The 72,089-nt window shown below is 35.4% G+C and overlaps 2 protein-coding genes and 2 long non-coding RNA genes across 5 annotated transcripts; 3 read left to right on the top strand and 1 right to left on the bottom strand.

Moving 5' to 3' along the window:
* Nucleotides 1–18,008: 18,008 nt before the first annotated feature.
* Nucleotides 18,009–26,192, bottom strand: LOC104893150 (pentatricopeptide repeat-containing protein At4g19440, chloroplastic). Of its 2 annotated transcripts, XM_010679233.4 has the most exons (6): nucleotides 23,321–26,192; nucleotides 23,144–23,206; nucleotides 20,690–20,799; nucleotides 20,523–20,592; nucleotides 18,846–19,141; nucleotides 18,009–18,753 (listed from the first exon to the last, which is right to left on the bottom strand). In XM_010679233.4, exon 1 carries the CDS (start codon nucleotides 25,836–25,838, stop codon nucleotides 23,349–23,351), a length of 2,490 nt encoding a protein of 829 aa, XP_010677535.1. In that variant the 5' UTR covers nucleotides 25,839–26,192; the 3' UTR covers nucleotides 18,009–18,753; nucleotides 18,846–19,141; nucleotides 20,523–20,592; nucleotides 20,690–20,799; nucleotides 23,144–23,206; nucleotides 23,321–23,348. The 2 variants fall into 2 exon arrangements, with proteins under 2 accessions (XP_010677535.1, XP_010677536.1); XM_010679234.4 differs by lacking the exon at nucleotides 20,523–20,592.
* Nucleotides 26,193–34,365: 8,173 nt separating this feature from the next.
* On the top strand, nucleotides 34,366–36,381 carry LOC125497535 (uncharacterized). Its single transcript, XR_007274423.2, has 2 exons — nucleotides 34,366–35,542; nucleotides 36,109–36,381. It is a non-coding gene; the product is annotated as an uncharacterized LOC125497535 (long non-coding RNA).
* Nucleotides 36,382–45,073: 8,692 nt separating this feature from the next.
* On the top strand, nucleotides 45,074–47,017 carry LOC104893149 (uncharacterized). Its single transcript, XR_790034.4, has 2 exons — nucleotides 45,074–46,277; nucleotides 46,843–47,017. It is a non-coding gene; the product is annotated as an uncharacterized LOC104893149 (long non-coding RNA).
* Nucleotides 47,018–54,659: 7,642 nt separating this feature from the next.
* LOC104893327 (uncharacterized) lies at nucleotides 54,660–55,992 on the top strand. Its single transcript, XM_010679423.1, has 2 exons — nucleotides 54,660–54,774; nucleotides 55,652–55,992. The coding sequence occupies exons 1-2, from the start codon at nucleotides 54,660–54,662 to the stop codon at nucleotides 55,990–55,992; spliced, it is 456 nt and encodes a 151-aa protein (XP_010677725.1).
* The last annotated feature ends 16,097 nt before the right edge of the window (nucleotides 55,993–72,089 follow it).

Below are 72,089 nucleotides of genomic sequence, written 5' to 3'. Positions count from 1 at the left end.
ACATAAGAGTAGACATGAAGCAGTACTTTTAAAAAATATTTTGTAAGAAAAACTAGACATTGACTTTTTGAATGATTTTTTAGTTATTATTTCACATTAGAACTTCCTACTTAAATCGGTGAAGAGTGAAGACCATCAGACCAACAAGAAAACATTTCTCCAACTATTCATTCTCGCTCTCCTCTCAGTGTAAAATTTCAGTACTTTTCTAACTATTCATTCTCTCTCTCCTCTCACTACAAATCTCCAACCTATATTTTGAAGGAACCTAGTTCATATTTGAAGGAACCCAATTCATCAAAGTATGCAATATATAATAACAAAATCAGGCGTTTCAAGTCTTAAGCACTAGATCTAATTTGCGAACAACATCAAAGAAATACATGCAACAATAGATTTTCAAGTCAACGTCAAAGAACAACATCAAAAAATCAAGCATTTTAATTCAAGTCTTAAGTAGCAGTAGATCTAATTGGATCAATTTTCTAATAAAGAAAGACAATTTCTTGAATCATGGATTTCAGTAATTTCTCTATGATCCCAAAATTGTAACCGAAAAGTATAATACATTTTTAGTTTTTTTTTCGTTGTCTAACTTCTAAATTCTGATTTCACAAATTAATATTTAAAATTTTCATCATTTTAATTTTTCTCCTTTTCTAAATATTAACACTTTGAGTTTCAATCATATTTGAAATGAAATTTAAAATTTTTCATACACAATCTGATTTTGCATGAATGGTCATTTTAATTTATCTCCTTTTCTAAATTTTAACACTTTGAGTTTTGCATGAAATGGTCATTAACATTGTCCCCGCTCCTGAGGTGCTAGTTCTGGTCTTCCCATTTCAGCCATGTCTTTTCTAGCTTTAACTCCATCCTTTGTCTTGCCGGGCATATTCAACAATGTTCCGACAATGACATCACAAACATTTTTCTCAATGTGCATTAAATCAAGACAATGTCTGACTTCCAAACATTCTCAATACAGAAGGTCCCAAAACTTAGATCTTTTCTTGTATAAGTTCTTTGAGACACTTTTGAAGGGCTTGCCAAAATTTGTTTCAATATCCTTTACCCTATTAGAAACCTCTTTTCCACGTAAAGGTACAGGGGCTTCTCTCATCTCCACTTTCGTTGAACAACTTTTTCTTCTTACGGAATGGATGATCTAAAGGAAGCCATGTACGATAATGCAGGTACACTTTCTTCCCATAATGATTTAACCACTTTTCAATCATATCCTCATCACAAAAAGGGGGTTTCCCTTTGCTCCTTTAACTGTATACCCTGACAAATTCCCATAAGCCGAAAAATTATTAATCCTGCAAAATATCATGGCACACAATGTGAAGTCAGTTTTTGCATACGCATCAAACATCGAAACACCTTCATCCCACAACAATTTCAGATCTTGAAGGAGTGGGTCAAGATACGCATCTTTGTCGTTTCCGGGTTGCTTAGGACCAGAAATAAGAAGCGATAGCATAATAAATTTACGCTTCATACATAACCAGGGACGGAGCTTATAAATTGTCAGTAGAACCGGCCAAGTGCTATGTTGGGTACCTAGTGTGCCAAATGGGTTCATCCCATATGTACAAAGTCTAAGCCTAAGGTTTCGAGGTTCTTTACCAAAATCGGGAAACTTTCGGTCGATATTTCTCCATTGCGAAGAATCGGTCGGATGTCTAAGCATCCCATCTTTCTTCCTCTCGTCCGCATGCCACCTTAATAATTTAGCATTATTTTCATTCGAAAATAAACGCCTAAATCTCAGAATGATTGGAAGATACCAAAGAACCTTCGCAGGAGTTTCTTTCTTTCTCATCCCCTCATCATTATTCTCTTTTACCTTATATCGAGACTTTCCGCACCTAGGACACTCACGCAAATCCTGGTACTCGTTTCAATACAACACACAATCATTTTGACATGCATGTATCTTCTCATATTCCATATTTAATGGACACAACAGTTTCTTTGCCTCGTAGGTAGAGTTGGGCATTTAATTTCCTTCAGGTAGAAATTCTTGTAAAAAAGTGAACAACTCACTTAGACTTTATATGTCCAACTATGCTTCACTATCATATTGAACAACGTGAGGATGCCAGTGTTGAACCCTAGTTTTAATAATGACAAAGAAACAAAGGAACAAACTAAGTAGTGAACTAATGAATTATTTAAGTGTATGGTGTCTAAGGTATCAATGCAAGGAACTGAGAGAATACGAAGTCAATGAAGAGGATTTCAAAGGCTAAGTAAAGAAGTTTCTATGTTGATACTGGAGCAAGCATTGGATCAAGAATAATAGAAGCTAGGCGTTTTATTTTCTAGTTCCAATGTAAAGGAACAAAGAAAAAATGGTAAGGAACTGTGGCAGAATATTTGAGAATGAAGCGTTTGTTCCTTTGTAAGGAACAAACTAAGTGGCACTTAGCAAATATGTTAAAGGAACTGAACTAATATAAGGAACTAGACTTAGGCGTGTACTTAGTATAACGGTTAAAATGATAATGGAGTAAGTCATGCCTAGATTATAGGAAATTGGTTATTTCTAATTTCAAATGATAAAATCAGTTTTAAAAAGAAAATCTGTTTTGGAAAAGATTTTATTTTTCGGAAAATAAGAAAATAAATATCCGGTTGTTAGAAAGATTTTATTTCAAAGATATTATTTTCTTAAAGATTAGAAATTCAGATTTAAAGATAAAAAGAGTTTATAAAAAATGATTTTCGGATAATGCTCAAGGAACTCCTATTACTTAGGAGTAATGGCTGCATTTTATCCACGTTCATTTATAGTTCATGGGATCATGGGACATGATGTAAAACGTGTTCCTTAGGGGAAGAAACATCATGGGTAAATGGACTAAAACGTGTACTCTAACTTAATCCCACGTTCTTCATGATTAACACTATAAATATAGAAGTCTAGATAAGTTCCAAAGTGTGTCTGACTAAGTAATTAAGTGAGTTTAACTTATTAAGTGTCAGTGCCTTCATTCTCTCATAATAGCCATTTGTTCTTTGCCTTCTTACTCTAATTCCACTAAGCTTATTTCGATCAATTGTATTTTGGTTTTTGGGGTAAGGGAACTTTGAGTGAAGTTCTGTAAGAGAAAGGCTTTGAGTGAAGCTTGTATGTGTGAGAAAACTTCAAGTGAAGTTGAGAGGAACTGCTGTTAAGGGAACAGTGGTTCAGGAACTTGAGTTTAGGAACTCAAGGTGTGGCTCGAGTTAGAATTAGGTTGTAACGAGTTGTTTGGCCTAATTAGTGAAAGTGTTGAGTTTAAAATCCCTAGTGGTCGAGGTTGTTTCTTCTTGTTGGGCCCAAGAAGTTTTTCCTCGTAAAAATCCCTTGTGTTCCTTTAGCTTGTTTATTCGTTTAAGTTTTAAATTCCGCAAAAAGTTACGTTTATTTCTACACCTACAATTCACCCCCCCCCTCTTGTAGTGTTCCTAGGGAAATAACAGCCAGAAAGTTTAGTGAAATTCTTACACCTAGGATACATAGGTTTCTCCGCTGCACTTAAAATACTATCATACATATGCGGACGATCGGTTCCTTCATCCTCCAAATTGTGCAACGTCTCATCTACCCTATCATTTTCATCATCTACCATATGATTTTCATCATCTACCCTATCATTCTCATTATCAGCATCTCCTTCAACCTCAACCTCAATGTGATCAACATGCAAATCATCACACAAGCTAGTGGAGCTCATACCCAGATCATAAAACTTTTCATGCCATGTCCACCTAGTATAGTTACTCTTAAAACCACGACGAATCAAATGATCTTTAATTTGATCCATATCACGATACCCCCCTTGAGTTTATTGCAATTAAAACAAGGACACAAGACTAACTTGGACCCATTCTGCGATTGATGTTCTAACGCAACTCTAATAAATTCATTAACCCCTTGTAGAAATGTCGCTGAAATTCGATTACCATACATCCAGTTTTGATCCATATTCATACACTAGAGACACCAAACAAAAACACAATTGATCATATCATTCAAAGTGGTTTATCAAATGCAGTCATGACCATTTGGGTCCTTATCACTCCAACCTAACCCATTCTTGAGTTTCTCATCTCACTAGTGAATAAACATTTGGTTTTCAATTCTAAGAAAAATCCGGCAGCACTTCCCTACAATTCTCCAAGTACACGATGAAGATAGTAGTTAAACTATTAACATATATACCAAGAGAACGCTTAGGGAAATAAGCGGGATCTTTTTAGAATTGAAAACCAAACATTCATTCACATCCTAAGTGAGATAAGAAACTCAAAGACAGTCCCAAACCGGGGACTATCCAAGACTTACTCCTAATGAGTAAGCCTCGAACGGGTATCTAGGCAAATGATGCACATTGCAATAAGATAACACAAACCAATCCATTCCTTAGATTTCCCTCCCCACCCCATTAAGGTATGTCAATATAGATTTGGTTATGATTCAAATTATACTTTTCCAATCACATAAAAAACAAAAATTTCACATATATACATTCCCAATCATATAACCAAACAATAATTCATTAAATTAACGTAAATCAGAAAATAACAAAAGATGTAATATATACCTCTGCTCTTAAGGAGCAACGAAGACAAAGACTCCGACGTGAGCTTGGAGAATCGTCAAACCGCAACTGAAGTACAATGTAAACGAGTGGCAAAGTGAGTAAATGCATGATTATTAATGTAAATTAATACATAAAAATTTCAAAAACAACACAAAAAATACATACATTGCCGGCGAGAATGGGAGAGAGCACCGGCGAGTATGCGGCGAGTCGGCACCGGCGGCGTGAATGAGATAAAGCACCGGCGGGTATGCGTGAAGTGAGCGGTAGCCGAGAAGAACTGTAGACCGAGAATGCGTGAAGGGAGCACCGGCGGCGAGAATGAGAGAAATAACCGGTGCAGTGAGTCGGCACCGGTGGCGAGAATGGCGAAGAGGGCACCGGCGATGTAGGCGGTAGTCGAATGAGAGTGAGGATCGAGAATGAGAGAGAGGGAGAGAGAGAGAGAGTGAGAGTGCAATAAGGAAAACCGAGGGTTGCCGGAGAAGCGAAAGTCGTCGGCGAGAGTGAGGGAGCATCGACAAGTGTGAGCGAGGGTGAGTTAGGGTGTGTTGAAGGGGAGAGAAAAGGATATTGCAGTAGTTTGTATTGAGTTAGGGCTCGAAAAAAGATGCCGTTAGTTTTCCTAACTAATAGGTGGGCCTAGGTAATTTGCGCCGGACAAGCTCAGGGGTCCGACGCACATATGTCTTTTGCAATGCACCCGGCCTTTAGTGCGACGCAGATACTCCTAAACTTTTCCCACCAGGATGCACCAATATGCGTTGCACCATAACAGCATACGATGCAAACTGGCAATATGTGTCGCACTTTCTGAGGGTGCGACGCATATTGGTGCATCCTGGTGGGAGATTGTTGATGTTTTATGTCGTACACAGGGTGGCGTGCGACGCAAGTAGGGGTTTTGCGTGTTTCCTTGGTTGTGTGACGCACTTCAGGGGACGCAAATCATCATTTTTCTACTAGTGATTGGAGATTTATCATGAATTTGGAGATGTTGAATTCTTGAAGATTATTATGGAATCGAGCGTTATTTGGAGAATAAAAGGGGTACACACATATTCTTCCACCTTCGAACTATATTCGTGTTTCATGAGATTTCATGTGTCGAGCTTAATAAGCCTTTTATATAAATGTGGGTTGTTATTGAATCTACTTGTTTCTGAGATCGAGTTTATCATAAACTTTATCATGTCGTGTAAGTTGATCTTTTATATGAAAGTGTAACTATGAGTATTTAAGCAAGGATCTTTGGTATATTTGATTATATAAGTTGGTTTTATAACAAGTTCTCCGATTTATGAACCATGCTAGAATGTCGATTCGATATCTTTATGAGCTTGATTTCGATCTAAACTTATTGTATTTGAAAGTTCCAGAGCAAACAAAGGAATTTTAATCAAGTATGTTGAGCTATGATTTCGGGAATAAGACAATGGTCAAAATATTTGTCATATAAGTTTTATATGTAATTCTGAAAGACTCTTTATTATGGTTTGAGATTTTGATTATATATGATCGCTAACTTTGAAAATTATGAATTTGAGTTATGAGAAAATATGGACTTGTGAAATTATAAATAAGGTCTTCGAGTTCTATTAATGATGGGGAAGAAGCTATAAGAGTAGTGATGAACACATCATGATATGTGTGTGATATTAAATGATAGGACATGCCCTGATAATAAGTCTTCCAAGTTGTACGAATATTAGTGGGGGAGACATCCCCATGAGTTTAGAGATGGTGTAGTCCCTCTCTATTCGTATATTATTTCCCGGTTATTTTGTAAACCCTTTAAAGGTGAAACTATAAAGTATTCTTTGGAAAAATCATAATAATTATTTTCGCAAAAGCTTTGGTTTGCTGCAACGACTTAAGGGTTCATGCAGAGGGTATTCCTGAGATAATAATTATATGAACAAAAGGATTTTATTCTAGGAGATACGCTCTCAATAAAGTTTTCTGAATTATTTGTTACGTAGTTGGATTTGGTAAAATGACTATAGAAAGATTTATATATAAGATAGGTAACCAGGAAGTGTTTATGGAATTGAGATACATAAAAGTATCTATTTCACTTGCGAAGATTTGTGGCTTTCTTAAGTAGTATGTATTTCCATATGATCTTATTTTCTAATGTGTATGTTTTACTATCTCGATATTGAGCTATTTGAATACATTGAATAATCTTATGGAAAGTGGTAAATGACACAAATATATTTTAAGCCACTAATATAGATTTCTGGTTGGATATGTAGTCAGTTTTTCTGATTTTGTTCTTGAAACCTGTCCTGGTGAGGGCAGAGTCAATTGTTAGATATTTTGCAAGTGTAGTATCGAAGACTTTGAAAAATGTAAAATGAACAAGAAGATGCTTACGTTGTAAATTGTAGACCAAAGTTATAGTTAGATGTTTTATTGAGAATATTTTTGTGGTATTTGGTTGTATTATATTTTGAGGTTCCAGAGTAACTATGTATGAAGGATTTCTTCCAAAGAATGATGTATTGATGGGCCATAACCCATAGGTCAAGGATCGTACAAAAAGGTTATGTTTTTGCTGCATAATAATGAAATTTGAAGTTTATATATTGATAATTGAGATTTATTAATGTTAAGTGTGATTAGCTAGCAGTTCGAAAGTGTTGGTTGTTACACAGAAACGACATTTGCGGTGCGTTTTATATAATTTTTGTTTTTATGTTTTGTGGGTCCACTTTCTCTCCCCTTAAGGATGGGAATACTGACTCATTAACATAGCAGTCGATAAAACGAGCCGTAAATAAATCTCCAGTTGTTGGCTCTAAATATTTGATAATTTGATGGAGAATCAAATCCAACATATATTTCCATCCTTCTTTGTGGACCCATTTTAGTACGTCGGGGTGGAGCAATAGTTACATGTATAGCATACCCAAAAATTCTCAAATGTGAGACATTCCGTTCTCGTTCTGATATTAATTGTAACGGTGGGAACTTGTGATAGGTTGTCGACTTTAATCTTATGAATGATGTTGCAGGTAATATAGCATGACCCCAAGTAGAAGAGGGCAATTTTGATCTCATTATCATGGTCTTGTAATTAATTGTAGTCTTTTGATTAACGATTCAGCAAAAGACCATATTGTGTATGTACATGAGGTACAGGGTGCTCAACAACAATCCCAATAGACATGCAATAATCATTAAAAGTTCGGGATGTAAATTCTCCAACATTGTCTAATCTTATTCTCTTTATTGTATGATCTGGAAATTGAGTTCTTAATCGAATTATTTGAGTAGAGGCATCAATTAATACCATGAAATAGCGGAATGGTCCGCATGGAGGGTGAATAGGCCCACAAATATCTCTTTGTATTCTTTCTAAAAACGTTGGAGATTCAGTAGCAATCTTATTTATAGATGGTCTGGTTATCAATTTGCCAAGTGAGCATGCAGAGCATGATAATTCATTTGACTGGGAAATTTTGACATTCTTTATAGAGTGTCCAATTGAGTTTTCAGCCACTCCGCCATCAAGGAGTGAGAAAACAACTTTATGACTTTATGCATCATTCCTGTGCCAGTATGGCCTAATTAGCCATGCCATAGAGTAAATGATTTTTTGTTATCTAACTTCTCGTTAGATATCATATTAATTTCAATCGGATGTATATCTATGCGATATAGTTCCGAGGAAATTGTTGACAATTTTTCATAGATGTATTTCTTTCCATATTTTTCTGCCGTGAGGCATATAAGTTCCTCTTGATTCACCGTTATTGTTTCCAAATGGTAACCATTCTGACGTACATCTTTGAAACTTATGAGGTTTCTTCGAGAATTACTCAAATATAATTGATCATCAGTTTTGTCCCATTTGGAAATATAATGGAGGCCTTCCTAGAGACTTTAATTAACTTGGTTATCTCAGAGATTGTGCTAATATTTGCTTGGAATATTGTAAGTTTTGAAAAATACTCTTTATTTTTTAATATAGTGTGTGTTGTCACACTGTCGAGAAGATATTGTTCTTTGGTTCCAACTTCTGGTGAATTCATATCTTCATAATTAATAAATATGATGATAAGTATAAGAAAATATATATTTTAGTAATAATCAAAGAGGTAATACATGAAAGTGAATATTGAAGCAATTTCAACAAACTAATAGCGTATTAATGCATTGTTATCTAGACAAAGTTGTTTTCAGTTTCAGTATCATCCATAAAAAAAATCTCAAACATAAAGGTTTTTTTTTTTGAAAGAGAAATTTCATTAATTGAATGTCAAACGACATCTACAATAGGTATTAAAGTAAAACAAGATACAATTAAACAAGACTAAATCAAATTCGTCTTCGAAAAAACTACAATGAACCAGATCGAACAATACAGCACAGCCCCCTTGTATTTGCTGAATCAAGCAGCTATTGATGAGGAAGTCTATCATTCTTATATAGTTTGGGAAGAACATTCTTGATCGAGTCAGGTTGACCGCATCCGAGATTCCAATACCTTCATGTTGAGTCTCGAACTTCAACCAATGAGAATTTTCTCATACCTAAAAACAAAAGAACATACTCACAACTCCCATAGGGGAGAATGAGATTTCCAAAACAGAAACTAAAAACCCCATAAAAGGGTTTGAGAAGATCTCATAAAGAGATACTAATTTATTGAACAAAACAAGAAAATGAACTAAAAACTGAAAATAAAAGGGAAAAAGGGGTTTACCATGGATGAAAACATCCATGGCAGCCCCCTAATTGATGAAGAAGAGGTCAGGGAGGCTAGGGTTTTAGAGAGAGAAAAGGAGAGGGGAGGATAGGGTTCAAACATAAAGGTTGGACATGAATATAGTACTCCCTCTGCTTTTTTTTTATTTGCTACATTTTCCAAAAAGAGTTGCTTTTTTTTATTTGCTACATTTCCTTATTAGGAGGCTTGGCCCACCAAAAAGTAATAGTATTATATTTATTTCTCCTCTTTTTCCACCAAAAAGTACCACTTTTTCCCCTTTTCCCACCCTATTTAATGCTAAAAAGGTCAAAAAGTACACTAAAAAAGAATGAAATGACATCTCCTAAATTCTTGTGTAAACACAAATGTAGCAAATAAAAAAAGTGGAGGGAGTAGCTTCTTTAACAAAGTTTCATTCAACATTTTCCCCTTTGTTCTTTATTGAAGCCCGATATAGGTCTACCAAATGTTTGGCAGTACGACATGTGCAACCCCAATGCCCACTCATTAGGGCCATCTTAAATATTTTGGAGGCCCTGTTCTAATTTAAGATAGTGAGGCCCTAATAATAAAATTAAAGCTAAAGTCTTAAAAGTAAGAATTTCTACCAATATTAAAGCAAATTGAAGCACCAAAAGCTCAAACATCTTTTATCTAAAAACAAAATCTTAATACAACTTCAATCTGTGATCAACCTTCTATAAATCCACACTCAATTAATCAAAAATTATAATTTAAGCCTGAAAATTACAAGATAACATTAAATCATGATGATAAAACAAAATCCTAAAAAAGATTAAAACTATCTATCTGATGTATTCTTTGTCTGTTGACCAACACAATAAGTCTGAACTAATTCATCTACCAACATTAGGAAGATTATGATAACTAATTGCGCAAAAAAAAATAACTAAATTTAAGCTAACAAAATTCTTTTTTTCCTTTTATGGCTAAGCTACTGAAATTTTTATGAGAAGTTGAGCGCACAACATACTCCTGCACCAGCGGCACCGCCACGGTTCCGTAAACTCAGGCGGCAGGCCGCGCAGTTCTCTTTAGTCTTCTCCATGGCAAATCCATAGTTTCTTTCTTTATTTCTCAATTAATCCTTTCAATTTCCGAATTTCGAGCAAAGATTCAACACTTGAATAATGAATTATATTTAAGAATCTGACTAGTTTCTTTGATTTCTGATGAATATGTAAAGAATGGGTAAAAATAAATATCAAGGGCAAAACTTTATTCTATAATATGTGATTGAATAGAGGAGTAATGGGAATCAATTATTTCATAGATATTTAACTAGCTTTTAACTCGTGCAACAATGTACGGGAGGCCATATTTGTATGTGATATTATAAATTATTTATCAGACAAAAAGAGACATGTTATTAATGTCAGCAACATTTTTGTTTAATGAGATTGATTGAAATCAAACTGAATTGACAACACATTATGAAAAAAAAAAAAACAATTACACTATCTAAATTGATACATAAAAAATTGGGTCAATTACAACTCATACACGATTCAAACATTTTGAGAAACTTCCTCATATAACACGTTGGTTGAAATAGATAGGTTGCTACAATCTTTATCACATATTAAGATTTTCATACCTTTTTTGCTTGTAACTCTTAAAATAGTAACATATAATTGTCCGTGGTTAAATACATAACCCAGCTTAAATAAATGGGTAACTTTATTCCCTAAATGGGTCAATTGACTTATACAAAGCTGGCTTGTTTAACATTAAAAGTGACCCATTCTGAATTAAAAGGTAACCCATCTGGACTTGAAAGTGACTTGTTTTGACCAAAAGTGAAATAATCTGACATAAACTTATTATACTCCTAATACACATAATAGTAATTGAATATAAAACCTACTAACCCTAACACTCTAATCATCCACCACTTCGTTATACACCCTTGTTCCTCGGTCCTCTTCCACTTCCTTCATTCTCTATCTTCCCCTTAGAATTTGCCAGAATTCATTTTTTTTCGTACCGAAATTGCCAAAAATTACAACCTTAAATTTGTTGATCTATTTTATGACAAATGATATTTCGATTTTTTGCACCTAAAAAAATACTTAATTTTTATCAATTATATTTCAGCTTGTTTGATATTTGAGATTAGATATCATTTATATCATTTACATATATGTTGTGATGGTTACTTGTGTTCAATCGGATCGAAAAGTTGATTAATATTTTACCTCAAATTTTAGTTTTTTCATTATTTTACAATATGTTCCTTGAAATCTTGTGTAAATAATTAAATATTTAGTAAGATATTGATGACCTAAAAGTCATGACATTGTAATTTATCCTATGTACTAAATATAAATTAACAAAAATTAAAGTGAAAAGACATTTTTCAATTCAATTTATTAAAAAAATAAGTTTGACTTATTACATGCATAAACAATATATTTCATTATTTATAGCTCACATTGACTGCTCCTTACAAAAGTGAGATTCAGAATTCGAGCATCAACTCAGTGACTTTCATTGTTGTAAAACATGTAGTTTGCTTAAAGAAACAAAAACTTCATAATTTATATTAAATAAATGAATAGAGCAACATCAGCAACGTAGAAGTTATAGATTTTTGTTATTATGTTCCAATGAACTTGTTCTCGTGAATTTTATAAGTTGTAGTACCTATGTTCAATTTTGATATATTAAGTTAATGTTAAACTATAAATTAAAATTGCAAAAAGGGATCTCGGTGTGAAAAGTCTATGGATATTATGCCAATGGTGCATGGTGTCATCAATATAACTAATGTATATATGTTATTTCGTTAGCAAGTGTATTTTCTTGGATAAAAATTAATTGAGTATTTATGGCTGCACCCACGCATTACGACCGGCCCCAGTAAACCCACTTGCAACAATGCACGGGAGGATTTATATAGATATGATTTGGACTCGCGCATAATGCATGAGAATTCTTTTATTAATTAAGTAGTTGTTTTTATTTCAAATTTATTGAATCAATAATTATTATTAGATCGAATTCGTGCTTTTAAGATGGAAATTATATTTCATGATGTATAAAAATCCTTTGTTACAACATTTTTAAACTTTAAAAATCTTGTAATCATAATATATACGTATATAAATACATAGATGAAACAAAATACACATTAAAGTGCGCGGGAATATTTTGTTTTGTAAATTTAGGATTTTAGGATGTTTCTCCTAAAATCATGGTTTAAATATTAGCTCGTGATTTAAAGTTTTTATAATCATATCGTGTAATAAATAAATATATTTTAAAACCGACTTATGACCCGTGCGTTTAATGATTGATGTAGCTAATGTCATGATAAAATACACGGGAGATTTTTTGTTGATTAGATATATTGAAAAATATTGATGACTATTTTATTTATACAAATTCTTTAGTAACACAGATATACAAATATACAATAAATTAATGTGGGACAGGGTTAACTTTTCGCCTTAAATACGTCAATTTTATTAATCTAGAAGTAACCCATTTAAAATTAAAAGTTACACTTTGCTTAAAAGGTACCTCTTTTAACTTCTGAAATTACCCATTTGATTTTTTTTCTTAATTATATTTTTGAAGATTATTTGTAAAGTAAAATTATTTTCCCCTTTTCTATATTCTTTGTTATTCTTTGTTATTCTTTGATCTTTGATTATCTTACTATTAGATATATCCATTAAAAGGCTCCTATACTTCAAAATTACTATTTTGTTTGTGATGGTAATTGACAATGGTATATCAAATCTTCTTGAGCTACAATTATTTATAATAATATGGTTGGTGTATAATAATTACATAAGGTAATTCATTTTACACGAATTTTTTCAATCTTCGTCATCCGTAGCCCGACTGTACAATAGTATGGTTGTTGTACAATAGTATGGTTGATTTTGTCATTCCATTTAATTTCAATTATATAAACCAAACTCCTATTTTGAAAAAAACTCTATCAATGTCGCTTGTTTCCTCTTAATCCAGTCAAATCTAAGTGAGACTATGAGAGTGGAATCATAGATTGTCAACTTTTTAACGTGGTAGTTTTTTTTTTATATATATATATATCACACTTCATCGTTTTTTGTTTATACTTCAAATCGGTGAATATGCACTTAATGTTTTTGTTTAATTAAAAGCTGTACTAATTCTCTTTGCTTTAACCCCACTAAATCCTAATAAGTAGGTGGTCATTGAATTTTTGAGTTGATGATTTAAGCTTTGATTTTTAACAACTTTTTTTAAAAGTATTTTTTTTTTACCAAGAATTAAAAATAAGGTGGTTGACAATATGTATCTACTTCCGTGTATGATATGATGAACTTTTTTGTTTGATGTGGAGAGTGGAGAGAAAAATGCCAAAAAAATCGCTAATATATATTAAATAGGAAAACAGTTAGAAATTAATCTACATAAATATACAAACTTACTAAAGTTACAAAGATTGTAATTGATGCATTCCATTAGTCAGAATTACACATGGCAGAAGGTAGTGAGGGGGTTTTTTGCAAATGACATGTGGACAGATTCTTTTAGTGAATGACACATAAGCCAATTGAACCTTGTTTTATATATATATATAGATTCAATTCTCAAGGATTGAGAAGAGATGTTTTTGGAACCGTTATTAATGGAGACTGGACAAAGGAGCTCAGAGTTAAATACACATATTGTTAAAGAGAATTTATAGGAAGTTGGAGAATGGATAATAGAGAATAAATGTAATTTGGAAAGTTGCAAAAAATTTATGGAATTGTAAGGCATCAAGAGTAATTAAAACACAAAACAAAATATTTTAATAATAGAGTCCTTAATAGGAGGAAGATGAAAGAGCTCCAACTTCCATTGTTCGAAGAAGGGAAGAGCCCAAGTTTTTTTAAAAAAAAAAAAAAGAAACAGTAGATATCATAGTATGGGGCCCCCAAAAATCTGAGGCCCTGTGCTGTGGGTCTGTTTGCACAGGCCCATAGCCGGCCCTGCCAGTCATGTAAGTGTCCTTTGCTATATAGGACGTCTGCCTCTGATTTCCAAATGATTGTCCTTAATTTTTATCAGAATTTTTAAAATTGTTATTTCTTGGGGAAAATCAACCTCTGCCACGTCCATTCCCTCGACCCCGGTAATTACCACGTCCTCTCCCACGTCCATTGTAATTACCGCATCCACCCTTATGTATAACATTCGTTTATGGTGGATCAGAACTTTCTATTGCGTTTATTTCATGGGTGGCTGAATACCCCGTAGGTCTAAGATTATGATTTTTCAACAGAAGATCATTATTTTGTTCAACCACAAGTAGTATTAAGATTAGCTCATAGTGTTTTTTGAAAGCTGTGAACATGTATTATTCAGCCAATATTATATTAGTGGAGGTTGGAAAGAGGAGAGCGTTTTATGTATCATTTGCTCTTTTGTGATGGGATGATCACAATATCTCAACAATGACACAATTCTAAAAATGATGAAATTGTAATCACTGACTAATTTAAAATCCTGGAATCTCAAATTTCTCCAGTCATAATGTGCCTTCGGGTGGAGCACATTTTGTGATGCCCATATCTTTCATTTAGTATCCTATAGTTCTTCAAGATCCTCCACAGAATATTCAGTTTTTAATCTGTCATGTAAATGATGTCTGAGAAGGACTAAGGCTTTTGCCTTTTCTTGTTCAGTCGCAATCTTAGTTGATGTGGTTGATGTAGTTGTATCCTCTTGTTGGGTTATCACACTTTTAATTGTATGTTTTAGTTCTCGGGCCTTTAAAATTGATTTCGGCGTCCACCGTCCAATTTGAAAACTTTTGCTTAGATAGATCTATTATGTTAATAAATTGCCTTTTCACTAGATCTCCCTTTTTTACTACAAACATGTAAATATTTGAAATTAGTAAATGATGATAAATCATATTTACTATTTCCCCCTGATTTATATCATTATAATTTTACATAAACAATACAAATAATAAAAAATACTTAAAATAGCATAGAATATTAATGAAGCAAAAAAATAAAAATGCCAAAAATAGAAAAACCACAATGAATGAGAAAAAAACTTCCTAAAATGCACTTAATGACATAAAAAAATGATATTCAAGTGCCTTTTTCGTCATTCTTCCGAGGAGATAAAAAATTTTTGTCTCCTACTTATGTATTAGGACTTAGGAGATATATCATTGATGTCATGAGGAGGAAAAAGAAACCGGCTACAAGGAATAAGTAGAGCTTTATCTTCTTAAATTCCTCCTCAAAAAAGGAAGATGAGGGTGGAGGACGGTTGTCGTCGGCGTGGAACATGGTGGCCGAATGATTAAGAGAATTCTTTTTTGTGAGTTTAGATAAAAGTTGGAAGAAGATAAGGGATGTATGGTGAAAATGGGGATGGGTAATCCGCTTTTTATAGAGGGTTGTCCCTAACTGTGCAATTCATATACAGTTAAAAATATACAATATTAATGTATGTAATAAAATTTTAAGATCTCTTAATTGGAAAATATATATTAGAGCAATTTATATGTACTAAAGTTGTCTACTATTATGCATGTTGGTAAAAATGGTGATATAATATATGTAACTATAAATGAAAAATAATAGAAGATTGGAGATATATATATATATATATATTTATATATATATATATATATAATTATTATATATATTATATATATATATATATATATATATATATATATATATATATATATTATAGTGTTCTAAATGCTTGTTTCAAACATACATATAACATTATTGCACATATAAGAGAGAATAATTTTATCGCTTCACGTTCATATAGGTAGCAAGTTAAAAAAAAGATAATCAACCTGTCCATATAGGCGGTTTAAAAGTAAAAAAATAACGTAAATAAAATGTCCTTACCCTCCATGAAGGTGGTGTTATTATCAAATTATTTATTTTCTAGATTAATAGTATGGTGATGTTTACTACTAGTTCTTTCCTGTTCATCCCTATCTCTTTTATTACTTGGTGGGGGTTGATTTTCAGTTGGTTGTATAGGAGGGTTATTATTGGTGTTGGGAATAGTGATTTGTGGGTTTTCTCCAGTATGGGTATTTGTATCATCGTTATGCTTATTAGGTCGGGGCTATCTTACAGTACCTTTTGTTGGGTTAGTTGAATGACACATTGTTTCGCTCTATGATAACGTGTTGTGAAACAAAGAGAACAGAAATATTATAAACTAAAAGATAGCAAAGAAGTGATTGCTTTTTTCCAGTTATTCTGTATTGATACTTATGGCAAATGTCATATTTATACTACAAGAATATGTTACCAGTCAATATATGTACATTACAGTAGTATATAGGTTTAGGGAAAAACTTGTTATACATTAAATGCATGACATTCACTTTTAATAACTATATATATATATATATATATATATATATATATATGAGGTCAAAGGCATATTTTAGATAGAAAAAATTGACATGAATAATCCTAACTTTCACCCGTCTTCTCAAAATAATCCCAATTTGGGATTATTCCAAAATAATCCCAACTCTTAAGGGGGCCTTCTCAAGATAAGCCAAACTACCATTTTTCTTGCTAATTAATTTTAGGTCTATAATATATTGAAAATTAATAGTTCATATTATTTTGAGAAGGTACCCCCTAAAGTTGGGATTATTCTCAAAAAATCCAAAGTTGGGATTATTCTCAAAAAATCCAAAGTTGAAATTATTTTTAAAGATTAGTAAGTTGGGATTATTTATATCAATTTTTCCTTTTAGATATTATAAATCGTTTTATATTTAGTAACAAGTATTGAGATTGATCAGAAAATAAAAAGAAATAGAGAGATAGAGGAAATAGTAAAATATCAATATAAGTGTTATGACAATTGACATGACTCGTAGGTGTATGGTAGGATAAGGTGAACGTGTTCTACAGTTCTAGCAACATTTACGTTTTATACATATATGACTAGGATTAGGAAGAAGGAAGTTTGTTTTGCGAGATAGCGACATGTCACTACTGGTATAGTGGTACTCACCACTTAACTTCATCTCTCCTTGATTTCCTCTTTGTTCAAAATCTAACTACTGTTACTTTAAACATTGGCTCATTACTCTAAAGCACTCAAATTTATTTCTAATTAGACACCATAAAATGTTTATCTTTTACCAAACACAATGCAAGAATATTTATTATAGAGAAAAGTGGTGAGCTTTTTTACGTACCAGTCTAAGATTTGCAAAATAAAAAAAAGGTATGTTAATATTAATAAAAAGGATGTTCAAAACATATAAGTATATAACTTTCACCAATTCACCTTTAGTATATGATTTGGCTAATCAATCTAGAAATTAGAACACGAGCTAAATATAAGGCTATGTTCAATTCACCTTATTTTTGCTTATTTCAGATCTAATCAGATCAGAAAAAATAAGTTCAGACCAGATCAATTCAGATCATGCTTATATTTAAAAATCATTATATCTTTCATTACATATTAATAAAAATTATAATAATTGAATATTAATAAAGTACTCACTGAGACGAATCAAACAAGACCCCACATGACTATATTTTTTCTTATATATTGAGCAAAATCTAAAAGATAAAATATTGTAATCAGAAAAAATAAGTTCAGATCAGATCAGAAAAAATAAGTTCAGATCAGATCAGAAAATTTCAGGTGAACTATCACAGTCAAGAGAAAGAATATTACTATAAAGTATAATGTGCTGTTGAGCACTTAAGTAGTAAGAATATAAAAAGAATTAGAAAGTCACTCAAAAATGGACTAACAAAGAATTAATCTGACAGGAGTTTGGTAATTGAAAATACTGAGAACACTTAGAACTAGATGCTCTCTCACTTTTTCGCATTTTTTACAGGTTACATATTCGAGCAAAAAATGTGCAAAAAGTGTTTGTAACCACATAGTTAAAAATATGAGGAGCACATAGTTTTAGGTGCACTTGGGAGCACCTAAAAAAATTTGCAATGGTTCTAGGCTGATGGAAATTGGCATATTAATTACTTCTCATAGAACAATTGATTATTGTTCCTTGATCTATTAAATAATCTTCTAATTCTTTATTGAGCTATATTCTACTTTCTTTTTCTATTTATTGTTGTGTAAACACAACAATAAACAAAAAATGGTTCAAAAATGGAAATCAACCTCTTCAATGTAGCTAGCGCATTGACCCATAACTCTGTCTAGGTAGCTAAATCAAGCCTTGGCTTTCCAGCCACAAAAATTTAACTTGTCTTGCCATATATGTGCAATGCAAAGGCACCACCCTTCTGCCTCCAGTTGAAAAAGGCTTGATACACTATGCAACTTTGGAGCCTCGTGATTTTGGATCTCAACGAGCTTTAAATACATGCACCAACAGCTGAGAGAAACTGGGCCTCGTATTTCCTACGGAGTGTAGGACCCTGCCATCTGAATACACAGGTAACAAATTAAACAGAGATACTAAAATACAATCCAGAGAGAACGGCACAGGAAGACGAAACATATATAGGAACACTTACTCATAAAAAAGCCTGCATTCAAGAACCTTGTGCGCAGATACAACCTTCCAAGCCATGTGTGCTCTGAGCACCTTGAGCTCCCCTCTATGTTGATTGCAATTTAGAAACCAAAGAAATTCTGAATGTGGCTTCTTAACTGCAATTGCAAACCAATGAGTCCCAATGAGTCCATGACTACTATCCTTAGTAGTTCAGGAGGGACCAAACAAATCCCAGATAGCAGCCTGTAGTCTATCTTCCCATCTACTTCTCAATGCCAATGCTTTGAAACAAGTTCCGTTTGTTTCAAATGCAATCTGAAGTAAAGAATAAAAATATCATTCATTTGACAGTTTAAAGACTTTCAATGTTTTAGATTTCAAGAACAACAGAAGTAACAATGAAAAAATGAGGAAAGCTCGAGTGTTAGGCCTTTATGATTTCTGGTCTTGAACACTTATGCATCTCTTACAGTATTCCATTGACTGGCAATGTACGTTAATCAGACTCGAGTACTTAGTGTCCGACATGTGTACGTGTCCAACAGTTGGACTCCGCTAATCTATGAAAAATTTCCCGACTCTGGCCTAAAAAGAAATGTCAAGTATCCTACAAGGTTGCAACTAGTGCAGATGATTGACGTAGCGAAGTTGTATTCCTACAGTGTCAATCAAATGGGGAGAGTGCACCACTGTTAATTTTAAATGGTGAATAAAAGGCAACTAGGCAAGTATCTTAGATGTCCCAACTCTTTGAAATGATTGCATTATAGAACCAGAAAAAGAGAACCAGAGAGAAGAAAGACAACAATAACAAAAGCAGTACCAACACTAATTAAAAGGCAGAAAAGCAAGTAAGAAATCAAGAGCGTTGAAACGAAATTAAGCCTAATGGTATTCATAAGGTAAACAGAAGACATCAATTTTGCCAGTAAACTTGACAAGATAAACAAAATCAGACACCCCCTCCGGCCCCCAACAAAACGAGGAAGAAGGTCATGACTCATGACACATGATGAAATTACAACCTTTGAGTAAATCATATGCTTCAGAACACTGTCGAAACAAACTTCATGGAAAACACAGCAAGAAAACAGTCCATGGCAGCTGGGACCTGATTCCCTCAGCAATCATAGATAGAAAATTGAGAATCACAGCATAAATACAGATAGTCCACTACTGGGGAAAGGAAAAGGCACTTCCAAGTTTTTGATCACTTAATAACCCTGCTGGCTACACCAGAATCCAATAAGGAAGCATCAAAGGATCACGAGAACTAGTTCATTACCACAAAATCATGATATCATGCCAGCTGCAGGAGGTCTAGGTTTTCGGGTATCCTCAGATCCTAGGGGTTGTTATCTCTGAGTTCAAGGCCCTAGCCCCTTGACCGCCTAAGGGGAACCGAAGGACCTGGGCCATGTGACAAAGCCAGCTTATTAGAGACATCTAGAAAACTTCACCCAGAGAGAAGCATGATGTCATGACAAAGATACAAGGGAAGACGATTAAGGGAGAAAGTTCTTTCAACAAATTCAGACCGATGTTTATTTATTATTTATCTGGGATCCCACGATTTCCCTTTCTTTATATCATCTCCAGCCAGTTGTGTCAAAAAAGTGACGTGAGTGATGTATTTAATACAGGAAAAGAGCTTGATGCATGAATTTATACGTGAATGTCAGTTACCAAGCTATACCTGTGCATTAACATGGCAAATGCAAAAGTAGATTAGTTGAACTTTGCACCAGTCAAAAATCGAACATAACCTATACAGTGACATAACGAGCCAAATCATCATATTCACAAGATCGTGGTGAATGAAATTAGGAAAGAAAACAATTCGTCATTGGCATAAAATAGTACCTTCTTTGGAAACATCATGACAGCATAGACTGAGTAACAAGATCATTGCTTGTTCCTTTCCTTTATATCATGATGTGACAAGTCCTCTAGAGCATGTGCATTTAATACACCTAAACCAACATCACATACAGTTAACATACGAAGCCCATTAACAGATTACAACTAAAAGACCTAGAATTGTGCACCTCAAACATCATATTTTGGCAGCATCAAGATAAAAAAGGTAATTAATCATAACGGCATAACCAGGAAGCACAACGAATCCCAGTAAGATAGCACCAATAGCAACTCAGGACAAATACTGCCACAGGCACAGTAAGAATATGAGATCCTCGAGAGATCAAGACATAACTAGCCTTTCCCCTAACCAGTCTAAAGTTAGACCAATGAAGGGACTTCTCAAATCAACCCCTCTACCAATTCATATCTCTAACCAATCATTACGACCATGGACCATGGTAACCCTCTCAATTTCGCCAGCAAAATATCAGTCCCCTTTAAGGCCTGAGAAGTACCACAGAGTGATGATAGATCAGTCATCAGAAAATTTTGATCTCAAACATAAAACATATAATATCCCACCATCTCTCACCTCAGCAGACACTGATCCCTGCTTTTTCCTTAATAATCAACATTTCTCTCATATTCAAATTGAACTGCATTGTCTAGGAGCATTCGTCTGAGCAACACCCCTCAACAATACACCACAATTTCATCTAATATGAGCACTCACCAGTCACTATCAAGAGCACATTGCATCTGATACCTCGTCTCTATCTTTTGAATATTCTAACTTAATCAAGATTTCAACAGCATTCAAAATCCACTTCTTCAATCTTGATTTGAAATTGAAAATTGTTTTATTATCTCTTGATCTTCTAAATTCTTCACAAATAACAAGACAATGTTTAGCAAAATATATGTTCCAGTATAATCTAGTAATAAAAGTGTAACTAAAACTTGAATGATGAGAATGAACTAAAGCTATTCCAATTCATCTATTTGCAGCAACGACTACAATGTGCAACACAACCCCAATAAGATGCCACCGCCAAAACTCCATGGCAGCTACCACGTCACAACTCACAGCCGCACCTACACTTTTTTTTTCCAATGAATGTACTTATAATCAGCACCAACTTCAACCTCAGTCAGCAATAACCCCTACTCCAAAATAGTCAGCATTTCAAACAAAGACAAGTGCACTGCCATTGCCAGCAACATTCACCACAGAAGCATCCCTCACGAAGTGGCCCAATATCACTTGCTTTATCTTTTTCGGTTCTTCCTATCATACTAACATAGGGGAAAAACATTGGCCCCAATGCTTACACTCAAAAAATGGAAAAACCAATAACAAAAGGATATTCGCAAAATTCGATAACATCTTTGTTGGAGAGTGATAAATCTGAGGGGGTAGGGGGGGAGGAGGGTTGGTCAAAGGTTCATTTTATCTCCCTCAACAAGCTACAATGCCACCAGTAAGAAGCGACTAGAGATTGAAATTAGATGATACCTTGTATATAAGGGCTAGAAAAATATTATATAATCGTGTCGAGGATACAGATGTAAGGCTCTAAGGCCTCACATAGCTCAAATAACACAGCTTAAATGTAAATTTTGTTCTTCGCTCTTTCATATGACTTGATAGTTTGCTGAACATGTTATAGGATATCCTAACTTAATTAATACCCTTCTAGCACCCCTAGTCCATATATACTAAGGAAAAGAACCAACAATGGTTGATTTGGTAGGTAAGGATCAATCTCCCGTCCTTGAGGCTGGGATTTTGATACCTGCCAACTAAAGGCACCTGGGGATTGGGGATGGGGTTCCCTTTACCTCTTCTGCTCAAAAAGAAAAGAAGAAATCAAGATCAAGAAACCATGAAGGTTAAGGTCGGATGATCAGGGTCTAGTGTATCTATATATATATATATACTAGATACATGTACACTAAGGCTAATTGGATTTACAATTTATACTCAGTCGCAAACAAGATAGTAGCATGCATATAACTAACAAGATGATAAAATTATGTGTATATGAACCGAAGAGTTTCATGCACCTAGCTACATCATGCACGTCTTTAAACTCATCAATCAAATTAAAGTACCATATTAACTGCAGTATATGCCAAGTGTTGGCATCACAACCTTTAATTTGTCTTTTAATTGGTAAAAATCTCAGTAAGGTATCACATTACTATTCTACTATATGTTAAGTGTCATCCAAATTCACCATGTTGTATCATGGGCTGAATTTCAATAACTTATCAGGAGAAACAAGTATCTGACTTTAAAATTTTTGGATGTGATGGAAGCAGTAGTTATTCATGTATATGTATACATACACAAGGCAAAGCATAAGCATATTTCATGCATTAATATCCCATCATCCCATGTGAATTGATGAACATCTGGATGAAACAATTTAAGCAACAGAAAGATCATACCTTAAGGCTTGAAGAACTCTATAAAGATTCACCAAGATCAAGCTTCCATGGCAAATAAGCAATCTACGTGCATGAAAAGCAAAGAGGACAATCAATGAGGAACCTAATCAGAAAAGGATTATTTTCCCAACAGAAACATGTGCAAGTTGGGATAACGACACAATGAAAGAGCCAGACCATTTAGGAATTCCAGGATTCTTCTTAATCATTCTTGGTTTGTAAGTGCCAGAGGCTGCGGCAACCCATGGATCAAGGTTGTATATGTTACTTCATCCAAAGGAATTCCCTGTTGTATCATACTATCAGTCACTCCAAATGCTTTTTCCAACTTCCCTTCCTTGCACAATCCACTGGTCAAAGCATTATATGTAACATTATCAGGAAGAATTCCATCCTGAAACATTTTCTCAAGAAGCTTAGATGCCCTTACGGCATCACCCATTTTAGAACAGTGATTAATCATAATTGTATAGGTGATTTTGTTGGGATGTATGCCATTCGAGCACATCTCCTGCAAGATAGCCTCCGCCTCAACCATCTGACCAAGCTTACAGTAACCCCCCATTAAGGCAGTATAGCAAACAACATCAGGAGTCAGACCTTCCTTGATCATTTCTTCAAGAAGACTCCTAGCTTCCTCGATATTGCCAGTGTTGGCCAGTCCATCTATTAGACAGGAATATGTGGCACAAGTTGGCATAATGCCTTTGCTTCTCATATCATCGCGAAGTTGAAAAGCCTCAACCATATTGTTTGTTCTACAATATGCTGATATAAGTGAATTGTATACAATCGAGTTTAGCTCCAATTTCTGAGCAACCAGCTCTTTGAAAAGATTGACTGCCTCCTCGATCTTTTCGGCCTTGCCATACCCATCGATCATAACTGCATATGTATAAATATTTGAAACTATTCCATTACTTCTGCACTCATCCCAAAGCTTCATGGCTTCATCCATTTTATGGACATTACACAGACCATGCAGTAGGAAATTGTACGTAGTAGTGTCGGGTCGAATACCGAGCCTTTCCATATCTTCTCTTAAACTAAAAGCTTCATCCAACTTGCCATTTTTACAACAACCTGATATGAGGGTATTATATGTGATTCTATCCAATACACAACCCCTTTTAATCATTTCCTTGAGGATCCTAGCAGATTCATGCATAATACCTGCTTCACAAAGTCCGTGAATTAGAGCATTTGAAGTCGCTATATTTGGTGCAAACCCTTTTTCCAAAAGCCTAAACCAAATTTCAACACCCTGTGTATGTTTTCCCTCTTTACAACTCCTGACCATTATCGTGGTAAGCAGGCTATCATTAGGTCTTAAATTTCTAGATAGCATCTCTTCAACGATGCACCAGACAGAATCCAATGTACCATTAACACAAATACTACGAATGACAGAATTAAAAGCACCTATATTTACAGGCAAACCTCTTGACAGCATCTCCTGCATTAAAGACTGAGCCTGCTCTGCCATATTACTCTGGCAAAAGCCACGTAGAAGCGAATGAAAGGTCGAAGAATTCGGACTAACTCCCCTTGACAGCATAAAATTTTTTACTCTCAAGGCCTCCCCAACTTTTCCTACTCTACAATACCCATCAATTAATGAGTTATAAACAATCTCATTAGCAACTAAACCTTTCTCTGACATTTCTTGTAGTAAGTGATTTGCTTCATCAAATTTCTCAACCTTCACCAAACCGTTAATTAGAGCTCCATAAGTTACAACATTCGGCCTCATACCATTCTTTATCATCCTCTCTTTAAATCGGAACGCCTCGTCCAAATCTCTACACCTACAAAGTCCATGAATAACATTGTTGTAAGTCGCAACATTAGGTGAAACCCCTAGCTTCTCCATCTCTGCAAACAACCCAATCGCATCCTTAACCCTCCCACCTTTGAAAAACGAATTGATCGCCGAGGTAAACAAAAACACATCGGGCACGACTCCTATTTGCATGATTTCAAACGCCTCGTAACTCCTTTGGAGCTCACCAGCCTTAACGAGCGAGCTCATAAGGAAATTACACGTCCTCAAAGACGGAAAAGCTCCCCGCCCCGCCATGACCTTAAACACATCGAAAGCTAAACCATAACCGGCATTCTTAATCTGAGTGCAATAAACATGAACCAACATATCGAATGTACGATTACCAATCGACTTCTCCAATCCAACATTCAAATCAACCAAAGCATTAGCAATCTCAAAATGTCTATCCCTACATTCCTTGTCAAAAAACGTGGGAACTTTCCCATCAATCAAACGAATCAACAACAACCTAGCAGACTCAGAAAAATCCGACCCAACAAGCAAACGAATCAAAGCACAATAAGATTTTACACTAAAAGAATACCCACATGATTCAATCCCAAAATAAAAGAAACGCAACACAGTATTCGGATTAACCAATGAATTAACCTCAGAAAAAACACGATCAAATTGAGAAGGGGATAGAAGGGTTAGAATATCTTTACATTTAGAAGAATCCAGAGATGGGTTTGACAAAACAGAGGAAACCCATTTCAGTAAACTCCCATCAACTTTCTGGGTTTGATCTTGACGTTGCTCCAATGGCGGAAATGGCGGAGAAACTGAGCGAATAGGGCGGCGGAAGGAAGAGAAGAAAAAGGTGGGTTTGATAATGGAGATTCTTCTCAAATCCATAATAAGAGAACGCATTTAGAGAAGAGAGACTAAGCTCAGTTGAATAAGATGAAGTAGTAATCGTTTGCATTAATGTTTAAATTCAATTAATTTCATGTATGCCATATTCAAAATAATCTTAAAATTTTCTGGTGTTTAAAGATTTAATTAGGCCACGATTGTATGGAAGTTTGAGAGGAGAAGAAGAGGTACACGAAGGAGGAAATTGTTAGGTTTTGTGACTGGGTTCACCGATCACGGCTGTTACAGAGGTGAATTACAGAGGTAGAAGAGGCAGAATAGAAGCCCAACACCAAAGCCCAATTTGTTCTAAGTTTTTGACTTCTTTTTTTCCGTTAAGAGTTGGAATTTGACACTATAAATCCATGAATGCAACCTCTATGAATCACAAGTTTGGGATGCTTAAAGAGTTCGTTTGAGTAATAGATATTTGATTTGGTTATTTTAGTTTCAAAGATTATTAAAAGAGACGGTCTAATTTTAATATAAAAAAAGATCTAGTCGTTAAATGGATTAAATTAGTCATTGTAAGAAATTAACTTATTCACTATTGCGTTAATTTTTTTTTTAATTTTGGGCTTACCATTGCCTAATTTTAATTAAAAAAAAGTAGGCGGTCTATTACAATACAAACTCCTTTTACTTTTTGGTTGTAGATGGATCATATGGATAATATGGTTCTTGGATACTCTATTCCTTCTCGAATAGATGTTTGGTCAAAATTTTTCATGATTTTTATCCACATTTAATACTTTTTACTATATATATATATCTTTAATTACATATAAGAAAATATATAATAGTTGGTTTATCGGAAACACAAGTGAGAATGAACATAGCAACGACGTTACTTTGAAATGGAGGGAATAGCTCATAATTGGATGTTTTGGTAGCAATTTTAAGTTGAACTGTCTATCTCATAAACTCAACTGAAAAGTACTTGTATTCCTACTTGATGTTAGTTGGAATCTTTTTTAGACACAAAAAAAGTTCAAACTAGAAACATTAAAGGAAAAGGAGAGAGTAGCATTATTCTTTTTCAACATCTGATAAGAGAGAAGATGATAAATCGAATACATGCTACCATGCTTGCAGTAAATTCAATTTTTGATAAGAGAGAAGATGATAAATGTTAATGTTACCTAGGAATTGGAGTTGCCTAAGTGATGAGCTTTCTCATCTTCTCTAGCAAAGTCTAGGGTTCAATACCTGCCTCAAGCATTTGTTTGGGATTTAAGGGGGGAGGGGGTAGGGGTGTATGGCTTATAATGGACCTCAGCCTTGTGCGAGATCAGTCCAAATGAATTTTTCTTATATTTTTTTTTTTGAATGTTAACCTTACGGTAAATGTTTTTATTGCCTACGCGGAATGAGCACGTATTACTACTTCATTGTACAAAGTTTTGTTTTGAACTTCGTTTTGAATTGAAGAAGTCACCAACAAGTCTGTGAAAGAAGACTCATAAACCTAATTTGATATTGAAAAATCATATGGACAACTTAAAGACTTAGCCAATGTAGATTTCCTCGTCATAACTCCATGAATGATCAATGAAACAAATATTAATTAAGTTCGGGGTGAGGATACGAATATGATCTGGAATCAAATTCGCCCATTGTTGGCCTCCACTTAATATCGTTTCATGTCAATATTTATGCATTTAAACAACCACATAATATGTTAATGCAATGTAAAATTTCATCTATGTTGGCTCATTAAACTCACAAAAGACTAATTCAAACTCCCCCATTCATCACTTATCAGCATGGTCTCAACAGTATGCCTGAAAAATACAAAAAAAAAACTCTTAGGCATAACAACACCTGAAACAAATTCAAAGAAGAAAATCATTTTAAAAAATGGCATGTATGATTCCTAAATAAGGTTCCCACTTGAATTGTATCATCATGAATGAAATTCAACATATTATTCTAGATCAGATTATATTTTTGCAAGACAAATGATGTTCAAAGAAAAATTTAAGTATAGACAACAGAAGGGGCCAATAGTTCCCATTGTTACATGCCTTCAATGAGTTCTCCAGCACGACTACAATTGCTAACATTATTAGTTATGAGTTTATGACTTCAATATTCATAGGTCCAACTTCGTCAATAATTTATTTTAAAAGATCTACAATGAAGTGTTTATCTTAACCTTCTCAAAGCAGTTAACAATTATAGTTGTCACGAAGTTGATCTTAACCTTCTCAAACATGGGGCAACACCCAGTAGTAGTCACGAAGTTGATCAAAGGTCTCCTAAATGGATTACTCTAACCATTAGACATAATTGTACTTTTTCCTAACCAAGTAGCTTTAATGAGAAATTAGAGTTAACCTACATGTTGTCTTAATTTCTTCTTGGAGGAAAGTGGCTCTCAACTTATTATAATTTGGAGGAACACAACCACTAAAATGGTAATTCGCCACTAATTGAAAAGCACTCAAGTGATGTAGGTTTCTTACAAAATTAAAAAGGTCAAACAACCACTAAGAAACATTCTATAAATGTTTGCATCAAAAAGTATACCATCATGGATTAATCTTCACCCTCGCCTTTCCTGGTAGGGTTCCACATTTACAGTTGAATGGAAAGTAGGCCAACTATTTTCCCAAACATCTATACAAATATATTAAAAAGTATGCATAACAACGTATATGCGTCATGTGGCATCCTCCTTTTGTCACTAGAACTTGGCCACGTGTCTATTAATCAACTAGCTTTCCACCCGTGCAAAAATGCACGGGAGGTTTTATGTAGAAATGGTTTGGAGTTGTATATAATGTACGACAACATTCTTTTGTATATTAAGTAGTTGTTTTTATTTGAAATATATTGAATCCGTGATTATTTAGAATCCATGTATTTAAGATTAAAAGAATATAAAATGTAAAATTATATTTAATATACATAAAAATCCTTTGTTATAACATTTTAAACTTTAAAAATATTGTTATCGTGATATATACATTTATAATTACGTAAATGAAACAAAAAAACACATTAAATTGTGGGGGAATACTTTGTTTATAAATTTAAGATTTTAGGATGTTTCTCCTAAAATCATGATTTGAATAGTAGCTGATTGATTTCAAGTTTTCATAATCATATTGTGTATTAAAAATAAATTTTAAAACCGGCTTATGGCCCGTATGTTTAGTGATTGATGTAGCTAATATCATGATAAAACATGTGACCAACCAGCTTTTTTTTTTTTTTGCTAAGCAAAGGTTTGCTTTCTCTTAGTTGGTTTTAGGTTGTAACTGTTTGCTCTAATTAATATAATTACTTTGCTTAGTAAAAAAAACTTTCTTAAAACAAAATAAGTTGAATGAAGAAGCTTTTGTTCTGCCTATCGTTTTATACAGAGGCTCATATAAAAACACAATACGCAGCACTACTGTCACTCGATCATGCAACAACTTTCACTCCTTTGTTATAACATTTTAAACTTTTAAAATATTGTGATCGTGATTATATACTTTATAATTACGTAAATGAAACAAAAAAACACATTAAATTATGGGGAATACTTTGTTTATAAATTTAAGATTTTAGGATGTTTCTCCTAAAATCATGATTTGAATAGTAGCTGATTTATTTCAAGTTTTCATAATCATATTGTGTATTAAAAATAAATTTTAAAATCGGCTCATGACCCGTATGTTTAGTGATTGATGTAGCTAATGTCATGATAAAACATGTGACCAACCAACTTTTTTTTTTTTTTTGCTAAGCAAAGGTTTGCTTTCTCTTAGTTGGTTTTAGGTTGTAACTGTTTGCTCTAATTAATATAATTACTTGCTTAGTAAAAAAAAACTTTCTTAAAACAAAATAAGTTGAATAAAGAAGCTTTTGTTCTGCCTATCGTTTTATACAGAGGCTCATATAAAAATACAATACGCAACACTACTGTCACTCGATCATGCAACAACTTTCATTCCTTGCTTTCTGCAGTCCCGCTCAACTCCTCTCTCTTTATTAAACTATCTTATTACAAATTTTTATTTTTTTTATGATATGATTATCCAAATTGTATTAAAAAACAATCTCAAAGTTTTATATAGCATGATTTTCATCAAAATGAATGGGGTTATCTCTAAATTTCTAAGTGAAAAAGTTAATTTAAATAGACAATCACTCAAGAAAATTATACAAATATGGCATATTTTTGTCTTGCTTTGCCTTTTATTTCTTAATCACCATATGACCTGTGTTCTTTTCCATATTCTTTTCGATTTTTAGAATTGTATTGTAGAACAATTTCAAACTTCTATATTTACATTCCAACATACTCGTGAAAGAGGTGTATCTCGTAATTTTAGGTTGAAATATTTATTATGGCCTTGTGATTAAAAAATTTAGAATCTTGTAATGAGAATATTTAAAACTGGCTTACGACCCTTATGCTGCAATATTATGACTTGTGAATTATCTATAATTAGTAGTATGATTGTTCTTTTTATTATAGAATGGGCCTTATAAAAAATATTCTAAGTTTTAATTAGAGAGAAAAGAAATTAGAGAGAAAACTTACCTACGTGGCAAGACATGAAGCTTCGCTCTCTCTTTCATCCTAATTTTTCCGGTCACCTCTTTGCTTTTGCCACGTGTCATCTTCATTTGAACTATTGCTTTGCTTTACCACGTGGTAATTTTAATGTAAGGACAAAATATTACTTTAGGAAAGAATATGATGATATTACTTTAGGAAAGAATATCACTTCGGCCATCAGTTCAAGCAAATCGGTTTATTATAGGTGCATAATATTACTTTATTTAATTAGAATCTTTACTTTAGGAAAGAATATGATGATGAAGCAATAATCTATGCAAGCAAATCGGTTTTTTCAAGCAAATCAATTTATACACTATGTAGACCATGATGAGGCAATAATCCTTATTTTATTCAAGAAATCGGTTTTTTTTAATATTATTCAAAAAAAACACAATCGATTATGGGTCCTATAATACCGATATCAATTCTTTAACGGTCACTACAATACAATACATAAATCATCTCATTAATTAATAAGATTAATTTTTTTTTGTTATAATAAGATTTTATAAATATAAAATTCTGAAAAATAAAGTAAAATTATAATAAATCAGATTTTTTTTTGTGAAACATGTTTTTATTTATTAAATCAGATTTTTATCTTTTAAAAAATAAAATTTTCAAAATCAGAATTTTTTTTGTAAATCAGTTTTTCGTCCAAATAAGAAAATTAGAGAGAAAAGAACATTCCGAAATCATAACTTGAGTTGGTTTTGGGAAAGGATTAGATTTATTACAGTTAGTGATTGAGAAATATATTGAAAAAATCAAGATTGTAATTTTAACAGTTAGTGAAAATTAATTTAATATATTAGTAGTATAACTGTCATTTAGGAATTTATAATTGTGAGTTGAAATATGGATGAATGAACATTTTTATTTTCTGGACAATCAGTTTATATTAGGGTGTGATTACATGAACATCTTATATAATAACATTTTTTACCTTTATTTTCCCGCAACTATAATAACAATTCTTGTGGGTGAATTTTGAATTTTAAATAAAAACATTTAATTATATTTACCGGTAGCTATAATTTACGCAGTTGTTTAAAACTTCCCACACTAATATCATTGTTTGATTTCAAGGTAGTTTTTTTGGAAGGAAATATCACGCCATGTGATATCAGATTTTTGGATGTGAACACGTTATATAATAGAGTGTCGAATTTGGCGATGACACGTGGCAGATGTAGTAGTAGCATGACCGTAGCGAAGTGAACATTGAATAATGCTGGCTTGACACGTAAGCAAAATGAACCTTGTTTTATATATATATATAGATAATAAGTCAGGTGATCATTAATTAAAAAAAATATATGCTAAAGTTTAGGCTCGAACCCCTGACATCAAGTAAGGATTTCCAAAGACTCACCATCTTATCTAACATCTTTTAGTGATTCATATTTGTACAAAATTATAGATATGTGTCGTAATTAGTAATGTGGTAATAAATTCCTACTTAATCCCGACCATAAAGTTTATTTTTCTTATTTGATTTCTTTTTTGCAATCATCCCCTTGCTCCATCTCCCCTTTCGAAATTCACCATGAAGGGTGAGAGTCCTCTACTTCGTAACTAATGGGGTAGTTTTACAAATTATTCTTGATGCTAATCAAATCTTATTGTTGTTGTTCGAGAATACGAATCAGGATGGAGTTTAAAGGTCAGAGGACAACTCCCATAAAAAAGGCAGTGAAATTGTTAATCATAGCACAAATTTCTTGATTGCGTATATAATTTATTTCAGGTATGCTTTTATTTGCCATGTGGAACCTTTTCTCTTGCACTAGAATTTTATCGCGTGTGCATGCAATAAACCACCAGTAGATTGGTTATCATAATTTTTGGAAAAAATGTAATGATATCTTGAATCGACCCATGACCTATCAATAAGTATTAAGATACATTTACCGCTACACCAAGTGATACATGGTGTAATTATTTTAAAATTAAATTATTAATAGTAAGTACCTGGGGCATAGTACGGGGATAAAAATTAGTTATGATGCAAACACATGAAGTTATCCTCTAATGGAGAAGACAGAGGAAACTTTGAGAATGCAACATTCAACCTTTTAGGAGTTAGAGAGAGATTGAGAGAGAATAGAGATTAAGAGAGGGAATTGATCGAGAAATGGGTTATTATTTTTCATAAGCTCAATAATAACTGCAGTACATTATTTATATAGAGATATTGCATAGCAGAAATGTAACAGAATTCTAACATTTCACAACTAACTTTCCCGCCCAAAATGGGTTTAAGTTGCTAACTATATAATACACCCTATATCATACCTCCTCCCTTTTTAAAAGACTTGAACTCAAGTCGAGAGGGGAAAATCAAGAAAACCGAGCTTCAGAGGCTGTAGCCAAAACCCAAGTGGCTTCAATAATAGGTTGATTAACACATTGCACTAAATACTGCACTTCAGCTACATTGTGTCTCTTGACAACTCTTCTGTCCAATATAGCCAGAGGTTGGATGACCTAATCAATAACTGTCCCATGCAACCAAGAAGGAATATGGGGAGATGTAGGCAAAACACCCCTAAAAGGTTTCAATTGAGAAACGTGAAAGACATTAAGGATTTTCACAGATGGGGGAAAAGTTAGCCTATAAGTTATTGTGCCTACAATGTCTTCCACTCTGAAAGGATCAAAGTATTTATGAGCTAACTTTTGATTCATTCTGACTTGAACAGAAGATTGTCTATAGGGTGGAAGCCTCAACCACACCCAATCACCAATGGCAAATGATCTTTCAGACCTCCTTTTATCAGCTAGCACCTTCATTCCATGTTGAGCCTTAGCTAAATGAGCTTTTAAAGTAGGTATAATAGCATTTCTTCTATGCATTGTTTAGCCCACAACCTCATTAGCAGATGCTCCAGGCAAATAGGGAAAACAAACAGGAGCAGGTTGATTATAGACAACTTCATATGGAGTCATATGTGTAGCAGTATGATAAGTGGTATTATACCACCATTGTGCCAAGGAAAGCCACATAGACTAGTCCTTAGGATGTTGTCCACACATGCACCTTAAGTAAGCTTCCAAGCATATGTTCAAAACTTCAGTCTGGCCATCAGCCTGTGGATGGTAGACTAAGGAGAGAAGCAACTGAGTACCTTGTAAAGTGAACAAGGCTTGCCAAAATTGGCTAAGAAAAAGAGCATCCCTGTCATTGACAATAGTTTTAGGCCACCCATGGAGCTTAAAAACTCCATCTAGATAAACCTGAGCCACCTGTGCTCTAGAATAAGGATGATGTAAGGTACATAAATGAGCATATTTGCTTAGCCTGTCAACCACAACAAAGATGACTTTCTTGCCTTGGGACTTAGGAAGTCCAGTAAAGTCCATAGGGACTTCAGATCACACCTCATGAGGAATAGGAAGAGGTTGAAGAAGCCCAAGATAAGCTGAAGGATCATATTTACTTGACAAACTATGCAATTCCTGACAAAAGAACTAACATCTCTATGTTGCCCTTTCCAAGTGAAGAATGCTTCGAGCCTTCTTGTAGTGGCATCTCTACCAGAATAACCCCCCTCAGGTGAAGAATGCATCCAAGCTATCAACTCCAACTGAAGTTGAGTATTATGGCCCACCATAATGTTTCCATGTTTCTTGATTAAACCCTCCTAGAGAGAATACTTGGAAGCTACCACTAGTGGAAAAAGTGCATCTGTCACAAGGTAACTGATGCGGTTTGGCCCAAACCGCATCAGCTAAAAATATCTGATGCGATTGTGACCCAAAACCGCATCTGATATTCGTTCCATATTGTAATAGCTCGTGTATTTTAAGCATAATTAATTAAGGGCTAATTATTTATCTTAAATTAACTACGATATTTTGGTACAAGTTGACGGGATTTTCTCAAAGAAATTTATTGTTTTAAGACAAAAGGAAAATTATATTTTATAATGTATTTGCTTATATGGTTTGAGGATTAGTATTTTCAGTTTAAAAAAAAATTGTATTCTCCCTCAATGTAGTTGAGGTGTCAAAATACATCAACATTTCAAGCTCTTCTCTCTCCTTTTCTCAGTCATCGTGTCAAAAGAAAATGAGGGCATCAAAACTCAAATCCTTGAGTTGTCAAATTTCCAATGCTTAATCTGATGCTTAAGTTTGTAACTAGCAAATCCATCTCAAATTCTTCTTATTGAGCACTAGAAAATTAAAGAAACCCCAATTCTCAGTTTTCATTCTCGCATCCTCGCACTCACTCAAATTGTTTGTGCCGTTAAGCTTTCGACGCTGTCGTCGGGTCTCACCGGAAGTCTGCAGGTGCTATTGCGGGCTGGGCTGCTGTCCTCCTTCCTTTTTTCATCAGTTTTGTCGGTGTTGTCCCAGTTATTCCACTGTTGCTGCAGCATTTTTCTCTCCTCTGCTTTCGCAGTGCTGCTGCCGCTGCCGTGCTGCCGCCACCAGCGTTCTGCTGGTGTTGTCGGTGTTGCTCTGCGTGGTGGTGTTGTGTCAGCTTGCTGCTGCCGTTGTACTGTACTTCTCTCGTTTATAAGCATAAGCTAAGTTTCTTCATTCTCTTGTTGATTCAAGGAATTCAACTCCTTGCAAAGGGGTTTTATATTCTGATTTTATAAATAAGTTCAGTTTTGAATCTTATTGTTGAATAGCAAAATCAGTTTTGTTGCAAGATAATATCATCTAAGCTAAACTTATCCAACTATATTTATTTATGAAAACCTAAATTAATTAGTTTATGTATCTATTATTATTATTCTGATTTGAAGATATAAACGAGATTCTTGTTAATGACTTTATCATGGTATGAATTTCTTAATCAATTTCATAATTTTAAAGTGGAGATTTTAGTGATTAATTACTCAGATGGTCTTAGTTATGATATTGGAATAAGTTTAAGGAGGGATTGGTATCAAAGGGTTTTATTAGAATATCTTATGTTGTTGATAATTGTTGGTATCATTTAGAAAATCATAATTAGCTCATAAGGTTTAAGATTGATTATTATCTATTTGAAGGATGGTAATTGAATAAGATTAGTTTGAGAATTGTTGTTAATTATGCTATTTTGTTGAGGTGATTATTGTGGAGTTCGAGTTGGAGTTGAAGATCCAGATTATCATAAATGTTCATGGAGGTTGCATATAGTTGTTCTTGAGTTGAGGTAACCTTTATGTTCAGCAAAATTTATTTAAATGCCCGTGTATGCGTTAAATCGAATTTTAGAAATCATATATCGTTTATAGTCATGACCATGGTTATAGATGCATCTTCATCACTTCATGTATGGATTTGTGAAATATATATGACTTTGTTATGCTATTGGAATTGTTCGGATATGATTATATTTAAGAAATATGATTTGAGTATGATAATGTAAAAAGGATTTTGAAATTGTTTTAGCTGGCTTAGTTTATGAACTGAGATGAATAGTGGACAAGGTACAGGTGGAGGAAAATGATTCGTATATGAGTTAAGACCAGATAAGGTCGAATATTATGTTATGTTATGTTATAAGCTTGTACTTGCTAGCGATTTGTGTTAAGTAATTGAGCTATGCCAGCGAAATATTTTAAAGGATGGATTATTTTCCGAACAATTACCAAGTTTGTTTCTCATATGAAAAATGTTTGCGAACCAAAACCGTTTTGACGGGCTGAAGTAAAGTTACTGAGTTTTTCGCTCATTTTAGTTTTGTTTTTGTTCTGTATCTTCTTCTGTAATTTGCAGGTTTGTGTTGGGAGCTCATAGTGGATCGAAAGTAAAGAGTTGGTCATTAAATTGTAGATGTCCTAGTGATTCAAAGGTTGTATTTGGAAGTATTCAAGTTCTTAGTAAAGAGTTTAATATTCTATTGTTTTGGGAATCGAGTAAGGTATTATGTAATGTGTTATTTAGTTTTGAAGTAATTATGTTATGGGCCTATAACCCACAGGTCCAGGATCGTTTTATAGTTATGGTTTCCGCTGCGAGTGAATATAATTCGAGATTATTAAGCGTTAATTATAATTAGTGAATCTTAAGTGTGTTTAGCTAGTAGCTCGGAAGTGCGAGCTGTTACACATATTTTCGTACCCGACCTCATTTCCTCATTTGGCCAAAAAAAAAAAACGAAAAACCCTAATTTCCCCCCTAAAACCCTATTTTCCTCTCACCCCCAACCCATTTCCTCTCACTCCAACCCTCATTTCCTCTTACCCCCAACCCGCTGTTTCTCTCTCCTCTCACCTCCTCAGATCTTGAACCCTAATTTTCGTCTAACCCACCGTTTCTCTCTCTTCTCTCGCCCCCTCAGATCCCCAACCCCAAATTCGTTGTCTTCATCCTTCATCAGTCGTTCGTCTTCATCAATCCCAAATTCGCCATAAATCTCTTGATTGCGAAGAATGAAGCGAAGAAGCGAAGCGAAAATGAAGATGCGAAAAGGAAACCGTCGCCATCTTCTAGCTTATTCAAATTTTAGGGTTCAAAATTTTGTTTTTTTATATAATTAGTTTCAAATCTAGGTTATTGTTTTAGTTTCCTTTTTGTAAATCTAGGTTTCGTCTTTTTCATTTAATTTTTTGTAATTCTTTTTTTCAAATTTTACGGTTCGTAATTTCTGTTTTTTTCATAATTAGTTTCCGATTTATTTTCAATTGTAGTTTCCTTTTTAGAAAAATGTAGGTTTCGTCTTATTTTTAAGTTATTTTTTCGCCGCAATTTCTTTTATTTCTTCCTTTTTATTTTGTCATCTGTAATAGATTTGTTGTAATATATTATATTTTAATTTTTGTTTGTTCAATTGTTCTTTCCATTGTTGATTTTGTTCTAAATTCGTGCAACATAATGTTATTTCGTTGTTGTTGATATGTCGTTGTTGTTGTTGTTGTTGTTGATTGTCGCTGTTGCTATTTTTTTTATAAAAAAACTCTTCGCACACTTTCTGGTGCGGTCCTGTTCAAAATCGCATTAGTATCTAACGAATCTGATGTAGTTTTGGACCGGATCAGTATATTCCTCATAGTTGCTGTGAGCCCACCTGATGCAGACCAAAATCGCATCAGTAAGCTCGATTTTGACCGCATCAGATGGGCTTTTTTCCACTAGTGTATTGTTAATTTGTTTGCAAGGCATGAAATAATGCCAAAAGATCAGGATCAAGTTGGTAAGTGTCAATGATTAAAGAAGGGAGATTAAACTGAATGTCAGTTAAAGCCAAACACAAGATTTCAGAACTAGGGACCTTAGACAAAGCATCTGCCACCAAATTTTCTTTGCATAACTTGTAGAATATCTCATAGTCAAACCCCATTAATTTTGAAAGCCAAGATTGTTGAAATGGGGTACTAATTTTCTATTGTAACAACTATTTTAGGCTCTTCTAATCAGTGTGAATGATAAACTTTTGGCCAATTAGGTACTGCTTCCACTTTGTACAACAAACACTATTGCAAGCAACTCCTTCTCATATAAAAGCTTTTCCCATTTAGGACCCAATGCACTGCTTATAAATTTCCAGAAGATGATTATCTTGCATAAGAACAACTCCAATTCCTACATTAGAAGCATTTGTCTCAAGGATGAAAGTCTTGCACGAACATGGTTACTATTGGCCTACTATGAGAAAGGATTGTATAGATTATGCAAAAGGTTGTAAGAGATGTCAAAAGTTTGGACCTATTAGTAGGGTGCCAGCCTTAGAACTAAAGTATATTTTTTTAACCTTATTTTTTAGGATGGGCAGTAGATGCTATAGGAGAAATTAATCCCGCATCTCTAGGAAGCATTCATACATCCTAGTAATTACTGGTTATTTCACTAAATGGGTAGAAGCTCAGGCTTTCATTAAGATCAATACACAGGTACGGTTGTGATAAATTTCTTGGAAGAAAAGATCTTTACAAGATATGGGATTCCATAAACCATAACCTTTGATCAAGCCACAATGTTCAGAAACCCTGATTTATTAGACTATCTCACCCAATTTGGGATTACTAAGTTGCATTCAAAACCGTATTATGCTCAGGCTAATGATCAAGCTGAGGCTACCAACAAGATCATAGTAAAGGGATTCTCAAAGATGGTAGATAATAATCATAGGAAGTGGAATGAATTGTTGTTATATGCTATATGGGCCTATAGGACCTCTAAAAGAGAAGCAACAGGAGTTACTCCTTTCAACCTAGTGTATGGACATACTCCAGCAATTCCTGCTGAAGTGAATATAAGATCGTCCAGAGTAGCCCAATAAATGGGATTATCTGGGGATGATTATTCTCAGGCAATGAACATTGAGGTAATGGATGCTTTGGAAACCAACGAAGAAGCTTTGGCTAAAATGAGAATCGAAAAAGAAAAGGTTGCTATAACCTATAATAAAAAGGTAGTGCTTAAAAACTTTCAAGAAAATGATAAAGGTTTGGAAGATGTTTCTACCAGAAGCAACTTATAAAGACCCTCAACTAGGGAAGTATACACCTAAATGACAAGGTCCTTTCATCATTCATAAGAAATTGTCTGGAAATGTATACCTTTTGAAAAATATAGATGGCAATGTAAAAGATAGGACTTTAAATGGCAAATTTCTTTAAAAATACCATCCCTCTATCTGGGAACAACATGATCCCGTGTTTCAACAAAAACATGCAAAATTATTTCAAACGTCGAGGGATTACTAAGATTACACCATTACAAAATTAATGTTACATATCTTAAACGTTCCAGCATTGTCTAATAGCTAAACTAAGGTTTTTTTTTGGCTGAGCAAGCATTACAAAGTTTCTCCCTTTGGAGAATCAAGCTTATTGGACAACCATTTCTTTAAACATCTCTTGCCTGAAAGTGGCAAGCTTAGCGCGTCCTTGCCCCACTTCCTTTTTTAACATCAATAGTGCTTTGAAGGGAAGACTCCTCATTAATAATGTTGATTTCTTCTATGTCAATCTCAGCCAAGCGATTCTGTAAGAATTGCCTCTCGTTAGAAAGAGACTTCAGATGCTGATCATAAGAATGTAAAGAATCCTGGGTCTGTGCAGTGAAGCTTCTAAAATATTTAGCTTGGGCTTCCAAAGAAGTCTCCTCTTCTTGAAGTTTATGAGCTGAAAACTTAAGAGATTGAACTCCTATTTCAGCATTACATTGCTGAAGAAGAAGAGTTTCCTTCACATAACCAAGACAAGGTATCTAATACTCAAAGCCTTGAAAGATTAAGGATTCCAAAATCTGCTTAAGAGCTTGTCCAAAAATCTGATCATGAGGATTTTCTAAGAGAGCAAGCAGAGGTTTTTATCTTGTCTTCTTGTTTAATGTGCTCCGAATGTTCATCATTGGGACTACTCGCAACATTGCTAGAAGCAGGTTGGTCCCTCACAACAATGGACATGTCCACATTTATTACCTCTTTTCCTCCATCAGACTCTTTCATCACACTTACTTCTTGAGTGCTTCCCTCTGCATCATAAAGAAGAGAAGTCAAGTTAGCAAGATACACTAGTAGAATAAATGCTTATTGTTGCGGTGATATTGCTACGGTTCTACCCATACACAACAATATATCACGTAAAAAGAAGAGGAAAAATATAAAATAACCATATTGCTGCGGTTTCCGCTAAAAATTGTAGCATATGGTTTCAACGGAAATTTTTTGAAACTTTTTGGCCATTTGACGGGAAATATTGTTGCGGTTTCTGACAAAAACCACAGCAATATATTAAAATAATATAAAAAAATTATTAGACCTATTGCTGCGGTTCCTATTAAAAACCGCAACAATAGGCTTTTAAAATTAATATTTAAAAAGGTCATTTAGGGTTTCAATCCTCTTTCTTTAATTTACACGCCTAACTCTCCTCTCCCTCATCTCACTCTCTCTCCTCACTCTCTCTCCTCTCTTCTCTGCACGCCTCACTCTTCTCTCCCTCATCTCACTCTCTCTCCTCCATTCTTCCTCTACACGCCTCATCTTCTCTCATCTCTCTCTCAACCACGCCGGCGTCACCTCTCCTCTCAACCACGCCAACGTCACCCTCTCCTCTCAACCACGCGGCGTCACGCTCTCAGCTTCTCCTCTCAACCACGTCGGCGTCACACCCTCACCCTCTCCTCTCAACCACGACGGCGTCACGCAACCACGCACGCCTCATCTCACCTTCTCAACCACGCCAGCGTCATGTAACCACTTACACCTCATCTCAACCACGCCGGCATCGCTTGTGAATAGATCTGATGCGCCGCGATGACGCGCGATAAAGAGGAGAAGGATGGTTGCCGGCGGACAACGCGCGATCGCTGCGAGGAACTTCGGATGGTTGCCGGTAGACGACGCGCGATCGCTGCGAGGAACTTCGGATGCTTGCCGGCCGACGACGTGCGGGATGGTTGCCGGCCATCCAGATCTATTCTTGTTTTTTTTTTTGTAGTTAAATTAGACTAGGATGGTGATATTTTTGTTTTTTTTTTTTTTTTTGTTGTTAAGAATCAATGTAATGTTAGGGTTTCTGATTTTTTGTTGTTTTTTAATTTGTGTATTTTATTTTCAACTTACATTTCAGTTTCTTAATTTTTTAATTTCTTAGGTTTTAGTTCTAATTTGTTCTTTGTCTTTTTATTTCAGTTTTTGATTTTTGTTTGATTTTCTCAGATTTGTACAGTAGATCGTTGTAATTATGTTTATATTATAATTGTATTATAACTATGAAAAATTTACGCCTCGAGACATGATTTTTTTTTTTACATGCCCTGCGTCTATTACTGCGGTTTTGGGAAGAAACCGCCGCACCTGTATTTTTAATATTAAAAAATAAACATATTGCTGCGGTTTTCCCCAGAAACCGCAGCAATATCTCCACATATTGCTGCGGTTTAAAACGCAGCAATATATTAAATACGTAATGATGCCCCTTAATTGCTGCGCGGCCAAAACCGCCGCAATACGTCACCTAATGACCGCCGCAATAAGCATTTATTCTACTAGTGATAGTAAAGTCTAGTTTTTTGAGGATATGGGTTCAAATAGAGGAAGTCTAAAATGAATCTATGAGGAAGGGAATGCAAACCAGTCTCAGAAGAGGATTGTGAAGACGATGATGGACCCTTTGATATAGGGGTTTTCAGAAGTTTAAAGTTGCTCCTCAAAGGTGCAACATCTAAAGGAATTACATCTGCTGGAACCTCATTCCTAAGAATAAAGGGGCTTGCTATAACGATCGTTGGAGCAGAAGGAGAATCTGAAAATTCAACATTCAATGGAATTGAATGCATAAGGTCCTTATCTCCTTGAAAGGATAGATTTTCTTCAACAGATGCCATGTTATGATGCATATCTTTTTCCAGCTGGGGGGCACCTTGTCTTTCCAAAGAAGGGATGGCCTTTAACTCCAATTGGGGGGCAATCTTGCTTGGCGCAGAGATAATAAGCTCATCAGCAGGTGTAATAATGGGTTAATCAAAAGGACCACCCTCCATATCTAATCCTGGACCAACTGTTGTGGGAACACTTCAGTAGGTGGACTGATAAAGTTGAGATTTGAAGGTTGTCTAAGATTAAGATTTGTCGGCCTTTCCAAAGATAGATCCCTAAGATCCTTAGACTTTATCGGACCAGGTGAACTTATAATGCACAATAGATTATGCAAAACAGGTTAATGAAAGAATGAAACTTCATGTCAACGAATATAAAGAGATGTATATACCTGCTTTAACTCCTTGAAGTTTTATTTTTGGGAAGATTTAAGATATAGTCTTTGCATTATCTTCATCAAAAGAGATATCGAAATGATGGAACTCAAAAGATGCTTCTAATTTAGGACGTTTCCTATAGGAATATCTCAAGCATTTAGGAGCTGAAAAAGAATGATCTCTTTTCTTGGAGACTTTCTGAATAAATTGAGATTGCTCTTCTAACCCTGGGGATAGAGTGCTCTTAAAAGTGGAGAGGCAGTTGTAATCCTTCTTCGTAGCAGCTCTTTTGAAAGGATCAATTTGCTCCATTGGTCCCATGGTTTGATTGTCCTCTATATTCTGGACATCTTCATAAAAACCCCTTGATCATTGGCAGCATCATCTTCATCTTCTGAAGGAATAGGGTCAGGGATCCTTTGATCCACAACGTTCCAGTATAGCCTACCATATCTAGAGTCCACTTGCATTCCCTCAGGGACTTTCAATTTTTGCTTGCCAGCTTTTGCTAAAAAGTAATGAATGGCAGAACGAAATTAGATAGGACTTACCTAAAAGTTATAAAACAACTAAGAATATACATCACTTATAGCCTAAGAAGAGTTGATCTTCAAAGTGTGTTATAACATCAGCACATTGTTAATCATTTGGGGAACCCATTTCCAAGGAGTGATGGACATAAGGTAACGCTGAGAGTGTTGCTTCCAAGGGCTTTACCTTCTTCAAAACGACCCCTTGACATCCAAGGATCATTACGGGTCATGAAATAGGGTATGGCTAACAATTGGAGTAATCCAAACTATCTAGCTACCAATTGTGGATTATAAACTTCAAAACCAAAATATTCAGGTTCAACTGCTATTAAATCCCTAGACCTAAGGACACTACTCCAAAAGTTCCTACTCCCTAGGGAATCAAAGTGAATGTCTAGGGATTGCATCCATGTAAGCATTACATAAAGGCGCCAAGAGTCTTGCTCAGCAGAATCAGTTTGCTTACCTAGGAATATATTCCAGGTGCCCGAGTGACTAGATCACCAAGAAGTGTGAGAAAAGCAAGCTGGGATACCAAACGTATCTGGAGATATAAGATTGAAGCTAATAACTTCACCATAGCAGCTACATTCCTCAAGCCTAGAAAGGAATGACAGTGGATCAAATGAAAGATCTTTTTCATCTGTCCCTTTAGCTGCTTCAAAAGCAGGAGGGTTGATTATCATCAAGCTGGGAAAATATAAGTGGCCTTAGCAAGTCAAGATCCATAAGGGTCCAAACCCCTTATTAGTGGAGAAAATGGGAGATTTAGAGGTAGGAATACCAAAACCTTTGAAAGACTGTGTACTTCTAGACAGGCATCTATAAAGTTGTCCTAACAAAATAGGAGCTAAGGCAGCTTCAGAGGCTTGAACTCAAGTCGAGAGGGGAAAATCAAGAAAACCGAGCTTCAGAGGCTGTAGCCAAAACCCAAGTGGCTTCAATAATAGGTTGATTAACACATTGCACTAAATACTGCACTTCAGCTACATTGTGTCTCTTGACAACTCTTCTGTCCAATATAGCCAGAGGTTGGATGACCTAATCAATAACTGTCCCATGCAACCAAGAAGGAATATGGGGAGATGTAGGCAAAACACCCCTAAAAGGTTTCAATTGAGAAACGTGAAAGACATTAAGGATTTTCACAGATGGGGGAAAAGTTAGCCTATAAGTTATTGTGCCTACAATGTCTTCCACTCTGAAAGGATCAAAGTATTTATGAGCTAACTTTTGATTCATTCTGACTTGAACAGAAGATTGTCTATAGGGTGGAAGCCTCAACCACACCCAATCACCAATGGCAAATGATCTTTCAGACCTCCTTTTATCAGCTAGCACCTTCATTCCATGTTGAGCCTTAGCTAAATGAGCTTTTAAAGTAGGTATATAGCATTTCTTCTATGCATTGTTTAGCCCACAACCTCATTAGCAGATGCTCCAGGCAAATAGGGAAAACAAACAGGAGCAGGTTGATTATAGACAACTTCATATGGAGTCATATGTGTAGCAGTATGATAAGTGGTATTATACCACCATTGTGCCAAGGAAAGCCACATAGACTAGTCCTTAGGATGTTGTCCACACATGCACCTTAAGTAAGCTTCCAAGCATATGTTCAAAACTTCAGTCTGGCCATCAGCCTGTGGATGGTAGACTAAGGAGAGAAGCAACTGAGTACCTTGTAAAGTGAACAAGGCTTGCCAAAATTGGCTAAGAAAAAGAGCATCCCTGTCATTGACAATAGTTTTAGGCCACCCATGGAGCTTAAAAACTCCATCTAGATAAACCTGAGCCACCTGTGCTCTAGAATAAGGATGATGTAAGGTACATAAATGAGCATATTTGCTTAGCCTGTCAACCACAACAAAGATGACTTTCTTGCCTTGGGACTTAGGAAGTCCAGTAAAGTCCATAGGGACTTCAGATCACACCTCATGAGGAATAGGAAGAGGTTGAAGAAGCCCAAGATAAGCTGAAGGATCATATTTACTTGACAAACTATGCAATTCCTGACAAAAGAACTAACATCTCTATGTTGCCCTTTCCAAGTGAAGAATGCTTCGAGCCTTCTTGTAGTGGCATCTCTACCAGAATAACCCCCCTCAGGTGAAGAATGCATCCAAGCTATCAACTCCAACTGAAGTTGAGTATTATGGCCCACCATAATGTTTCCATGTTTCTTGATTAAACCCTCCTAGAGAGAATACTTGGAAGCTACCACTAGTGGAAAAAGTGCATCTGTCACAAGGTAACTGATGCGGTTTGGCCCAAACCGCATCAGCTAAAAATATCTGATGCGATTGTGACCCAAAACCGCATCTGATATTCGTTCCATATTGTAATAGCTCGTGTATTTTAAGCATAATTAATTAAGGGCTAATTATTTATCTTAAATTAACTACGATATTTTGGTACAAGTTGACGGGATTTTCTCAAAGAAATTTATTGTTTTAAGACAAAAGGAAAATTATATTTTATAATGTATTTGCTTATATGGTTTGAGGATTAGTATTTTCAGTTTAGAAAAAAAATTGTATTCTCCCTCAATGTAGTTGAGGTGTCAAAATACATCAACATTTCAAGCTCTTCTCTCTCCTTTTCTCAGTCATCGTGTCAAAAGAAAATGAGGGCATCAAAACTCAAATCCTTGAGTTGTCAAATTTCCAATGCTTAATCTGATGCTTAAGTTTGTAACTAGCAAATCCATCTCAAATTCTTCTTATTGAGCACTAGAAAATTAAAGAAACCCCAATTCTCAGTTTTCATTCTCGCATCCTCGCACTCACTCAAATTGTTTGTGCCGTTAAGCTTTCGACGCTGTCGTCGGGTCTCACCGGAAGTCTGCAGGTGCTATTGCGGGCTGGGCTGCTGTCCTCCTTCCTTTTTTCATCAGTTTTGTCGGTGTTGTCCCAGTTATTCCACTGTTGCTGCAGCATTTTTCTCTCCTCTGCTTTCGCAGTGCTGCTGCCGCTGCCGTGCTGCCGCCACCAGCGTTCTGCTGGTGTTGTCGGTGTTGCTCTGCGTGGTGGTGTTGTGTCAGCTTGCTGCTGCCGTTGTACTGTACTTCTCTCGTTTATAAGCATAAGCTAAGTTTCTTCATTCTCTTGTTGATTCAAGGAATTCAACTCCTTGCAAAGGGGTTTTATATTCTGATTTTATAAATAAGTTCAGTTTTGAATCTTATTGTTGAATAGCAAAATCAGTTTTGTTGCAAGATAATATCATCTAAGCTAAACTTATCCAACTATATTTATTTATGAAAACCTAAATTAATTAGTTTATGTATCTATTATTATTATTCTGATTTGAAGATATAAACGAGATTCTTGTTAATGACTTTATCATGGTATGAATTTCTTAATCAATTTCATAATTTTAAAGTGGAGATTTTAGTGATTAATTACTCAGATGGTCTTAGTTATGATATTGGAATAAGTTTAAGGAGGGATTGGTATCAAAGGGTTTTATTAGAATATCTTATGTTGTTGATAATTGTTGGTATCATTTAGAAAATCATAATTAGCTCATAAGGTTTAAGATTGATTATTATCTATTTGAAGGATGGTAATTGAATAAGATTAGTTTGAGAATTGTTGTTAATTATGCTATTTTGTTGAGGTGATTATTGTGGATTCGAGTTGGAGTTGAAGATCCAGATTATCATAAATGTTCATGGAGGTTGCATATAGTTGTTCTTGAGTTGAGGTAACCTTTATGTTCAGCAAAATTTATTTAAATGCCCGTGTATGCGTTAAATCGAATTTTAGAAATCATATATCGTTTATAGTCATGACCATGGTTATAGATGCATCTTCATCACTTCATGTATGGATTTGTGAAATATATATGACTTTGTTATGCTATTGGAATTGTTCGGATATGATTATATTTAAGAATATGATTTGAGTATGATAATGTAAAAAGGATTTTGAAATTGTTTTAGCTGGCTTAGTTTATGAACTGAGATGAATAGTGGACAAGGTACAGGTGGAGGAAAATGATTCGTATATGAGTTAAGACCAGATAAGGTCGAATATTATGTTATGTTATGTTATAAGCTTGTACTTGCTAGCGATTTGTGTTAAGTAATTGAGCTATGCCAGCGAAATATTTTAAAGGATGGATTATTTTCCGAACAATTACCAAGTTTGTTTCTCATATGAAAAATGTTTGCGAACCAAAACCGTTTTGACGGGCTGAAGTAAAGTTACTGAGTTTTTCGCTCATTTTAGTTTTGTTTTTGTTCTGTATCTTCTTCTGTAATTTGCAGGTTTGTGTTGGGAGCTCATAGTGGATCGAAAGTAAAGAGTTGGTCATTAAATTGTAGATGTCCTAGTGATTCAAAGGTTGTATTTGGAAGTATTCAAGTTCTTAGTAAAGAGTTTAATATTCTATTGTTTTGGGAATCGAGTAAGGTATTATGTAATGTGTTATTTAGTTTTGAAGTAATTATGTTATGGCCCATAACCCACAGGTCCAGGATCGTTTTATAGTTATGGTTTCCGCTGCGAGTGAATATAATTCGAGATTATTAAGCGTTAATTATAATTAGTGAATCTTAAGTGTGTTTAGCTAGTAGCTCGGAAGTGCGAGCTGTTACACATATTTTCGTACCCGACCTCATTTCCTCATTTGGCCAAAAAAAAAAACGAAAAACCCTAATTTCCCCCAAAACCCTATTTTCCTCTCACCCCCAACCCATTTCCTCTCACTCCAACCCTCATTTCCTCTTACCCCCAACCCGCTGTTTCTCTCTCCTCTCACCTCCTCAGATCTTGAACCCTAATTTTCGTCTAACCCACCGTTTTCTCTCTTCTCTCGCCCCCTCAGATCCCCAACCCCAAATTCGTTGTCTTCATCCTTCATCAGTCGTTCGTCTTCATCAATCCCAAATTCGCCATAAATCTCTTGATTGCGAAGAATGAAGCGAAGAAGCGAAGCGAAAATGAAGATGCGAAAAGGAAACCGTCGCCATCTTCTAGCTTATTCAAATTTTAGGGTTCAAAATTTTGTTTTTTATATAATTAGTTTCAAATCTAGGTTATTGTTTTAGTTTCCTTTTTGTAAATCTAGGTTTCGTCTTTTTCATTTAATTTTTTGTAATTCTTTTTTTCAAATTTTACGGTTCGTAATTTCTGTTTTTTTCATAATTAGTTTCCGATTTATTTTCAATTGTAGTTTCCTTTTTAGAAAAATGTAGGTTTCGTCTTATTTTAAGTTATTTTTTCGCCGCAATTTCTTTTATTTCTTCCTTTTTATTTTGTCATCTGTAATAGATTTGTTGTAATATATTATATTTTAATTTTTGTTTGTTCAATTGTTCTTTCCATTGTTGATTTTGTTCTAAATTCGTGCAACATAATGTTATTTCGTTGTTGTTGATATGTCGTTGTTGTTGTTGTTGTTGATTGTCGCTGTTGCTATTTTTTTTATAAAAAAACTCTTCGCACACTTTCTGGTGCGGTCCTGTTCAAAATCGCATTAGTATCTAACGAATCTGATGTAGTTTTGGACCGGATCAGTATATTCCTCATAGTTGCTGTGAGCCCACCTGATGCAGACCAAAATCGCATCAGTAAGCTCGATTTTGACCGCATCAGATGGGCTTTTTTCCACTAGTTATTGTTAATTGTTTGCAAGGCATGAAATAATGCCAAAAGATCAGGATCAAGTTGGTAAGTGTCAATGATTAAAGAAGGGAGATTAAACTGAATGTCAGTTAAAGCCAAACACAAGATTTCAGAACTAGGGACCTTAGACAAAGCATCTGCCACCAAATTTTCTTTGCATAACTTGTAGAATATCTCATAGTCAAACCCCATTAATTTTGAAAGCCAAGATTGTTGAAATGGGGTACTAATTTTCTATTGTAACAACTATTTTAGGCTCTTCTAATCAGTGTGAATGATAAACTTTTGGCCAATTAGGTACTGCTTCCACTTTGTACAACAAACACTATTGCAAGCAACTCCTTCTCATATAAAAGCTTTTCCCATTTAGGACCCAATGCACTGCTTATAAATTTCCAGAAGATGATTATCTTGCATAAGAACAACTCCAATTCCTACATTAGAAGCATTTGTCTCAAGGATGAAAGTCTTGCACGAACATGGTTACTATTGGCCTACTATGAGAAAGGATTGTATAGATTATGCAAAAGGTTGTAAGAGATGTCAAAAGTTTGGACCTATTAGTAGGGTGCCAGCCTTAGAACTAAAGTATATTTTTAAACCTTGACCATTTAGAGGATGGGCAGTAGATGCTATAGGAGAAATTAATCCCGCATCTTCTAGGAAGCATTCATACATCCTAGTAATTACTGGTTATTTCACTAAATGGGTAGAAGCTCAGGCTTTCATTAAGATCAATACACAGGTACGGTTGTGATAAATTTCTTGGAAGAAAAGATCTTTACAAGATATGGGATTCCATAAACCATAACCTTTGATCAAGCCACAATGTTCAGAAACCCTGATTTATTAGACTATCTCACCCAATTTGGGATTACTAAGTTGCATTCAAAACCGTATTATGCTCAGGCTAATGATCAAGCTGAGGCTACCAACAAGATCATAGTAAAGGGATTCTCAAAGATGGTAGATAATAATCATAGGAAGTGGAATGAATTGTTGTTATATGCTATATGGGCCTATAGGACCTCTAAAAGAGAAGCAACAGGAGTTACTCCTTTCAACCTAGTGTATGGACATACTCCAGCAATTCCTGCTGAAGTGAATATAAGATCGTCCAGAGTAGCCCAATAAATGGGATTATCTGGGGATGATTATTCTCAGGCAATGAACATTGAGGTAATGGATGCTTTGGAAACCAACGAAGAAGCTTTGGCTAAAATGAGAATCGAAAAAGAAAAGGTTGCTATAACCTATAATAAAAAGGTAGTGCTTAAAAACTTTCAAGAAAATGATAAAGGTTTGGAAGATGTTTCTACCAGAAGCAACTTATAAAGACCCTCAACTAGGGAAGTATACACCTAAATGACAAGGTCCTTTCATCATTCATAAGAAATTGTCTGGAAATGTATACCTTTTGAAAAATATAGATGGCAATGTAAAAGATAGGACTTTAAATGGCAAATTTCTTTAAAAATACCATCCCTCTATCTGGGAACAACATGATCCCGTGTTTCAACAAAAAGCATGCAAAATTATTTCAAACGTCGAGGGATTACTAAGATTACACCATTACAAAATTAATGTTACATATCTTAAACGTTCCAGCATTGTCTAATAGCTAAACTAAGGTTTTTTTTTTGGCTGAGCAAGCATTACAAAGTTTCTCCCTTTGGAGAATCAAGCTTATTGGACAACCATTTCTTTAAACATCTCTTGCCTGAAAGTGGCAAGCTTAGCGCGTCCTTGCCCCACTTCCTTTTTTCAACATCAATAGTGCTTTGAAGGGAAGACTCCTCATTAATAATGTTGATTTCTTCTATGTCAATCTCAGCCAAGCGATTCTGTAAGAATTGCCTCTCGTTAGAAAGAGACTTCAGATGCTGATCATAAGAATGTAAAGAATCCTGGGTCTGTGCAGTGAAGCTTCTAAAATATTTAGCTTGGGCTTCCAAAGAAGTCTCCTCTTCTTGAAGTTTATGAGCTGAAAACTTAAGAGATTGAACTCCTATTTCAGCATTACATTGCTGAAGAAGAAGAGTTTCCTTCACATAATCAAGACAAGGTATCTAATACTCAAAGCCTTGAAAGATTAAGGATTCCAAAATCTGCTTAAGAGCTTGTCCAAAAATCTGATCATGAGGATTTTCTAAGAGAGCAAGCAGAGGTTTTATATCTTGTCTTCTTGTTTAATGTGCTCCGAATGTTCATCATTGGGACTACTCGCAACATTGCTAGAAGCAGGTTGGTCCCTCACAACAATGGACATGTCCACATTTATTACCTCTTTTCCTCCATCAGACTCTTTCATCACACTTACTTCTTGAGTGCTTCCCTCTGCATCATAAAGAAGAGAAGTCAAGTTAGCAAGATACACTAGTAGAATAAATGCTTATTGTTGCGGTGATATTGCTACGGTTCTACCCATACACAACAATATATCACGTAAAAAGAAGAGGAAAAATATAAAATAACCATATTGCTGCGGTTTCCGCTAAAAATTGTAGCATATGGTTTCAACGGAAATTTTTTGAAACTTTTTGGCCATTTGACGGGAAATATTGTTGCGGTTTCTGACAAAAACCACAGCAATATATTAAAATAATATAAAAAAATTATTAGACCTATTGCTGCGGTTCCTATTAAAAACCGCAACAATAGGCTTTTAAAATTAATATTTAAAAAGGTCATTTAGGGTTTCAATCCTCTTTCTTTAATTTACACGCCTAACTCTCCTCTCCCTCATCTCACTCTCTCTCCTCACTCTCTCTCCTCTCTTCCTCTGCACGCCTCACTCTTCTCTCCCTCATCTCACTCTCTCTCCTCCATTCTTCCTCTACACGCCTCATCTTCTCTCATCCTCTCCTCTCAACCACGCCGGCGTCACCCTCTCCTCTCAACCACGCCAACGTCACCCTCTCCTCTCAACCACGCCGGCGTCACGCTCTCAGCTTCTCCTCTCAACCACGTCGGCGTCACACCCTCACCCTCTCCTCTCAACCACGACGGCGTCACGCAACCACGCACGCCTCATCTCACCTTCTCAACCACGCCAGCGTCATGTAACCACTTACACCTCATCTCAACCACGCCGGCATCGCTTGTGAATAGATCTGATGCGCCGCGATGACGCGCGATAAAGAGGAGAAGGATGGTTGCCGGCGGACAACGCGCGATCGCTGCGAGGAACTTCGGATGGTTGCCGGTAGACGACGCGCGATCGCTGCGAGGAACTTCGGATGCTTGCCGGCCGACGACGTGCGGGATGGTTGCCGGCCATCCAGATCTATTCTTGTTTTTTTTTTTGTAGTTAAATTAGACTAGGATGGTGATATTTTTGTTTTTTTTTTTATTTTTGTTTGTTAAGAATCAATGTAATGTTAGGGTTTCTGATTTTTTGTTGTTTTTTAATTTGTGTATTTTATTTTCAACTTACATTTCAGTTTCTTAATTTTTTAATTTCTTAGGTTTTAGTTCTAATTTGTTCTTTGTCTTTTTATTTCAGTTTTTGATTTTTGTTTGATTTTCTCAGATTTGTACAGTAGATCGTTGTAATTATGTTTATATTATAATTGTATTATAACTATGAAAAATTTACGCCTCGAGACATGATTTTTTTTTTTACATGCCCTGCGTCTATTACTGCGGTTTTGGGAAGAAACCGCCGCACCTGTATTTTTAATATTAAAAAATAAACATATTGCTGCGGTTTTCCCCAGAAACCGCAGCAATATCTCCACATATTGCTGCGGTTTAAAACGCAGCAATATATTAAATACGTAATGATGCCCCCTTAATTGCTGCGCGGCCAAAACCGCCGCAATACGTCACCTAATGACCGCCGCAATAAGCATTTATTCTACTAGTGATAGTAAAGTCTAGTTTTTTGAGGATATGGGTTCAAATAGAGGAAGTCTAAAATGAATCTATGAGGAAGGGATGCAAACCAGTCTCAGAAGAGGATTGTGAAGACGATGATGGACCCTTTGATATAGGGGTTTTCAGAAGTTTAAAGTTGCTCCTCAAAGGTGCAACATCTAAAGGAATTACATCTGCTGGAACCTCATTCCTAAGAATAAAGGGGCTTGCTATAACGATCGTTGGAGCAGAAGAGAATCTGAAAATTCAACATTCAATGGAATTGAATGCATAAGGTCCTTATCTCCTTGAAAGGATAGATTTTCTTCAACAGATGCCATGTTATGATGCATATCTTTTTCCAGCTGGGGGGCACCTTGTCTTTCAAAGAAGGGATGGCCTTTAACTCCAATTGGGGGCAATCTTGCTTGGGCAGAGATAATAAAGCTCACAGCAGTGTAATAATGGGTTAATCAAAAGGACCACCCTCCATATCTAATCCTGGACCAACTGTTGTGGGAACACTTCAGTAGGTGGACTGATAAAGTTGAGATTTGAAGGTTGTCTAAGATTAAGATTTGTCGGCCTTTCCAAAGATAGATCCCTAAGATCCTTAGACTTTATCGGACCAGGTGAACTTATAATGCACAATAGATTATGCAAAACAGGTTAATGAAGAATGAAACTTCATGTCAACGAATATAAAGAGATGTATATACCTGCTTTAACTCCTGAAGTTTTTATTTTTGGGAAGATTTAAGATATAGTCTTTGCATTATCTTCATCAAAAGAGATATCGAAATGATGGAACTCAAAAGATGCTTCTAATTTAGGACGTTTCCTATAGGAATATCTCAAGCATTTAGGAGCTGAAAAAGAATGATCTCTTTTCTTGGAGACTTTCTGAATAAATTGAGATTGCTCTTCTAACCCTGGGGATAGAGTGCTCTTAAAAGTGGAGAGGCAGTTGTAATCCTTCTTCGTAGCAGCTCTTTTGAAAGGATCAATTTGCTCCATTGGTCCCATGGTTTGATTGTCCTCTATATTCTGGACATCTTCATAAAAACCCCTTGATCATTGGCAGCATCATCTTCATCTTCTGAAGGAATAGGGTCAGGGATCCTTTGATCCACAACGTTCCAGTATAGCCTACCATATCTAGAGTCCACTTGCATTCCCTCAGGGACTTTCAATTTTTGCTTGCCAGCTTTTGCTAAAAGTAATGAATGGCAGAACGAAATTAGATAGGACTTACCTAAAAGTTATAAAACAACTAAGAATATACATCACTTATAGCCTAAGAAGAGTTGATCTTCAAAGTGTGTTATAACATCAGCACATTGTTAATCATTTGGGGAACCCATTTCCAAGGAGTGATGGACATAAGGTAACGCTGAGAGTGTTGCTTCCAAGGGCTTTACCTTCTTCAAAACGACCCTTGACATCCAAGGATCATTACGGGTCATGAAATAGGGTATGGCTAACAATTGGAGTAATCCAAACTATCTAGCTACCAATTGTGGATTATAAACTTCAAAACCAAAATAATTCAGGTTCAACTGCTATTAAATCCCTAGACCTAAGGACACTACTCCAAAAGTTCCTACTCCCTAGGGAATCAAAGTGAATGTCTAGGGATTGCATCCATGTAAGCATTACATAAAGGCGCCAAGAGTCTTGCTCAGCAGAATCAGTTTGCTTACCTAGGAATATATTCCAGGTGCCCGAGTGACTAGATCACCAAGAAGTGTGAGAAAAGCAAGCTGGGATACCAAACCGTATCTGGAGATATAAGATTGAAGCTAATAACTTCACCATAGCAGCTACATTCCTCAAGCCTAGAAAGGAATGACAGTGGATCAAATGAAAGATCTTTTTCATCTGTCCCTTTAGCTGCTTCAAAAGCAGGAGGGTTGATTATCATCAAGCTGGGAAAATATAAGTGGCCTTAGCAAGTCAAGATCCATAAGGGTCCAAACCCTTATTAGTGGAGAAAATGGGAGATTTAGAGGTAGGAATACCAAAACCTTTGAAAGACTGTGTACTTCTAGACAGGCATCTATAAAGTTGTCCTAACAAAATAGGAGCTAAGGCAGCTTCTTCAGAAGTATTGGAGATGTTAACATCTAGAGATAGCCATAATGTTACTACACCTTCAGCCCTATACATCATCAGTTTGGAAAAGGTAAAGGTGAGAAATAATATTTCTTCGTGGGGAGTCACAACTTCACTTGAATCCTTACTGATGAATAAGTCAATAAATCTTTGAAAGCTACATTTGTTGGCACTAGCAGAAGGACTAGCAATTTGGCGGAAGATAGATAAACATTAACTGTACAGTTGATTGTATTCCTTCACATGATGGAAAATAGGAAGGTCAATCTCATACTTACTTGTGGGAGAACTCCTAGTGATAAAGGCAATATCAGCTAAAGTTATAGTCATTGGTCCCCATTTGAACAAGAAACAATTGCTGGCAGGGTCCTTACAGGCTAATAAGGCAGTAGAGATGGCTCTATCAAAAGGAATGGTTTCATAAGAAGCTAGCCTCAAGAAAAGGAGTATCTTGTTCTTGGTCCATTTATCATGAAAAGGTTGCATGCGCAAAAACCATGCCCTTGCATCCACTCCTGAAATCCAGCCTTTAAATGGTTTACTGGATAAAGGCCAATGTAAATGGATAGTTGACCTTGAAGTAAAAGGAAGCATTCTGGGTTTAATATCCTCTAAGATGATATGATCCAAGAATTGTTAGCACTGCTCCAAAATAGGTTGACGATGTTGGCTCTTCATCCTGAAAGGAAATTCAGGCCCAATGGCAACCATTTTCTCCTCCAAAGGCATTTCAGGAGTATCAGTTCGTTTATTCACACACCATAATAATTGGGATTTATAGTGCCTAATATTCACTTTTATGGTGTTGCATAATTGACGAGCTGCCTCAGATTGCATGGAAATGGCCTTTGTAGCCAGAGCCTCGCGAATTCCATTTTCACGGTGAGTTTTTTCTTATTTAGACATGGTGAATTTAGAATTCCATTGATGTATGTGAGATTGCAAAAGAATTTAAATTGGTCTGAAAGATTTTAAGTTTTCCTGAAATCCTTAAAGGGGTATTAATGGAGAAGACAACGAAAATTATAACACGTACAAGAGGGGTGTCATTTTAGTTTAGGTCATGTTTCAATGGGCCATGTTAACACCAACTTCCAATATAGAGGTTTGTAAGTCATAAAGAAATCCACTTAAATGAGTAATGCCTAGGAAGCCCAATTTTATGAAATTATTTGGTCAAGGCCCACTTTTAAACAAATAAGCACAACTTTTAATTTACCAGGTTTTCAAGAGATGGTAAATTTCCTTATAAAAAGGGACAGTGTAATGATAAATAATTCATATCCATCTCTTGATCATTCTACTGTAAAAAAACTTCTCATCTCCCCAAATTTTCCCTCTCTCTCTAAAAAAACTCTTCTTCAATGGACCCTCATCCATCTTCTAAATCAGGCATCACTGTAGAGGCAAACCCTTAAGAGGTTGATCAACCTCAACCTCCAAGGCCAGTACCCTTCTCTCCTCTTGTTATCTTAGAGGAGTCAGAGGAGGAAGAAGAGGAGGAGTTAGAGGACAAAAGAGAAGACCCCTTCTCCTCAGAAAACTCTTCTCCAAGGCACTCATCTTCTTCACCAGACGATTCTGATGGAGATGAGAGTGACGATGAAGATGACAAGGAAGAGGAGGAAGAAGAAGAGGACTTCCCTCCTGCCCACCAGTGGGAGGAGGAAGAGGAAGATGACGAGCCTCCTACAAAGAGGAGGAGGGTTCGTGGGGGCCATTCCCTTGATGAGTATGGCCCTGCCCAGGGAGATACAAATGACATCGATTATGAGGCAGACTCAGACGCCTACAAGCCCCCATCTCCAAAGGATTAGAATAGTTTAGGCCTAGAAAAATTTAGAACTAGTCTCTAAGTTAGATTGAAGATTCCTAAAATCATTAATCTCTAGGTTGTATCTTTCTTTTTTATTTTATTATGAAATATATAAAAAATTAAACATTTCGCTCATTTTTCTTACTTACGATTTCGTAATTTTATTCACATTATTTATTATTTATTTGTCTAATAAAAAAATCAGAAATCTAAAAATGAATGATGTAAAATAACTATCACATCAAATAATATATATTGAAATTGTTTCGATTAAAAAGTTATATAAGGTGTTTCTTGGGAAACTAAAACTTATATATCATTTAACTCGGGACATAATTTACTTCCAATAGTAATGATGAGATTTTCCTACTTGCACACGCCATTAATGTTTAATGGTTGAACTCTAAAAAGTACAAATACAATTTAAGAGTTAGTGGGCAATTGTTGATAACCTATGTTTACCCACTAAGGGCTAAAAATTGGGATATAGGATCATTAACTGGGAGGAAAGATTATTAAGGTCTGTAATTAAATATTTAAAAAGACGTGATAATAACAAGTGATCTTAAGCTATCCCTAAAAAATAGGAGTAACTGTTTAACCAAAACTTGTTATAAATACGCCACAAAATTGTTAAATAATCTCACTTCTAACAAACCTGCACTTTCCATAAAGAAGTCCTACACTCCAAAACAATGGCCAAACCCCTCCTAATTTCCCCATAGAATGTTGGAGACATAGGTTCAATGTTGACATTGTTAATGAAGATTGGGAGGAATTTAAGGAGGGTGAAATCAAGAAATGGCAGGATAAAATCCTAAAATATTTTGAAAAGCTTAAAAAACCCAACCAAAAGAAATCAAGAAAAAAGATTCAGGTGCTGCAAACATATGGAGTGATATAGACTTCCTGGCGACCAATCTTTGGCCAAAATTAGGAAATGATGACTTGCTCAATCTCCTAGTAGTTTGTAAGGCATGGGGTGAGAATATTGCAAAATAATATTTTCCTCCTGATCTAGCCTTTATGTACTACAGATCCATCATCTGTGAAAGTAACCTAGGGGTCTTTATAAGGAAGACCGAGTTGTTCAGTTGAACCAGAATACTAGCTTTAAAAAGCTAATACAGTACAAGTGTACGTGTCGTCTATGGCAAAAACACATGCTGGAGATGGGGTTTTCAATGCCCTTGGATGAAGACTACTTGGATACAATGATCCCAATGTGGATGAGAATGAAAAACCACAAATTATCATCAGCTTTACCCTTCTTAGGATACATTAAAATGTTAGGATGAGATGTTTAAACTCAGTTTGTCAAATCTTTTATCAACTGTCACGTTTGGTATGCGTAGTATCCCTTTAGGAAACTATGTAATGATTGTTGATGATTAATAAAAATGCATTTTTAAGGTCATGTTTAGGTTAATGTTCACGAAATGAATATACTAAGATTTTTATTTCCAACATACCAAATTACGTATTCATAATGTTCAAATGTTTTAAAATGCTGATGAATAACCAAGGAAACGAAAATCTAGACCCTAAGGTCTACAACATGATATCATCATGAGACTTACCAACAGATTAGTAAAAAGTCTCCTAAACTTCTCGAAAAAGGGTCCAAATACTTTTTTTTTCCTTTTTGGTAATTCAAAGTATTTATTGACAACCAAAAAAACCCGATACTGACAACACACCCATAGGCAACAGGCTGCATGATACAGGACCAAAAACACCAAACTAATTAACACCTGCACCTTACAATCAGATCAAACAATCAGTTTAGCCCTTTCTTGTTCACTACATCTACAAGACACTCTAAAAATGATATCCTTATCAACATTGCTAGGATTCATTAGTGTCTAATTAAAAACCATATTATTCCTTTGTATCCATATTGAATACAGACTCTCAGTATAGTATATTCATTTCGTGAACATTAACTTAAACATAACTGCTATATTCATTTAATGATTAACTCTAACATAGCTACTTTATTCCAGTTAACCATATTCACCACATTCAAACCACCAGCTGACTTTTAGGAGTTGAATGAAAGACCAAGCCACTGGAGCCTTCCTTGAAAAATCCACAATTCCAGTCCACAGGAACCTTCTACAAATAGTCTCCACTGCCTTAATTAACTTTTTCGGTAGGGGGAAGATTTGAGCCCAGTAGTTTTGCATACTCCCAAGGATAGTTTTGACAAGCTGTAGTCTGCCAGCTTATGATAGAAAGTGAGGCATCCACCCTTTATCCCTTGTAGTGATATTATCAATCAAAGGTTTACACTGAGAGAAGCTAAGTTTCTTAGTTGCAAGAGGAACCCTAAGATGTCTGAAAGGTAAGGAGCCAATAGGCATTTGGATACTGGCAGCTATTTGAGTAGCTTCCTCATGATTAATGCCAGAAAAATAAATGCAACTCTTCTCATTATTTGCCTCCAAACCTGAAGCATTAGAGAATTTTCTAAAAGCTTCCATCATGTTCCCTACTGAAATGTGATCTGCTCTCACAAACATAAGCAAATCATATGCAAACATTAGGTGAGTGAGTTTGATTCTCTTGCATTTAGGATGATAATTGAAGCCAGGTTGACCACTCATACTCCCCAAACACCTACTAAGGTATTCCATACTGATTGCAAAGAGAATAGGAGACAAAGGATCTCCCTGTCTCAATCCTTTCTGAGTAGAAAAAGGCATGATAGGAACTCCATTTAAAAGAATAAAGTATGAAACTGATTGAACACATGCCATGACCCATTTAATATACTGAACAGGGAACCCCAATTCCTTCATCAAATGCTCCAGGAAGCACCACTCAACAGAATCATAAGCTTTCCTAATGTCCACTTTAATGACACATCTAGGAGACATATGACTTCGGTTGTACCCTTTAATCAGTTCAGTGGCCAAAATGATATTATCCATTATCTGCCTACCAGGGATAAACCCAACTTGAGAGAAATTCACCACTTTTGTAATAACTTGTTGAAGTCTACTAATTAGGATCTTAGAAATTAACTTGTAGATTACAGAGCAACATGCAATAGGTCTGAAATCTTTTGCATATTTAGCATTATCAAATTTGGACACTAAAGTAATAGAAGTGCTATTGATTGGTTTGTAGCAGACAGCTGTATCAAAGAACTCCATAATACCATCATACACATCTTATTTGATTATATGCTAATTTTTTTAAAAGAAAACTACATTAAAACCATCCAACCCACAAGCCTTATTATCATCTATATCAGCTAAGGCTTTGTCAATTTCAGCATATGTTACCCGCTGAGTCAATCTTGGTCCACTTCTAAAAACCCTCAAGTCAATGCCCTTTAGAGATTCAGCATGAGTGCAAGGGAGCTTCTTGTAGAAAAGTTTAATTTCATCTTGAATATCTTGAGGATCAGTCAACACCTCCCCCAAAGAGTTGTAGAGCAAGGAGATTTTGTTTCTAGCATTTCTCACTTTTGTGGCAGTGAAAAAGAACTTAGAGTTTGAATCTCCCGTAGATAGCCAGGTAATTCTGGATTTTTGCCTTAAGAAACTCTCATATATATGAGACCATGTCTTCAATTGTTCTAGAGTGTCCTTCTCTTTATTCCGCATGTTACAATTATACTGTAATGCAGGTAAAGCTTGTAACTCAACAAGTTTTTTTCTGAGCTCTTCCACTTCAATGTGAGCTTTAGAAAATCTTATGGTATGGAAACCTTAATGGCATGCTTAACTTCCTTCAACTTCTCCCGAACATTCTTCATTTTATTTTTGCTATGAGTAGACCCCCAAGTCCTCTGAAGTACTTCTTGAAAGCCATCTTAATCTACCAGAAACTTGAGGAATCTAAATGGTCTTCCCCCCTCTTGCTGCTTACTAGCAAGAGTAAACATCAAAGGAGTATGATCAGACACTCTAGCAGGGAGAAACTTAATCAGAAGATCTAAATAAGCAGAAATCCAAGCACAGTTAACTATTATTTTGTCAATTCTGCTCTAAATCCTGTCCCCACCAATACCTTTATTATTCCAAGAATAATAAACCCTAGAAGAGGGAGCTTCAGTCAAATGATGATCCTCCATGAAATTGCTAAAGTCAACTATTTCAGCTTGTCTAACATCAGTACCCTGCACTCTATCAGTTGCATATCTCACTGCATTATAATCACCCATCATAATACAGGGGGACTGAGTATTGGTAACAAAATTACTCAGTTCAAGCAAAATTACTCAGTTCAAGCCAGAATGACTTCCTATCCTGGATAGTGTGTAGTCCATATACTACTGCAAAGTGAAAGAGATGGAGACCATTGTTGTTTTGAACATTCACAATGATGAGCTGCTCAGACATGAAATCTACTCCCACTCTAGCTTCATTCTTCAACCAGCATAACCAAATCCTGCCTCTAGGAGAAATATAATAGTTTCAAGCTTAACTCCACTTATCACCAAACATATCTAAAGTTTCAATTTATTATGTTGGCCAACCCTTGTTTTCAAAAGTGCACAAACAGTAACCTGGTGAGTGTGAAGGAAACATTTAATTTCCCTCACTTTGAAGGGGTCATTCATACCCTTGACATTCCAACTTGTTACTATCATTAAGACTAATAGGGGTTAGGTACCCTAGCACCCCCAGGTAATCCTGAGCCAAACTGTAATTGAGCCCCACTTTGAATGCTCTTCCCTTTATTTTTAGTCTTCCTTGTCACCATTTTCCATACCCGACCATCCTCTGTTTTTTTTTCCTGGATTCTAGCAGGTGTAGCAACTGGTGTTATCACCATAGGTTCAAGCTGAATAGCTGGCCTTTCATTGACTTCCATCACTTCAGCAAAAACAACATCATTAGTGACAAGCCTTATCTCTTGAACAACTTCTTTGACAGTCATATCCACTGCATGACCTTTTTAAGGTACCCATTTTTTAGTATCCTTACTAGGTCCATGGCTTAGAATCTTATTATAGTTATGACCTACCATTTGGCATTTCTTACAAAAAGGAGGCAGCCACTCAAACACCACCTTTTGATTAAAAACCTGCCCATTAGGATCCTCTACTGCCACTTCTCTAGGGATTTCTTGGGTGACATCTGATTCAATCAGCACAAGAGCAAAACAGACCCTCACCCCCTTGCTAGTACACTCATCAGCACATAAAGGTACACCAAGAATACTCCCAATTCTACTCAATGAATCATCTCCCCGGCAACTTAAAGGCAGATTTGGGAACTTAACCCAAATTGGTATCACTTCTAGTAATTTATCATGAAAGTTAAAATTTGCACACCAATGTTTGATAATCATTGGTTTTCTATAGAACAAATGAGGTCCTGTATACAACACGTTATCTCGTTCCTCCCTAGATTTCAGTCTAACAATGAAGAAACCTTCATCATGCTTAAAAATAGTTGGCTCCTTTTTTAAACCCCACTGAGAGTTGATATATATTGAGAAATGGAGTTTAGCGTAGGGTTTTGCCCCACCACATACACCACAACAGCATTCACCCAACATTCACTTTGTTTTTCAATCTCTAGCTTATCCAATTTCGCAACTCCAGCACCATTTATAGTAACAGGAGCTACAAATTTTTAACCCATATCTTTGTCGGAGATCCTATTTTGAGTTGTGAAACTCTTCCATTTCAGTTGCGCAGTATCCAAGTGGTTACCTTTCTCAGCAATTTCCATCGTCGGAGCTTGTATCAGATTGTCCTTTACCACATACTCTATAATTATCGTTCCGTTCGTTTCCTCCACAAATTCCGCCACAATTTTCTCCTTTGTAGCTTGTTCCCCATTACTGGAGCTCCCCGAAGTCATCGTGCTGCTCACCTGGCCCGTCCCGTAACCGACCGTCGGCATAGGATAGTATCTCACCTTATCGTGTGCCAGCAGAGGGTTTTAGGAGGGTTTTTGCATATTAAGTTAAGATCTCACAATACTTAATTATTTGATGACCCTAGAAGTTATTATAAAAATGATCGTTAAAGAAAAATGCACCAGTTATTTAAAGAAGTTGTTTTAGCCAACATTCCCCATCATCTCATTTTCATCTTACAAAATAATAATAAAATATGAATTTTGATGCCCATGGAGATCTAGCAGGTGATTTTGATGAGGATTGTTTTAATCATCACCAAGTGCTGAACATTGTTCATGAAGACAAAGAAGTCTTCATAGCGACTAAAACATAACAGTGAGGTGAAAAAATGGCACAGATCTTTGGTAATGATAGTGGAGCCAGAAGATCCAGCGCTAGTAGAATCAAGCGTCACCAAGGTTGGCGCCAGCATGGATATTTTAGCCACTTATATTTGGCCAAATTTGGCAGCTAGTTCACAAGATCAACTGCTGACAGTTTGCAAGAAATGGGGGAGAGATGTAAAAAATACCTTTGCTTTTCCAAGACCCCAGACTCTGAATTGGGCATACGCAAAATGCCTAGTTCTTAATTACACCCAAACTTCTGTTAAAGTGGTGAGGTTGGAACCAAATCAGGATGAAATAGATGGAAGGACAATACACTTCAAATGTGTATGTCAACTATGGGAATTTTGGGCCTCAGAAGGTTTCTTCCTAAGGATGTATTTGGCCCTACTCAATAGAAGATACACCTGGGATAACACCTATCATAGGATGATCTTCAAGGGTAGGTTTAACTACTCTCCTGGAGATGGCTATTATTCCGTCGTCATAAGGTATGTAACAAATTACGATATCAATGAAGACTACCATGCTATGGTAGGACTCGTCTGTAGGGAGCATCTCCAGAGGATACCCATTAATGCATTCAATTAAGATGTAATATTTGTCTACAAATCGATAAATCTTAATACTTATAAAATTACTTCTAAAAGTAATTTCTTGAATGTATTATCGGACTTTGATTATTAATAAATGATTGAATTTTATTTCATTAAAATAAAATAAGTTATTACGCGTTTATTGATGCTTTTTTTTTCTCTTTAAAACTGCTCCCATAATTAAGCAGTTAAGAAAATAAGTGGACGAAAAGTTAGATCCTTATCTATAAATATATGGGTACAGATAAAACATATGTAATCAGTCTTTAAAAAGATTTGAGGATTAAAGATGGATTTTATTCATTTATCCATGTTTCGCCAAATCGCTCCAACATAAATACCATATCCTTTAAAATTTAATGCCAAAATCATCATAAGGCATTGGATATTATATCTGGAAATAAGAATGCTGAGTTCATGGAAAAAGAGTCCATTAAATGAAATGCCACAACCAATAAATGTTTTGGCAATAATCCTATTATACAAAAGGTTTCAAAATATATAAATAGATCTAAGGCCTTTCAAATAGGGCCAGATTTAGATTTAATGCAAGATGAATATTTTCAAAACTTGATAAAAATGATCAAGTCACTTCCTTCTTGGTATGCAAATCATGGGGTAAAACCATAATGAAAGAAATTTGGCAACCTGATATGCCTTAGTAAGGATGGCCGTGGGTAATGGACCCTACCCAAATCCGTGGATCCAGATCCGTTTTTAGCGGATCTGGATCCTTAAAATTTGGACCCAGCGGATCCGGGCAGGATCTGGATCCTCGCGTTTGAAAACTAATCTGGATCGGGTAATTTTTAATTACCCGGATCCGGATCCGTTTACCCGTTTTTTCAGTTAAAATTTAAAATTAAACCCTAAATTCACTCAAATCACTTAAGCGCTGTTTCACTTGGTTTCACTCCTCTTCATTGAGTCACGCTCAAGCAGTCCTCAGTCCTCACTTCCTCACGCCAGTCAATCACTCCTCTATCTTCACTAATTCCGGCACCGAGCAGTCGGACCACCGAGCAGTCGGACCACCGCGCAGTCGGACCACCGTGCCATCAGACCACCATGGCAGAACAGTCGAACCATCGCGCCAGAGCAGCCAGGTTAGTCCTCCTTTCTGTTTTCACCGGCACCTTAAAATTATTTTTGATTTTCGTTTTCGAAATGAACCTGAATTATTTCCGTTGGTTTTTGTCGTTGATTTATGTCCGTTTGTATCATTGTATATCATTTTGCTTGCGTTAATTTTGTAAATTCAGCATCATTGAATTTTTATATTTGAACATCATAGATTTATGTATGTTTTCGCGTTGTTATGGAAGATTTGTTAAACTATTTTAATGTTAGGATGAAAATTAGGTTCCTTTGAAGAAAAATAAGTTAGGATCCGTTTTGGACCAAAATCTGTAGGATCCATCGGATCTGGATCCTCAAGTTTATTACCCATTGGATCCGAGTAGGATCTGGATCCTTAGTTAAAAACGGATCTGGATCGGGATCCTTGAGGATCCGATCCAGATCCTACCCGTTGCCATCCCTATGCCTTGGAGATATATAAGAAGGCTTTTTGTTAAAGGAAATACAAAAAGCATAAAAGTCTTTGGGATGGTGGATGGATCATCTTCAAGAGATTTGGTGCAATACATATGTGCATGTAAAATATGGCATAATCTCATGATCCTTGATGTGGACCCCTATTGGATGTTATAGAAAAATCCCATGGGACCACACCCTAAGCAAACATTCTTAATGGATTTCACAATGGCTAGAAGAAAGAGAGAAGGAATACATGATAGATTGTTCTTCTCAAATAAATTTGGTCATCCTAGAGAAAGGTTTGTTGACCATCTTAGAATAATGAAAGAAGCTACCTTCAGAATATTATTAAAAAATATTGGTTATTCCATTGAGTGTAACACTCTGCTAATAATTTGTGGGTTCTGAGCACATCACCTCACAAATCAGTGGGCCAATTTGTCACTACCATTTTTATATGATGGCTAACATTTATTACAATACATTGTATTAAGCCCAAAGGGTTTAATGTTTATGTTGATATGGAGGCCCAATCATACTAAGAAGCCCGTAATAAAGAGTTAACGAAAGTCAATGGCCAGAAGCCCTTGAAAGAAAGTCTATAGAAGTCAAGAATATTCAAGAGATGGAAGCCAAACAACATCAAGACGTGGGTAACTGTAAATCTGATTATGGAGCATGCAAGTTACGTTGGTAGTGGAACGTGACCACTTTAGCGCCAGAAGAAAGCAGTTACGATTTGAATCATAAATATTCAAATCATTTCCCTCCAAAGAGGCAAGGAAGTTATGCGTAGTGATGAAGTATAAATACAAGAAGAAGGATCAATCGAAAAACAACACACAACAACGTGCAATTTACTTTATTTTAAGCATACCTTTAACCTAGATTAGCCAACCTCCTTATGGGTTTATAGTTTAGTTCCTAGCCTAGATTTAGAGCATGTACTAAGTGACAAGTTTGTTCATCTCCGATTTTAGCCGGAACTCATGGAGGTATTCATCTTCTTGTTTTCCCTTTAATTATCTGGCCTAGTTTATCTTCATGTGTGGTATAGAGAATCTTTCTAGAAGTTTGTGATATGAGTGGGAATATTCAGCTCTAATTAATAGATTAATTATTGCGTTTTTGTTCTATTTAATACCTATCGCCTGAATATATTAGGCGTTGTAGTCTAATTAATTTAGATTCCAACAAAGTACGTTAGCAAGGTTTTAACTTACTAAAACCGGTAACCCCTAGGTTTTAACTTTTCACGGTTTGGGTTGGTTTGCGGTTTTAAAATTGCGGTTTGAGTTATGATTTCAAGCAAACTGCGATTTGTGGTTTGAGTTGAGTTTTAATTTTTGTAAACCAAAATCGCACCGCAAACCGCAATTTTATATGTTTAAAAAAGAAAGTAAATACACTACATTAGTAATAGTGTTAGGAAGAATATATGAATGATGAGAGTCAGAAACATTGGATGTGGAAGAATGTATGAAATAAAGTCCTTTGTGCTTGAATCCTACGGCTAGAGCTATAAGTTGAGTGTGAAAGATACACTCACTGAGTTTGAACACAACTTCAATAGAAGTTTTAGCTATCAATTTCCTTAAAAATAGCAAATTGTGCTTAAAACTAGGCACAAATAACACATCTTCAAGAATCAATTCAGGATTAATAACAACACGTCCAACTTTTGAAACATAAGAATAAGAACCATCAGGAAGACCAATTTCTACCATTTTAGGCAAATTTCTTTTATGATCAAACAAATTAACATAAAATGCCATATGATCTATAGCTCATGAATCTACAATCCAAACATTAGAATAAAGTTCATATGTAGAATCAGAGATAATACCCACACAATTTGCACCAAAACAACATCAAGGATTATTGTTGGAAGATTCTCCAACAACCTGCTTCCCTTTTATAGCTCTCATAACTTCTTGAACTATGGATTCCATCAACATAAAATTATTTCCACCAGTATTATCATGAGAAGAAGAAGGTCCGGCAGTAGTGTTATCAAGAGGATTGTCCTCAATGTAATCAGAATTGTCAACAGCAACATGTACGCAACAAGTTTACCACGAAATTTCTTGGTAAACCAGTTAAGAAATCCCTTGATTTTGAAACAAACATCCTTTGTGTGTGCTGTCTTCTTACGGAATCACATAACCTATCATGCTTATCCTTCCTCCAATCTCTTTTGTACTTGTCTTTATTGTAATAAGAATGAGATTGATGTTTTTGAACAGCTGAAGCACTGATTTCATGACTTCCCGGAGTTGAGTTCAAACTACTAACTTCCTTTTGTTTCTCTAGTTGTTGAACTAAATAGAACACTCTACTAAGAGAAGGTAGAGGATCCATTGCTAAAACACTATTAATAGCATTATCAAAATCATTGTTGAAGCCTAGAAGAAATTGTATCAACTTATCCTCAGAATCCAATACACGTAATCGTTTCAAAAAATTGCAATTGCATTTAGCTAACACTACTACATTAAAAGGCAAAGGCAACACACAAAAATCGTTGCAATAGGTCCAAAAGTCGTTGCCGTAGACCTATTGCAACGGTTTTGAACCATTGCATTTGGAGGCGTTGCAATAGGCCTAGTGCAACGACCTTTGGGGCCTATTGCAACGGCTACCACATAGCCGTTGCAATAGATGTAAAGAGCCGTTGCGTCATCTATAATGTCTATTGCAACGCCTCTATATCTATAGCAACACCATTCGATAGCTATTACAACGACCCTAATATTCATATTGTGTCTCATTTTGGCTTCTATAGCAACGCCTCTCTATATATTACAACGCTATCATATAGCTATTGCAACGCCTTCATGAAGGAATTTTTTTTTAAACCCCTCCTGATGCCTACCGAAAATCTATAATATTACAGCCTAGATATATATTAGTAATGATGCAACAAATGCAAAAATACTCTTGAAATGCCAAAAATAATTGTCATATCTATATTATAATTTCCAAAATAATTAAATTAAGAGTATACATGAAAAATCCTAATTAACGAAAATTAATGTACTTAATCAAACCTAACTAATAAATATTTGTTTTAAGACCACAAATACTTCTAATCAGTACATATAAATCATTTTCCTTCTAACCACCAAGTACCGCATCACTATAATATAGCTAGCTAAATCCGGCCGATAGTATGTATAGTGAGACGTCTACGTTTGATCTCCTCTAGTTGGTTCATCAATCACCTAAAAATTCAAACATTGTAATAGTTAGTAAACGTACCCATCAACAACACAAAAAAAGACAAAATTACAGTACCTTGCATTATTGCTATAATAAGAATAATGTGTGATGAAGATGACAATATAAAAGAGACAAAATTACAGTACAAAAATTAATGTATTTAATCAAACCGAACTGATAAATATTTGTTATGGATGTGGTTTGAAGCTAGCCACTACCCTCTTACAAAGAAAATCAAGCCAAAAAAAAAAAAAACTCTGGTCAAACTTTTGGGAGCTGCCACTGCAGGTATCCATTCCATGACGGACGAGCATTTTGGCATAAGTGTTGTGGAATTTATGGCTGTTGGTGCAATTCCAATAGGTAAGCATTTTGAGGATACAATATCTCTAACTTAATTTTGTATGCATATGCAATAACATAGTCCTAATACATAATCATTGTTTAACTCTCCCTTGTACTCTCAGCCCACAACTCAGCTGGTCCGAAGATGGACATTGTGCTGAAGAAGAGGGACAACAAACAGGATTTCTAGAAACACTGTAAAATAAGTGTGCATTTAGTATTCGTTGTTCCTACTCTTCATGGCATCTCATTTATTTGTTACCGCAGCTGAAGCAAAAGGTTCACAGTATGCTTATTTCCCAGTCAGACAAAATCAAAAGCCAGATAATAGATCCAGAAAGTGTGGCAATTCCTACGTGATAGTAGTTCTGCTTCATACTTGATGTTAAAGTATGATCTGGTGAGTTTGATGACACCAAGGGAACATCAAACAGAAAGAAAAAAGAAGAAACCTAAGTCACTATGTGGTGTCTGAATCACTCTTTCCAACATAAGTTTTTTAAATATGTTTAGCCAAACAAACAACATTCAATCATGCATAAGCATTTAAGGTTGACAGTGAAGAATAAGGAAGCAAAAAAGAGCGTCTAAGTCTTGTACTTTGATTTGAGAATTGAAACTCATACACTATCACATTTTGGCAGCAGATAACTTATAATAAACATATTGACTGATAAATCATAGCATCAAGTTGGAGCTTAGCAATTCCATGACTAATATATCACATCGATGTTGTTGGTGTTCTGTCATGCACGTGCCTAAACCACCACTGAGGTTTGTTTACTCAAGGCGCCAAAAGAAGTAAAGGAGGTTCTAGAAGGGTGAGCTGGCTCATGATGAGGCAATGATTGGAACGACAACTATTTTGTCTTTACTAATATTCTAGCTATTTTGTCTTTTGCTCAGAATAATACCGTTGTCTAGATATTTTCTAGGGCAGTGCATAGGAGTAAGTCTATAAATAGTAGAAGGTTGTATTTAGGAGATCATCCAGAAAATATTGAGTGAAGTTTGTTCTTGGGAGGAACCCAGCTCCTCGAAAGCTGTGGAAAATTATCTTAATATACTATCTTTCTGTTTCTGTCTCATTTTATTGCTACTGAATTTTCGTGAACCTAGTTGATTCGTTCCATGTTCAAATTTAATTTCAGGGTTTATATTTAGTAGGGGTGAAGCAGCAGCAGGGTAATAAGGAAGCGAGCAGGCCGATTTGACTCCCAGCTCCTCATTGCTTATGGGCTCCACCACCCCCTGCTGCTGATGGTCTTTACTTTCATTACCCTTCATCTCATCATGAGTGGCATATTGTGCTACATTACTTCTTTCCACCGCATTTCTTATGGGCTCCACCACAGTCTGTTTTGCTTTAGGCGGTTCCACTGATGACGACACCTTCTCCTTCCACCTTTCCTCCAGCCTGCATCCTTCAAACTTCCCTAGAACATCCTCCACTTGTTTAAACACCTTTGCATCTTTCTCAAACTTTGGTTTTACAGTAAATATTCTGCGAGCACAAGTGCCCGATAATTGTTCGTCAGGTTTGGTATCCATATGATTCAGGGTACTTTTATATTAGTTCTTCACTGCTGTTTTTTTTTTCTCTTATAGGTTTTTACCAGCTTCAGTGGCATGACCAAATTGTTGCCGTCATCCATTCATTAATTTAGATTGGCAGACACAAAGTGGCTTCTTCATAGATCTCTTTATGCAAAAGCAAAACTACAACTAATGCATCTAGAGCGAGACATATTATTGGTACTAGTTTGCATTATATTTTCTTCCTGTAAAATTTTTAGCTTCATTTTCTTTCATCTTATGACATACAGTCTGTCCTTCTTACATTTTTGTATGTAGGAACGAGTTAGTCAATTGGATTCCAGCCAGGATCTTGTCCTATATATTGATCTTAATGTTCAAATTTAATTTCAGGGTTTATATGTAGTAGGGGTGAAGTAGCAGCAGGGTAATACAAAAGCAAAAGCAGCAGCAGCAGGGTAATAAGGAAGCGAGCAGGCCGATTTTCAGAGCAAAATTTTTATGAGGACTTTAAGGCCTTAGTTCGACAGTAGACAGACAATAAATTTTGTCTAGTTGTAAGTTCTATAGGTACCGAGCACACTCGTGGAGTTTTATGGGAGGCAGCAGTAGGAATTAATATGATCAGGTTGTAAGCAACCTATGACAGTTTATCACTCTTCAGATCAATCATCGATGCATAAATAAATTCAACTTGTTCACTAAAAAAGAGATTGAAGATTTAATCCATGTGACAACCAAAGCAGATATGTTCATAGAGAAATAAGATCTAAGAATGGTACCTCACGATCTAACAGTTGCGGGCCATTAAAAGCTTGCCCATTTGAGTCACTAGTTGGATGTTGATCTCTAGATGCATCCCTTGGTATTGTTCCACTTGAAAAATCAGGAATCACAAGATCTACTCCTGGATTAGCGGCTTGAATTTGAGAAAGAATGACAGATGCCACGCTTGGTGCTAGTTTTTGCACTAATTGAGTCTCCATACTTTGTAAAACTCCTGTAGAAATATGAAACTTGAATTTTTATCCTTTTTTTTCAAATCACTCTTCGTTACACCTCTTCCATAAAGGCGTACACGATTTTTGCGTACAGGATCTTGTATGACTTCAGAGTAATGATCCTTAACGTTACCATCTTCTCCATTTTCACTTTGTAAAGCATCCATCTTGGCCTATTCAAAGAAGATTAAGTTATTACATATACTAAGTTAAGTCAGAAAATATGCAAATAATAACATGCCAACTCATAATAATGGATATAGATTTCTCGTTGTTGGTGAGGTATGTCTTTTCAGGATTTCTTTTCCTTGATTCTTTGTAGACCGTTTCTTGTGAAGGCTCTTGCTTATCCGGATCCTCTTGTTGCTTTAGAGATATAAATTAGTAGTTCAATAAGTTTCTAAGAGTATGGAAGGATAGAACAATAAGAACTATAAATGAAGCTACTGAGTTGTTACCAACTTATGACGTAACATTGCATATGACTTCGGACCCATAGTATGCATATCATCTAGTGATCCACGATTGCCCTTATTAATTTTTGCTTCTTTCTGTAATAGAAAAAAAATTTAATATACAATTTCAACAGTAGACGAACAAAATTACATAAAGCATAAAATCGTATACCTCAATTAGTGAATAATTCCAGTATTCCAAAAGATCTTTAAATTGGGAACCGGAAACTGTTTTTGGATGATTTTCCCACCTTTTCTCATCCGTTTCATGTGCATAGTAGTGATTTTGCTTTATCCTACATTTATGACAACGCCAACTTGCATTGATAGATTCGAAAACCCATTTTTTCCCTTGATCAGGAACCGTGTATTTTTCCTAACCCAAAAATGAATTTTGAGCTCAATTAATTAGTAGTATATATAAGGTATTCGGTCTAATGAATGAGGTCAATTAGTAGTATATACAGGTATTGGTCCAATGAATGAGCGTACATAGAAAAGAAACAATGGAAGGAACATACCAAAACATAATCCCATATTTTGTCAAGTGTGGGCAAATGCTTGAAGTTTCTGTAGTTAAGAGGCGCAAGCTCGAAATCCCTAGCAATTGTACCCAAGAAGAGGCTAAACTCATCAACAACTTCTTTTGTTGGTCCAACAGGTTGGCCGATTGAGTTCAATACAATAGCTTCACGCTCTTCTTTTGTACGCGAGTGAACCTTTGTTAACGTTGTTAGACCTCGTTGCTTTTTACTCTTACAAGCTATGTAAGGTTAAGGTATTAGTTTAAACAATAAGAAAGAGATAAACAAAAAATGTGATCTAGAGAAGTGCGTGATATATACCTTCCTCTCTTCTTTCATTTGGTTGAGATTCCACTTCTATTTCTTCATTTATTGGTTGTTGCTCCAATTCATGTTCAACTTCATCATTTCTTGTTATAATGGAAGGAATCTGAATTTCCAAATTTGCTTCTTGTGTCATTTCATTGGTAATAGGAGATTCCGTGTCTGTGGTGTGTCGCATCTTTTCTAACTGCTTTTGCCGAAACAAGCGAAAGGAAGATATAGACCCCGGAGTACAGTACTCCTTTTCTTGTGTCTTTCCCTTTGGTTGTTGCTTTTGAGGGCGTGCAATATCCTTTATCATTTTCTGTTTTGCAGGTTGGGCAGTCCCCACGGATTTTCGC

This window comes from Beta vulgaris, chromosome 5 (genome assembly GCF_026745355.1).
Source record: "Beta vulgaris subsp. vulgaris cultivar EL10 chromosome 5, EL10.2, whole genome shotgun sequence".
In the NCBI taxonomy this organism is placed as follows: Eukaryota; Viridiplantae; Streptophyta; class Magnoliopsida; order Caryophyllales; family Amaranthaceae; genus Beta; species Beta vulgaris.
The sequence above is the reverse complement of the archived record's forward strand: the minus strand, read 5'-3'. Positions and strand labels throughout refer to the sequence as shown.

Excerpts from the sequence above, each read along its gene's own strand:
- LOC104893150 (XM_010679233.4), bottom strand. The coding sequence starts at position 25,838 with ATGCGTTCTCTTATTATGGATTTGAGAAGAATCTCCATTATCAAACCC.
- LOC104893327 (XM_010679423.1), top strand. The coding sequence starts at position 54,660 with ATGCGCAAAAACCATGCCCTTGCATCCACTCCTGAAATCCAGCCTTTA. Across the intron at positions 54,775-55,651 it reads AGTAAAAGGAAGCATTCTGG|AGGAGTCAGAGGAGGAAGAA; the intron begins GTTTAATATCCT and ends TTGTTATCTTAG.